General features: G+C 48.5%; 2 protein-coding genes across 2 annotated transcripts in view; one reads left to right on the top strand and one right to left on the bottom strand.

Moving 5' to 3' along the window:
- The window catches only part of LOC134068329 (keratin, type II cytoskeletal 8-like), a 7,678-nt gene extending 3,935 nt beyond the window's left edge, over positions 1–3,743 (top strand). Inside the window, exons 3-5 of the mRNA XM_062523840.1 lie at positions 660–770; positions 895–1,019; positions 3,577–3,743. Of these exons, the coding sequence (XP_062379824.1) occupies positions 660–770; positions 895–1,019; positions 3,577–3,619 (279 nt within the window). The 3' untranslated portion in view covers positions 3,620–3,743. The remainder of the gene's footprint in view (positions 1–659; positions 771–894; positions 1,020–3,576) is intronic.
- A 20,891-nt stretch (positions 3,744–24,634) lies between these two features.
- On the bottom strand, positions 24,635–48,575 carry apln (apelin). The gene is made up of 3 exons (XM_062524126.1): positions 48,344–48,575; positions 32,602–32,774; positions 24,635–28,661 (listed from the first exon to the last, which is right to left on the bottom strand). The coding sequence occupies exons 1-2, from the start codon at positions 48,408–48,410 to the stop codon at positions 32,608–32,610; spliced, it is 234 nt and encodes a 77-aa protein (XP_062380110.1). The 5' UTR covers positions 48,411–48,575; the 3' UTR covers positions 24,635–28,661; positions 32,602–32,607.
- Between the last annotated feature and the right edge of the window lie 9,561 nt (positions 48,576–58,136).

The following is a 58,136-nucleotide window of genomic DNA, read 5'->3' as shown; positions in this document are numbered from 1 at the left end:
CGCCGTGAGGCTCCTGTGATCTACCTGAAAGACAAACAGCAGCGGCCAGCGCCATCCGTCTCTGCCAGGCTCTTGTTTAAGCCGGCTGATTGCCGTAATTACTCACAGCAGGGGCAGCGCGCGCGCCAGCGCTGGACACTTACTGTCTGGACCTGTCGTCAGGGGAGACCGTCCTCCTGTCAACAGAACACTGGGTCTGGGGTGGGGGCGTGGTGTAGATGTCTATGTGGTGCATATGTATTATATTCGAAGTGAAGTAGCTAATATAGAACACAGTCGCAATCGTTGCTGCGTTCTAATCAAGGGCCCTAATTTAGATAACGAGGCAAAGGACAAAGTTGTGTAATGAGCCAAGCGTCTTGAAAAACAAGCTAAAGATATCATCGATCCACCCATGTCTGTGCTTAGGATCCTACTCACAGGGTTTAATGAGCAAAATGATTTGATATGAGTTACTAGATTAGCTTCAGTTCATTTGCCCATTATTTGAATTAGAGCCCAAAATGGTTATGGTTATGGTTACAGTATTTAGCAGACGCTTTTGTCCAAAGAGACATACAAATAACAACAATGCACTGTGTCATCTTCCTTCTATGGTTGTTGTCCTCGTCTGTATTGATGTGTTTTAGGTCATGCGCTACATTTCTGTTTGTTTCTAGATTGCTGAGCTGCAGAAGGAGCTTGTCGAGCTGGAGAGGCAGAACGAGGAGCTGGAGGCCGAGATCGAGGCCAGGAAAGAGGCTTACCTGCTGGAGATTGAAGACATGGAGGTGAGCAGTAAGACGCCCCACACCACACCTCTCCGCTTACCCCCCTCCGGCCGTTCCAAATCTGTCCCACTTTTGGGTGCGCCCGCTGGGTTCGCTCCTCACCTATCTGCCCCTGACTTCCCAGAACTGCGTGGCCGACCTGAAGTACTCCCAGGCTGACCTTGAGGCCCAGATGAAGGAGCACTGCAGTGACTACGACGAACTCCTGAGCCAGAAGATGGCCCTGGACATCGAGATCGCCGCCTACAGGTACGCCACAGGGAGAGCGATAGGAGACAGCCAGAAAAACACATACGAAATTGTGGCTCATAGTGGAGCCCATAGAACTCTTTTACAGCCTTTTACAAAACGAATAAGCTTTAAATAAGACCTAGTCACCACAGTCAGGTTTAGTACATGTTTTAGTACATGAATACACAGATTGTATGCGCTACATTATTCAATAACTCAAAGCTGTAGACCTGTCACTTCACAGTAGATGGATGCGTTGCCACTGGAAGTGTGTGAGTGGGATGTGTGTGAGGTGTAGTCGAGCAGCACAGCTGAGAGGAGAGAGCAGTCCATGCTCTGTCTGAAGAGGTTACAGCACCCTCCGTTGCGTGACTGGGGTGTGGAGTGACTCCTTCCTCCCTCCCATACATACTTTATGGGCTCCACTCCTGCTGATGAAAATCAGTTTGGACTCCCTCAGACGTCTCTGACAACTCTGACATTTTGCAGTGACACGGAGCTCCTTCTGCACTGACAGTAGAGAACAGCTTGCGGTAGGGAAGACGCAATAATGTTGCTATGGTTACAGTTCTCGTTGCAGCCATTTTGAGATTGAGGTATTGAGGGACCGCTTCACCTGTACGAGAAAAAGTCTTTCGATTGAAGGATTACTTGCTGTTCAAAAATTCGGTCGTCACTCCCACCACAACCTGGGTGTGTATTTTAATTGAAAGATGAGCTAACGGATATCATAATATAACCCATCCTGACCTGGATTGTGTGAGTCAGGAAGGGTTGATCTGCATTGAGGTTTGTGTGTGTGTGTGTGTGTGTGTGTGTGTGTGTGTGTGTGTGTGTGTGTGTGTCTGTGTGTGTGTGTGTGTTTGAAAGGGTAATCCCCAGACCCCCTCCACACAGATTAAGACATTCCTAAGAATAAAGTCTCTGACGCTCTGAGGCCAGCCGGGGTCAAGATAGGAAACAGATCCCGCTTCTATTTTTTCTTTTTCTTTTTGTCTTCCTCCCCTCGGCAGTCAGAGAAACCATGATGCCATTTCCTGTGTCCTTGAAGACGTCTTTTTGTTTATGTCACTTACCTAGTAATGTTTGGGGAATGTTCTCCATCTGCCAGCCTGGTATGCAACATGACGCATGTGGGCCTTTCTAGATCCCTCCCTCCCGCCCCCCTCCTGTCGTACCTATGCGCTCGGCTCCAACGCCGTCCGCAGACGTCGGCCACTCGCCGGAAGGCCCAGCGGAGGTGCTCGGCCGCCCACAGGAAGCCGCTCGTCCGCCACTCATGTCCCCTGCGTCCCCCCCGCACGTCCGCGTCTAAACAATGCTTCGTTAAAACGGCCGTGCAGCGCTAGGAGGCCATAGCGTCTGTCCGAGCCCCTGCTGAGGGAGCTGGGGAAGAATAGAACATTCCAGATCCGCGAGGGTGACCTCACCTGTTACCCGCCTTCCCCCCAGTCAAGGTCTCAACATGAGACGCTCATCACTCGGAGGAGGAGGAGGTTCATTTTTTGTCACATTTGTCTTTATTTAGACGGTTCCGTTGGTATTGTCGCTAAAAGCACAGAAACAAATATTTGGCCGTGTTTAGGAAGAGGACAATATGACCTTGGCTGTGCTGCGGTCCCTCTCTACCAGTTTAACTTCCGGAGTGCCGTCAGAGACACGGAACGACCCACTTATTTATTGTTTTCCACTTTGTTTTGTTGTGTTCCTACCGCTCCATCCTGTCTACCTGCTTGTTTATTCTGTCTCTATATTTTTTCCGCGCGGCGGCGTCGTCGTCGGTTGGTGCGGCGGGCGCGCCAGGTTGCTCCCTGTCAGCCCCCCTGACCTCCCAGGCAGCTCTGCTCTGTCGCCCGCGCCGACGACGACTGTCCCCGAACAGCCGGTTTTCAAAGTCATGCTCTGGTGCAGACAGTCTGGAACTACTTTTACTCCCTACACCCCACTTGACACACACGCACACACACACACACACACATACACACACACACACACACACACACACATATACCCACACACTCTCTCTTTTAGCAGATTAACGTTGCTTTGCCATCCGTGATTAAAACCATGAATAAGGAATGAACGGCAGGGTTGTTTACTGTCTCTGGGCTTGGGAGGGCTGTCTGCACCACAGAGCCTAATGACCACGTGGCACCAGGCCACTGAGAATCTCACACACACACACACACACACACACACACAACACGCACATCTCTTACATACATACACACACACACACACACACACACACACACACACACACACACACACACACACACACACACACACACACACTCACACCCTTATAAACATATACACCCAGACACCAGGCACCAGTGCTATTCCTCCCCTTAAGAAAGGCTATCTCTTGGCACAGGAGGCTGGATGGTTATTTGCTACCTCTGTGCCTCCAGACCGGTAGTGCCTCTCTGAAATACAGCTGAGATTCAAAGGCTGTGTTTTGTCTCTCGCTCACCCTCTGTTGATGTTACTGTCTCTGTCTCTTCCTCCTCTTCCTCCTCCTCCTCCTCCCTCTCCTCCTCCCTGCTCACCTCTGTGGTTCTGTCGTTCCCAGGGGCCTGGTGGAGGAGGAAGAGGAGCGCTTGTACTGCCTGTAAAGGGACACCGGAGCGAGGGATGAGCGAGGTCCTGACGGAGGAGAGGTGGGACCGAGGGGAGGAAGTGACAGAATGGGGGAAGAAAACACACACACACGTACACACACACACACACACACACACACACACACACACACACACTTTCTTTCTCTCCCATGCGATGCAGACTAAGAGAAAAAAAATGGACATCAATAAAAAACCAGACATATTGCAGCCATTAAGATGAACCTTAGTAGAACAAAGCCCACCAACACACACGCACACACGCACACACACACAAGTATACACACACGCAATCCTTTGGCCAGATGTAGAAGCGTCTTGACAGATAAATGGCATCGGGAAGGCCCACACTGGGCCATTGATAACAGGTCACTGTCAGGTGACCCCATGCCCTGAGAGAAGACTCTGATTGTGTTGTGCTGTACGTGGGTGGGAATGTGTGTGTGTGTGTGTGTTTGTGTGAATCTGCGTGTGTGTGTGTGTATTGCGTGCAGGATCAGAGGCTGGGCGTGCGTGTGTGTGTAGACACACGGGGGATCTGGGGGGGATCTGAGGTCTGTCAGTGTCGGTGTCTCGGCCTGCCGCTCGGGCCCCAGTGTTTGGAGTGCTGTCAGTGATGGGCTCTCAGTGGGCCCTCGGCCCTCTACCCACCACACACACACACACACACACACACACATATACACCCCCCCCCTCCCACCATACACATACTTTCACGCACACCTTGTCACACTCACGGGACACAGGACACACACGGTGTTTCGTATACACGCACGCAATCACGTCACCTCCGACTCTCTCACACAAACACACATACACACACACACGTATAAACACGCACCTAAACATTCGGTCCCCTCCATGATCTCACACACGGGCTTGTCTGTGTGTGGCTGGGTGGTGTGGTCCACCCTCTGACACCCATCACCCCGCACTCCGACTCCGCCTGATTGCTCGCTCTTACCCTCTGACCTGCGCACTGTCCGACAGCTAGTCAGCGGATAACATGGCCTCTGGGTTACAGAGCGCACACCAGCCATAACAACGAGTGGGTTGCATTCTTTAGCTTCTTTGTCTTTCTCTCTGTCTCTTTTTTTCTCACTCGTAAACACACACATATACACACACACATACACACACACACATACACACACCAGACTTACACATATAGTTATTGATGGTTCTGCTTGTTGGGTGTCACTTGTGTGTGTTGTGGTCCCTCAGTCACTGAGTAAGGAATATATAAGAAGTTTGTTTGCTATGTGTGTGCATGATATGGAAAAATTGCAGAAAAAAAAGACTTTGATTAAACCTGGGCCTTTTGCATTGTTACACTAAGTTTGTCTGTCTTTTTATTGATGTTATTTGTCAGTCCTCCATGTGCTTTGTGGTTGAACACTTCCATGTAGTGGATTAGTGTGGCTTTCTCCGTAGGCGACATGATAAATACCCAGACAGGTTCCCAACTTTGTTTTACAGACAAACATCATCTCCTTTTGTATACTTAAGACACCTTTGCTAGTTATATTTAGAGAGACCTCAATTGAGCCTGATCTGAGTGATTCAAATAGGCTCCAGTGAGCTGAACTGAACTGAACCACAGCCTTAAGCTGATAAAGCAGTCTGAGATTCCCCGGAGGGGTTGGCACCCGCTTCTCCCCTTTGTCCCAGTTCTAGTAAGACGTTCTAGTAAGACGTTCCCGGTTCCTCAGATGAACCGCCATTGTCCTTCCCCCCTCCCCTGAGCGCTCGGGAGCTTAAACCCCTCTTAGCGCGGCCCCTGTGCGTGTTAAAGCGGGCGGCCTCGCCGTGGCCTTTTACGTGCCTCTGACCCGGTCCTCTGGCCATTCCGTTTCACTCGTCTTCACGGTCAACCTGCCGTCTGAGCCGCGCTCGCCGCCGCGAATCAAAGGCCCGTTAGCCGCGAGGGCTCGAGATGAAACGGGCCGCTAATAAAGGATCAGATAAGATTATCCTGCGCGCGCGGCCCTCTCACCGTCATCACCGCTGCCGTCCCGAGCCGGAGAACTCCTGTGTAATTTAAACGCAACCGTCGGGCCGGCGGTCCGTCTGCGAGGGGGGATGTGTGTAGGTGGGGGTGAGCGGTGGTCAGGGGGGATTTTGCCGGGCTGCTGAAGTGACTCTTTTAATTCGGTGGACGTGAAGCAGAGCGGCTGGAGGAGGAGGAGGACGAGGTGGAGGAGGAGGAGGAAGCGGGCCATGTCTGCGGGGCTTCTTATGTTCTCCGGCAGGCAGGCGCTCAATCATGCTCACAGCCGCACAGAAAGAAGCCAGCCGGCCGCCCAGCCCAGAGACCAGACCTATGTGACTTATGCACCAGGCCCTCCGACCCCCTCCCTCCCTCCCAGCGCTCCAGCCTCACCTCGGTGGCTCTCTCTGTAACCCCCGGCTACACACACACACACACACACACACACACACACACACAGTCTTCTAGATTCCCATATCCTTCAGGGCAAGTCCGCAGGGCCGATGCTTGATATCTGGCCCTCTCAGCCAGTTGGCCATGGGGAACAGAGGAGGAAGCAGAGTCCTTCTGAGGTGCAGGGAGGCCCAGAGGTCAGGTCTGGCGCTTGGCAAGATTTATGGGCCGAGGGGTTGAGTTCTCTCTCCCCCCTCTCTGCCCCCACCCCCTCTCTCTCTCTCTCTCTTCCTCCCTCCTCCTCCTCCTCCTCCTCCTCCACCTCTCTCCTCTGGCTTGTCTACATTTCTGTCTGTCTCAGTTTGTCTTTCTCTCTCCGTTTGTGTTTCTCTGTCTCCCTCTCTCTCTCTCTCCCCTAATTTATTCCCCCGCTTATTTGTTTTGCCATTCAGAAGATTATCCCAAATTGAGAAAAGAATAATACATTTGCTCATTGATGGCACTAATGGCTTGACAAGGAAAAAAAGTTTCACATTATGGTAAAATCCCTAATGCACAAGCAACAATTACCAACTCATTTACATTTTCATATATTTGTGTGTGTGTGTGTGTGTGTGTGTATGCGTGTATGTGTGTCATCATCAACGAGCAGACCCTCATTGAAATGGAAATGGCTGCCCTGTGGTTTGCCAAATCACTGATATAATAGCTTATTAATGTTGATTAAAGAGCTTAAGCATGTTTCACAGTGCTGCTGTTTGTTATGCAGGAGCCTTGGTCCCTTCTGTTTGCATTTGACAGCCCAGTGTAATAGCTGTTAACCCCTGGAGCCTGGGCCTGACTTTTTAGGAGACTGGGGGGTGACAGACCCCCCCCCACCCCCCTCCATCCTCAGACCCCTTCTGCAAACCCCCTCCAGCCCCTGTCTCCAGACCGGGGTAATTTTGACTTTTTTTGGCGGGGAGGCACACAAAGTCATCAAAGCTCCAAAAATCGGGTCGGATCGGGTCATCGGTCGCCGGCCTAGCTGCCCTTTTAATCCCCCTGCCCTTGATGAGTATTTGAATAGGGGGAGGGGGGGCGGAGTATGCGTTCACACCCGTGGAACAACAAAGGAAGGGGGGGAAAAAAGAGCCAGGCCTTATCTTGACGTTGTTGGTTTTCAAACTGGCATCAAAGCTCTCATGCATGTGATTCCAATCATGGAAACATCTGAGCCTGGAGTGCACAGACTTCGCCTTTCCCGGTGGCAACGCGGAGATATAAGAGACACGCGGAGGGTTGGAAATCACACTTTGATCTGATTCTGAGTTGCAGTTCGAGTACCACACATTTAAAAAAAAAAAAAAAAAAGAACTGAAAAAAGAAATGAACCCTGACGCAAAACCACTTGTCCTGAGTCTCATTAAAACGTCCTATTAGATTTGACATTCGGAAATGTCGAGCTGTAGTCCTCCCCACCAGGCAGGGCTGACGCACTGCGATATATCTGGGACCAATTTAATGAGCCCTATTGGGCCAACAGATCTACATCTTACCAACACATCCATGTCTTCGGTTTTGAGGAATTCGATTAAGCCGTCGCGGGTAATGGCGAACAGGCGGTCTCATGATTCAATTCAGCTTTCACCTATGGGTTGGGTTGGGTTGTCCTGCCCCGGCTTTCATCCCCAACCTGAGCAACTGGTTAAATAAACAATGTCCTCCGTGAAGAGTAGAGTCATTTTTTAAAAGTTCCTCAATGATGTGTCTGGAGGCTTGGGACCAAGCTAGTATTTAGACGGCAAATAAACAAGGGGAAAAGGAGGGGGGGTGGAATCACGGAAGAAAATAGAGACTGTAAAAATATACAAAATAGAGAGCCCATTGAGAAAGTATTTCCTTAACTAGGAGGGAACAAATAATAAATGCAGGGGCCCCTGGCCCCTGGGGAAGAATGGCGAGGCTCGAGGGCAAAGGGAAGTGGGCATCTCCATCTCTCTTCTCTCTTTCATTTGGTTCTCTCTCTCTCTCTCTCTCTCTCTCTCTCTCTGTCACTCTCCATCCCCCTCTCAAACATTTCCATCCTCATATGGGGAACTCTGGTGTGCGGCCTCTCATTTCCTCTCAGCATGGAAACCAGAAGAACGTTAAATTTTCATTATGTTCAGGTTCTCCTCTCCTAAACTTGAGCAGAACCAACGTTTAAGTAGAAACGAAAGGTTTTCTTAGTCCACAGTTCATAGGTGCCTTAATGAAATCATTATAAATTTCCTGGAGAGTATTTTCCTAACCTGAATGTACCGAAAGCATGTCGAGCAGAGTGAGAGAAATGTCCGTCGCGTCTGTTGCAGGATCCTCGTGGGTTTCGGGAGTGTAACTGAGAAGGTGCTGACAGTTGTGACAGGCCTTGACCACTTCATACCACACAAGTCCCAAACGCACACCGCAGAGTTCTCCGCAAAGTGAACTCTCACGCCTGAGACAGGTAATAACTGTTTTGCGTGATGCATTGTGAGTTTTAAAAATGACATGGCAATAGAGAACTTATTTCTTTATTTTTCCTATTAAGTGGTGAAAGATAGCTGAGGAATGTAACTCAGTTGGGCACCACTGTAGCTGTTTTGCAGCATATCCAACATATATGTGTGAGAACTTTTATTAACAGTTTTTTGGATGGGCTGCACAAGAACTGTTCCACCAAAACCACTGAGACCATAATTGATAATTGACATTTTGCCGCTCTTGAAGAGTATAGACGTGTGTATAGGTGTGCTCTTTCAGCATTCTTTTACAGAGACTGTTATGATGTATTGCGTGCCAACTTGGGGTGGAATCCTCCATACAGGATTTTGTTTTTTTTGGGGGGGGGGGTTCCCACTTCTAATCAGGAAAGCGGTCTCAGCTAAAGCTCATGAGGGTTACCCCTTTATCTCATTTGTTCCCTTAATCAGCGTCACATGTTGTGCTGAATCTACAGGAACCAGGAGATTTGGCTGGTTTATGTCCGTAAGCTGATGTCCGCGCTCACATCCTGTTGCACTTCTCCCTCACACCTTGTCAGCAAAACGCCCATAATTGGCCGGCTCTAATCCAGAGATGGAGAGTATGGCGGCGGGTCATGCCCTCTCCCCTACATGCTCTTGTCTGAGCCATCCGTCATCTTCCGCACGATCAGATGAGTCAGGCCGAGCGAGTGCTCTTATTCGCTGATCTCATGGCTGCTGGAACACGCCAATAAGCTGTGAAAGTCCTGAGTCTGGACTGCCGGGTCAAGACTGGAGTCTTCTGACAGAGCAGACATCTGCTCGGGTCATTAGGACCTCATGTTAGCATGTACAGGAAGACATGGGAAAAGGCGGGGTGGGGTGGGTGGGCTGGGGGGTACACAGCCGCGATCCATCCTTTACGGGGCATGGACATGCATCTGAATGTCTCTCACTCGCTCCTTTCCCCCCCTACTATTCTTTTTCATCCTCGCGTCGCCACATATTATGTCCCGGCCCGGGGCGCCCGAAGCTACGGCCGGGGTCCTCGGCGTAGCCTACTCGAAACAGACCCCGGGAATGATTTTCCAATGAGCTTCTCATCCATCTCACTCCAACGCCAAACACGGTCTGGTTTCCCTCAGCGCTGACAGGCGGAGCAGGTAACCGGGGGGTGGGGGGGGGGGAGCTCCGTTTCCGCCGCCTTGGCGACCGGCCTTTTCATTTCCAGTCGGACCCGAGGTCTGGACGGGGGTGTAATGTGTTGGCGCTAGCCGCTAATCCCGTTGATTAAAAGTGTCGGTTATCTGACGTAAGAGGCCTAAGCTAAATAGGCAGATCGTTGCAGACAAAATGGCTCCATCCCCCCATTATCTGGATAAGGACTTGGGATGACTGTACCGGGAGCGAAAACATATGGAGCTAATGGAGATTACTGAGTCATTGAAAGACATTTATCCGGCTGGTAATCTTACGGATGTAATCCCCACTGTAAATCTATCAGTCAGCCATCTCCGTGCCAGAGATGTCCCCACTGAAGTAGCCGTGAAAGCGCTTGAAAGGCTGCCGGTGAACTTTGCCCCCTGTGCCACCGAGCTGATATCTACCCCCGTGCGTAGCGGCCTAGTGGAGGTTTCACCGCAGGAGATGTCAACCCGAGCGATATTTTACAGCCCAGCGTGTAGACAAAACAGCTCTTAACCATACACTCCCCTCGCCCCTCCCTCCCCCTCCTCCCCCCCAGAAAAGAAAAAAACAATGTTGCCACATCTGTTGCCAATTTTGGGCTAAACAAGCTGGCAGTCGGAGCTGTTTAATATTCACAGGCCCTGGAGTCTGACAGGACGAGCGCCAGATCTCTGGCCGGGGATGGAGACCCCATCACCACCACCACCACCACCACTTCCTCCACCTCCTCCTCCTCCTCCTCCTCCTCGTCTGCACAGCACAGGCCTGACCCAAGCTCCTGAAGAAGAAGTGATGGTAAGTAGAGGTACCTTTTAAGGGAGAAAATTACAGTGTGTGTGTATGTGTGTGTGTGTGTTTCTTTAGGGGGGTCTTTGCCGCAAGGTACAGACCAGGAGCGCAAAACCGACGCAGTGCCACACAGGAAGTTCGCGCCGGAGGCTCAACCAATCAAAATGCATTTAATCATCAAACGAATGGGCCGAGGAGTGGAGGGTGGGGGACGAAGGGGTTTGCTGTCGACCAGGCACAACTCATTAGCCGTCTCTGACAAAGACGAATGGACAGCTTCGGCCTGTGCCAATATTATTCTTTAAAAGCACGTATCAGAAGTAAACAGACCCTAACCAGGCAAAAAATCCTGCCAACTTTTGCATTCTATTGTTCATGGGCCAAACTATTTCAGAGGTATGATAACAATAGCGAAAATGCTTTTTAAATGTACTTAATTGTTTTCATGTGAGCATGTAAAACGAAAATATTGTTCCATTACGAGAGAGGAGAATTGGGGGAGCTTGATGCATACCATATTTTATGGGGATTACTCACATATGGAAGTCTAAAAATCCACACTTTAATTGCTATATTCAATGTGAACAAACACTTGCCATATGTTTTACTGATAGATGCGAGCCAAAAGACATTACCCATGTTAATTGGTAATTACCAAAGTGAATGGCCTCGTAATCCAGTACCATGTAAGTGGGAGAGTCATGATGGAATTAAAATGCTGCATTTTTTTCGACAAATTTCAGTCTTCAGGGGAAAAAATATATAGTTTGCCTTTAATTTCCTGGATGGAAAAAGCAATGGCGTGTTTATCCTTTCACGTTTGACTTTTTTGTGAGAGCGTTCATGTGCTCCTAAATATCATTGTTTGTTTAGCCTCAATCGGAACTTGATCTGTCGTTTGGCTCGTGGAAGGTTCCGTGGGGTTATGGGGCTCCTTCAGAGACAGCCCAAAGAACCGTTGTATAGAATCCCCCGTATTTTTAGAATGCTGTATATACAGCCATCTCAAATGCATGAGAACTTCCTGTTGGCAAATCTGATAGCGGTGGTGACATTCTGTTGTGCTTCTGGGTGGCACATAAAATGTATGAATAAAAATTCCATCCCCGTCCAATGCCAAATATACCTTTGTTCAGCCTTTGGAAGACCCCTGGAGCGGAACAGAGAGAGAGAGGGATGTGTGTGTGTGTGTGTGTGTGTGTGTGTGTGTGTGTGTGTGTGTGTGTGTGTGTGTGATGTGAGAGTCCTTTTATGTCGGAGTGTGTTTGAACCTGAGAGTGTTGGAATGGTCAACATTGAAGTCGTGTGTATGTCTTTGTGTGAGTCAGGGGGAAAAGGAGGAAAGGAATCTAACAGCAGGGAAGGTGGCTATGGCTAAGGTGTTTGTTTGATTTGATTTAAGGGATGGCAGGTGTGCGCCTCATAACCTGTTTTAACTGTGTGTGTGTGTGTGTGTGTGTGTGTATGGGCGCGTGCACACAAGTGTGTGTGTGTGTGTGTGTGTGTGTGTGTGTCTGTGTCTGTGTGTGTCTGTGTGTGTCTGTGGGTGGGTGCATGTGTGTGCCTGTGTGTGCGTGCACGTGTGTGTTCTTAGGGTTGGTATAATCAGAGATGTGTGAGTAGAGGGAGGAATCTCACATCAGAGGAGGTGGCCATTGCTAAGGTGTTTGTTTGATTTGATTTAAGGAATGGCAGGTGTGTGTGTCTGTTTTAACTCTCTCTATCAATGGGAGGTCTCCTCTAAGATATAAAAACAGTTGGTGTGTGTGTGTGTGTGTGTGTGTGTGTGTGTGTTCTTAAGGTTGGTATAGCCAGAGATGAGTGTAGGGAGGATGTGCATTGCCTCACACGTCTCCCGTGCACCTTGCTAGAGGACAACCCTTGCCATGGCAACTGCATAAACACCAGTCTGCCGTTCCACGGGTGTATCTGCAGGGAATACACCAGGGTACAATGTACTCTCCTGCAGCCAGGGACGCTGCCTCTACTGTAGTGCAGTTCTCACAAGGATCACCATGGCTGAGGCTCGAGGTGAAGCATTCAGCAGGTTGTGGATTACAATGTTACCATGTGTTCATCGCTACTTAAAGAGGAAGTGCTAGACAAAACATTGATGTCATTTCCTCAGTAGTTCTCGCAAAGAAATTGCCAGTGCAATCAAAATATAATCCAGTAGAGTATATAATTCACTATTAAACTGTAGTCATGCAATAGAAATGATAACGCATCAGATGTGAAACATATACCATAAACCTGTACATAAGCCAAACATGCTGTCTTATCAGGCTGCTATAGGAGGCTGTGTAGGGGAAGTTTGCTGATGATTATGTTGCCTAGCGCTTTGTTCACGAGCACCAGCTGGGTCTTTTTATTGACATGGCTGAGAGTGGCACTGACTGCGCGGCATCTGAAATGAGATCAGGTTTCCAGCTGGAGGGTGAAAGCACATTTCAGGGGGCTGGAGAGAGGCATCTGATATCGAGCGAGTATTAAAAATAGGCGTTGAGTATCCAGTGGATTGAGCCCAAAAGTGGCGCTCACGCCTGCTGTCTGGGGACCTTTCCTCGTTTTCGTCTCATTTGTTCACGTTTCAGCAATCCTGCCGTGCGCCTGTTGCCACTGTATCCTCGGGGAGGAGGGGGGGTCTTATTGGCTGACTGATGACAGACACAGTAAAACAAAACCCCTCACCAGCCTCTGAGGCCCTTGACCTCACGAGGCTGAAGGTGACAACTTTTTTTTTCTAGAATTGACTCTAGATGTGTCGCGTGAACGCCGGCTGCCAACGGCAATGGCCTGAACTGCTGCAGAGTGCCAAATGTTGTGCTGTGTTTAGAAAGGCAGCTGAGAACAGATACACAGATGTTATCGAGAAAACGGGGGGGAAGTCTCCGTGGTGGTCAACTGCGACTCGCGTGTGTTTACAGAGTCCGAAATGAACCGTGTCAAGTGCGGTATTATGTGTGTGTTTGTTTGTGCGAGTGGAGCAGGCCGGGCGATCTAAGTACACGGCGCGTTTACCCCAGCAGATGTTGTGTGGTCTGCCGGGGTCAGGTTCGCTTGGCCGTCGGTTAGTTTGTTTGCTCTCGGCGCTCGAGCTGCCCTGGCTCTCTCGGATTGGGCCGGCGGTTCACGGCGAGGTCTGTGGAGCGTGGCCACGGTTGCCAGGAGGTCACCGTATCGCTCGGCCAAGTGTAGTTATGGCAACCATTGCCAAGGCAGGATTTGGGACAGCAATCCGTGTTTCTCTGGATGCTTTGGTGCAACCTGGAGATTTGCGAAACTGCCCCTTTTTTCTCCTCAATTATACTCTAATTGAATAATCAATGTAATTCCTCAAATAGTTTTTCGAGTAAACAGTTCTCTGGGAATTCAGCAGCACATCATGCTAAACAGCAGACGCAGACGCAATCCCAAACATAGCTTTAATCTGTTTATGCACTACTGAATAATTTTGTTGACGTTTAGTGCAGTGAAGTCAAGTGCTCTGGCATATCTGGGCCAGTCTTCAAATGCCTGAATTTCCTGTAGTTTAGCATTGGCTGGCTGGATAACAGTTGAATTAATGTGTTCCACCCCATTGCACATTATGTAGCAGGTCCGGCACTTGTAAGTTTTGTTTTTCTTTGATTGTCTTAGATTTAGTGTAATACAGTGGACCTCTGTTACATCCAATCTAAGATTTCAGTTTGACTTACGAGCAGCGAATGATCATATCTGTGTGAACAGCATACCACATAGGTACATTATTCAGCCAACTCTTCACAGTGAATTGAGTTTGTGATGACTTCTGAGGCTCTGGTGTTGGAGCTCTGTGAGACAAACACTTCGTATCGGCAACAGGTAGATGAGAATGTAAGATAATGCCAATCACTTCACAAACATGGGGGCCTGCAGCAGACATAGAGAGATGTGTTGGCTGTGAAGAATGCAAACTCGTTCACATGCTCTATACCTGTGACAAACAATAAGGCCCAAGGCCTCCAGGAGAGATGTTGTATCCATTTTGGTTGTCGCAGAGTGAAACATTGTTCTGGACCACTAAGAAAAAACGACCACTTAGTATACAAAATATTGTATCATTGGTTTACAGAGGGTTGACACTGGTAATACAGAAAAGATTCAGGCTGTTCACCAGGACACCAAGACTGTGCATACTGTACATGAAATATCAGAGAATAACAGATCAACACTCCAACAAAACAATTCTGTGAAAGTCCCTAATATTTCTAATTCGGTGTCTGGACTCTGGACTGCGTAATCTTCTGAAATACGGTTGAAAATGAATAATAATAATAACGGTCTCTATGGTCCAGTGGTCCAAGTGCCAGGGTACTTTTTAATATGTGTGTGTCAAAACAAGAGGTAGATCAGATGTCTCTTGTACAAATACATAACTTATTGGCTGTAAATAAACAAATGTTAAAGCTAATGTTAAAGCTAATTTCAGGAGAGCGGTGGGAGAATCCCGGGATGGTTCATTCCTTGTGTCCTACTCATTTCTCCAAGAATATCAGACTCAATTGACACTGTGTGAGAGCATCCAAATATACAATGTTGATTAGGCCCCACCCCACACTATGGGCTCAACTCCTCTCTTCTTTATTAAGATCCTTTATTAAGTCCTACTGTGTAGCAAGAACGTCCCACAGGGGAGGGTACCTAACATGACCTATAGAGTCACTAACAGTGCTCACTAATATTATTGTGTCACAGAACGTGCTTAGCACCCTAATTAATTCCTTTTAAAACAATACGTAATGTTTTAAGTGATATACTAGCGTTCCTTGAAGTGGTGCCCCTGTGACAAGCTGAACTGATCCTTATCGCTGTTTTGCTGGATATGATACCATGTTGACACACGCACTTGACCTCTGGAGATCAGGCTTCAGCGTGCCAAATGCCGCCCCGCCAGCGCGGCCCTTATCTCCCACTGGGAACGTTTGGAGAATCCACCCGCTGCTCGTCTGCACCGTGATTGGCTGGAGGAGCGCACGGGCCTACGCCTGTCTCATGGCCTTGGCTTGAGCCGCTGTTTGTCTGTCTGCCTGTCTGCCTGCCAAGGTGTTTTTGTTTCTCCCGCCACAGGGAACTCTGGGAAAGGGAGCGCTTTTTCTCCGGGCCTCCGAGCGACCCCCTCCTCCTTTGTTGTCTGCTCTGCTCTGTGTACTCTCTTACGTCTGTGTTTACGGGAATGCTAAACAGACGGCCCAGCACACATCCACCCACAAAAAAAACACACACCAAATACACACATATATAGATACACACACACACACACACACATATACACATGTTGAGAGGGGGCGGTGAGAGGAAGGTCTTTAGGGTGTGTGTTTGATAAACAATTCAGTAGAAATAATTAGCTGATAAGACATGCGCTTTGATTTCCCACTGGGACTAAACTTTCTATATCGCCTCTGAGCTCAGCTGGTATTTTTTAGGCCAGTCTGCCATTAACATACGTTGAATTTTTAATATGCCGCGAATGTAAAGGATGAAATGCAGATTTATTCCACTGGGATCTATGGGGGAAAGGACAAGGCATTTGCATACATTAATTCTGTATGTGTATGTTTGTGTCACTGTGCATGTTTGTGTATTCATCTTTATTGTCTGGTTGTCTTCAACAATTAGTATGTTTGTGTGTGTGTATGTATGTGGAGTGTATACATCTAGACACACATATATTCTGCATTTGGCTTTGTATTTGTTTATTCTTTTCATGTATGTGTATGTAGCTGTAGATGTAACTGTTTGCTCGCAAGCTTGCATGCATTTCATTTGAAGATTTAGCATTATGTGTGTTTGTGCCTACAGTATGTGTATGTTTGTGCTCTTGCAGACTGGCTGACTGGCAGACTGTATCCATGCATGACAATGGGAGAGACAACAGCAGTAGCAGCAGAGGTGCCCGGTTGGCTCCCCCCCCCACACACACACACACACACACACACACTCACACACACACCCCCGCCCCCCACCTTGGGCTCCGTGCAGAGCTGCAGTTGTGCTGGCTTGGCCTGATCTGGTCTATGCACCACGCTGCTCTGCACATTGTGGAGGCTGCTGCTGCTGCTGCTGCTGGCTGCAGGAGAGGCTTGGCCAGGTCTGAAACTGCTGTGTCTGGATGAGTGCAGCTCAGCTGGCTGTGAGAACAGATAAGAGAGTTGATGGAGGGGAGAAGGGTGGAGAGAGGGAGGGGAGAGGGATGGATGGAGGGAGAGAGAGAGGGAGAGAGGGACAGGGAGGGGAGAGGGATGGAGGGAGAGAGGGGGAAAGACAGGGAGGCTGGCTGGGTGGGAGAGGAGTGGAAGAGGGAGAGAGGGAGGGGAGAGGGATGGATGGATGGATGGAGGGAGAGAGAGATAGAGAGAGGGACAGAGGGAGGGGAGAGGGATAGTTGGAGGGAGAGAGGGAGAGAGAGGGAGGCTGGCTGGGTGGGAGAGGTGTGGAAGAGAGTGAAAGAGAAAGCAATGGAGGGAGGGAGGTGGACAGACAGGAGGGAGGGAACAAGGAGTGAAGGAAAGAGAACTGTAAGAGGAGGGGTGGAGAGGGAGCAAGGGAAGGGATGTGGGGATGAGAGCTGTTGCTAGCTTCACTTACTTTGCTTATTCTCTCTCTCTCTCTTGCTCCCTTTCTTGTTCTTCTCTTTCACTCTCTCTCCCTCTCTCTCTCTCTCATGCTCCCGCGTTCTGTAGCCAGTCTCAGACCTCTGGGACTTGGCTTGCATTAAGACATTAACAATGACTCTCTGATGCTTAATAAGGGTGGGTGTGCGTAGAAAACATCTTCAAAAGCCCGCCGCCACCACCACCCACCACCCACCACCCACACCCCCCAACCCCCCACCCTCCTCCCTTCCACCGGAGAGCTTCTGGCAGTGATGTCGGAAATCGGCTATTAGCGTTTTAATAGGGTTCATCTAATCCACGCTGGCAGATTAGAAGAGTCTGGACATCCACCAAAAGGACGCCTCTGCCTCTGCCTCTGCCTCTGCCTCGCCTCGCCTCGCCTCCCGCTCGCTCGCTAACGTCTTCATCTCTCAACACTAATGCATTCACGAGCAGCGTGTGAGTGTGTAGTGCTCGTAGCATGCCAAGCCAACCTGTTTCTGTCTGGGCTAGATGAATGGAGGCTCCCCTGGCCAGCGATTTCATATTGCTTATCCATTACTATCCCAGCAGGCTTTTTCTTTCACCCCCCTCTTGGAAGAGGGCCTGCGCTAAAGTGGGGAGTGGAGTATTCTCAGCGGAGAGCACTTTTCTGACTCCCATTTGGTTGTGCAGGCGATTGTATTGTAATATGCTATTAAGCTGACATCTGTCTAATACACAATGGCAGAAAAAAGCTAGCCGCCGAGCCCCCTTTCCTTGTCTCCCCCTGGGCTTTTGTACACTGTCAAAGGCTAATGGTCAAATTGGGCCTGTTTTAGGAATGGGCAGCGGCCCATCTGACAGCGATTTTCGAATCTCGTGCAATTTGGTGATGGTTCCCATCCCCTGTAGCCACGGGCCCCCAGAAAAGGCAGCCAATCGCGGTCGCTCGCCTGTGCGCCTCGTCCAATTACGGGTCAGCCGGTGTCACCGCATCATTGTCTGCTATTGAAAAAACGCCTTTGTTTTCTCTCTCACCGCAGTGGGCTCGCTGCTCATTTCTGAGTCTCGTTCCGAGCAGGAACATTTAGAGGATGCATATAGCACTACTACTGTATACAAAAGTCGATTAATTCCTGGGGTTTTTCAATGATGGTGGAACAAACGAACAAAAGAGGACGTTGAGCTTTTAATTTGCAACCCTCTTGACCTACTGTTTTTCCAAAGTTCCTTTCTTGTGGTCGTGAGTCGTAAATTCTATCACAAAGTTAGCCATGTACTGTAGGCTCACTGAGAGAGTCTTTAATCCACAAAAAGCCTTAATTTGACCCCAAAAATTGTTTTGAAATGTATAGAGTGTGGAGCCTGTCATGAAGGCCTGTCATGCCTTGTAGATCTCCATTCCCCTAGATTTCCCCCTCAACCCTTCCCCTGACTACCCAAACTTCAGCGGGCTCAGACAAAACCTGCCACTCTCACGCTGTTTGTGCCGAGGGAGGAGATTAATTTCCCACTCGAGAGATTAGCAGAATACCTGGAGGGTAGCGACTCGTGCTGCTGCTGCTGCTGCTGTCTGTGAGCGCAAGGTCCTTTAAAAGAAAAAAAAAATTAACAAAACGGCTCCCGGCTTGATGCGGCGGCAGCCCGCAGACCACACGAACTTCCTGTCAGTGCAGGGGGGCCCTGCCTGCCTGCTCGCCTGCCTGCCTGTCTTACCCCAGCAGCAGACGTGTGGTCTCTCAATTGGCCTGGACAGATAACAACACAGTCCCAGCTCTCGTGATCAGCAGCCCAGCAGTGTCCCCCTCTCTCTCTCTCTCTCTCTCTCTCTCTCTCTCTCTCTCTCTCTCTCTCTCTCTCTCTCTCTCTCTCTCTCTCTCTCTCTCTCTCTCTCTCTCTCTCTCTCTCTCTCTCTCTCTCTCTCTCTCTCTCTCTCTCTCTCTCTCTCTCTCTCTCTCTCTCTCTCTCTCTCTCTCTCTCTGTCTCTGTGGAGGAGAGCAGTGGTGCTCGGCTGGGGCGGTGCAGGGCGGTTCTGGCAGACTGACCTTGAATGGTATTCATTAGTGGTCTTTTCTGGATCAGGATGTTTTATTGTTGGTTGTATCAGGTAATCTCTCTGGTGCAGTGCACTGATAACCTTCACTCCGGGGGTGACTCCCATATAATCTGTTTCCTTTGTGCCCTGCGTCTTCTTATCCCTCTCAAGGAGTGGACCAAGAAAAGGCCTGGTGTGGTTAAAGACTGTGGTTAAACATTCGGCCCTGTCTCAAGGAGACATGAGCACCTTAAATGTCACTGCCCGTTTATTTTTGGGTGTTGTCCTGTTAAAAATGTACACAGTCTTAAAATAAAGGAGCGAAAAAGCTTGGCAACATTACAAGGCTCCAACAAGAACTGGGAAATACTGCCGTAAAAGTTCTCTCTGCTCATAAAATGGAATGTTTTTTCCCCCTCTTCCTTTAACATGACAGCTCAGGAGAAGGCCTTGCTCTATTTTACAATGTCACTCAATCCCCGAGAGAGGCTCTTGTTTACGGCCGAAAAAATGTCACCGTAAAGATTGCGCTGCCACTCGCATTTTCTCACCCCAGCAACCCAGGGACCTCCCGGCGCTCCCTCCCTCTCTAGAACATTCCCTCTGCGCAGAGAGAGAGAGAAATAACCGGGCCAGACTATTTTGACATCTTCTTTTCTGTCCAAAATGTGAAACTTTTTGGTCGAAGGTGACTTTTGTCACCTTCCCCTTCCCCAAACCCCGCCCCGTCCCCGCCATCTGCCTGCCGTAGATACACGTCACGTGATGTGTAACAGTGTAACGATGGGAACGCCGTGACCTTGCGTGGGTCGGAGGAGGCGTCGTGGCTCCCGTCTTTGATCCCGCGCCGCCAGGCAGGGCTAATGGGGCTGAGCGGAGCGCTCCGGGTTCTAATCCCGCGCGACAATTTTTTGGCTGCCGCTGGAAGTTTTTGGTGGAATCGGGAGCGAGGTGGACAGGGGTGTGTGGGGGGGTGAGAAACATAGACACCCTGCCTCTGGGACTCCCACACCTCCTACTGTGGTGGTCACCAATCCCTCCGCCCGCCCAGCCCCTCCCATGGGCCTGTTTGAGGCAGTCACCTCTCAGGTTACCACCAGAAGGAACCAGGAGAATGAGACCCCAACCACCCCCCCCCCCCCCCACACACACACACACACAACAGCACCATCACCACCACCACCACGCCTCCACCTCCCACTTCTCCTCCTCTTACCAAACAACCCAAAACAACACGAGAAAGCCCTCAAAGCCATTTAACACATCTCGCTCTCCAGTGGCCCCTTTCTCTCCACCCCCCCCCCCCCCCCATGTAAACACATCCCCGCTCCCACCTCTCATGTTTGTGCTGGGCCTGTTTTTATGACCATGTTAGTGAACCGTCGCTTTCCGCAGAGCGGCCACTGTTAACACAGCTGAGGCGCATTAGAGACGGCCGTGCGGTTCCTGCGCCTTTACCTGTGGCTGCAGGGCTTTGCAGGGCATCCCCAGTGTTTTTCCTTTCACTTGGGTGCAGAACCCCTCTCTCTCCACACACACACACACACACACACACACAGACAGACATGTCAGACTGTGTGGCACCTCTCAGGAGCCGTAATATATTTAATTGCCCATGGTGGTGTTTATCTGGAATGTTGTTGGACAGGATGGCAGCTGCTGGGTCGCCTTTGGCTACATCTACTCTGCATCAATCCCCACTGATAATTTGTGAAGGAATTGGCTCGGACAACTAGACGGCATCCACAGCACTCATTCATCAGCGTATTGGAAGCCGATAGCAGGGGGGGTGGCGGGGGGCACCAGGCTAGCCAAGCATCATGAAAAAGAACCATTTTTTATGGTGCAGCGGGAGTGATGTTGGGACGCGGCGCCAAGGGCTTTGCCACGCCTTGGCGTACTCCTCCTCGACGTCTTTATGAGCGATCGCTCGACTTGTCATCTTCTCTCGTCTTTTTTACTCTCCCAGTCTGCCATCCTCTCATCTCTCCCTTTGCCAAAGGGACAATATCAATAATTAAAGTCACTGGAGATTTAGCCACTGAATTTGATACACTCACATTACCCATAAATCCATGGTGTACTTTGCATCCAAATAATATAATTTGGCCCAGTGACAACAGCTCCACGTTACACAAATAATTTCACTTTTGAGATGTAGACCTGCATCTAATATGCATTACAAGCAGATGAATGAGCCTTAAAGGAAAGGTGCGGAGTAATTTCACCCGAGGGTCCTTTGTACTGTACCATGACCTTGAGCCAAACAACCCCACCAGAACCTTTTTTTGGTCACATTGGTCGAGTTAACGCTATCAGCCGAATGACTTAGTGTAGACATTAATGTGCAGACATTAACACCAGCGGTGTATTTCCTAAATGACCCCACTAATAATGCCCAGAATGGCACCAAACTTCAACAGTAATACACACAGGGTGTGTACTCATAAAACAAGGCATTGGAACGTTTGTAAATGCACCAGTTTGTTTCAATAATAACACCTGCCTGATGGCTTCTACTCTCTACTGCTACCTCTCCCTGCACGTATGCGTGTGTGTGTGTGTGTGTGTGTGTGTGTGTGTGTGTGTGTGTGTGTGTGTGTGTGTGTGTGTGTGTGTGTGTGTGTGTGAGTGACTTTGACGCAATGGTAAAGATAGACCGTTGGTTCTATTAGCGCCTGCACTAAGCCATTCAGCGGATAGTGCCAACTCAACCAGTGTTGGACCAAGAGGAGAAAAGCTTCTCGTGGGGTGGTTTGGCTCGAGGTCATGGTGAAAAGGACCCTTGGGTGACATTACTTTGAACTATCCCTTCAAGCATTGGCTGCGTATGTGGTACCTATGCTAGATAACACTAGGGGCCACCCGCTGAGACATGCTGATTTGTGTACCAGGCTGCTGCTCAAATGCTAAACTGCCACTGAAACACGTGGGCTCCCCTCTCACAGATTCCTGCGTGTGACTGATGCTCGGCTCTTAAACACATTTGACACGGGTCTGTTTTGGCTGCGAGCAGGCAATTCGCATTCCAGCAGAGAGAATGAGAGTGAGCAGACCTTTCCTGTTGAACCTTGAACCGTTAAGGGATCTGTCTGTGGCACGTTTGTGCGTTATTTCCTCTGAGATGTATCACCACCGCACCCCCCTTTCCCCGCTCCGCCAAAAAAGCGCTGTTCTCGGGACTGTAACTGGAGAGGCTCGTCGTCACGCTCCATATCACCCCACCGACCCCCAGCCCAATTATATGGCCCGACCCGGGTTTGATGACATAACCCCGCCGGGCTGAGGTGCCGTCTCTCGGTGGGGTACCTCACGTCTGTCACGCCGCGTCAAGCCCACATACTAACCAGCCTCTTCCCAGGCCTCTCCCCAGGGGGGGAAGAAGAAGAGAGGAGAGAGAGAGAGAGATGGAGAGGAGGAGTATGGCTCCCTCCACTCCTTTAAGCACTTCAGCCTCTTCAGAAGCGCTCAGCCTCTTTATGGGCTGTCTGGGAGGACGGAGGCTGAGGTCTTCAAACGTGCCGTGAGTGAAGCTCTGGTGCCACTAACAGCGTGACTACTGGGGGATTGTGTTTAGTGTGATTTATTCTTGGGATCCAGTTAGGGGCCATTCATTTTAGAATATGTTCTTGTTATTTCAGTCATAGAGCGTGAACATTTGGATTATTAGATTGTAGGAATTTCATTAGGTTATTTTGACATTCGACATTCCAAACTATTAAAGAAGATGGTTTAAGAAAATGAAAATATGACCCTAGTCTCACATTTGGCTCAATTTCCCTCTGATCAACCACACTGTAAATGCAATCAAAATTAAAATGCATTTCAATTAGATTCTCCAATAAACATATTGGACAACCAACAAGAGGGGGTGATTAACAGCCTTCTGCATATGTAAATCTCTTGTTTTTATTACCGAGGATTCGGGGCAATCTGTTTCACAGTTCGCTTTGAGCACATGAGGAGAAACGTAGTCTCGTCATTAACTCTGTAATAATTGTCTCTGCTAGACGCCTTTAGGGATGGTTCCCCAACCGTGTCGGTAATATTTTTAGAATCTGGAAGGGTGGGGGTGCGGGGTGGTCTGTATTCCAGTAAATTGCATGGTGGGAAATATGCTAATGTTCCAGTGCCTAAGACGTGATCTCTGTGCTCAGCAGTTATGCCATATTATTATGAAATATGCAGTGTGAGCAGCGCTGGCAGCTACCACTGGAGGGTTGGCGATTGACGGCCTAGGTCCCGCTACAGCACGGCCAGTCGGTCTCAAGTTGTTTGACTTTACCTTTCAAACGCTGAGGTGAGGAAATTCTTTCAACCCCCTTTTTCGTGGTGGGTTGGGGGGGTGACAGAGAGGTTGGGAACAGGGTTTCCAGCTTAATTTCATTTTTGTGACGACCAGAGGGTGAGATGGACTGACCTCTCCTATCACAAAAGTGAAAGCTGTGAAAGCTGCCATAGCTGCAGAGCATTTCTGAGTGTTCCTGAGCTTAGCGTCTTGAAGCTACTGACTGGGTGGATTACTTGATTCTGATTCTCATAGCCACATTTCAAGGCCAGCCCATGACTACAGAAAGGACAAAACACACACTGGATTCTTAAAATAAGATTTTTTAATATTACTTATTATCATAAAGATATATTTACACACTTTACAGAAATAGAAAATAAAAACACAAAGCTACGCATGAAAAGGAAAATAAAATAAGTACTCCAAGAGCTAAAGCTTATCTTTTATAAATTAGAAACCAAAAGTTCAAATATGTACACAGTATTTCAATTTCTGATACACTTGTTTTTAAATGTCATTAATTTATGTCATTTATTTTTGCCCAGTTCAACATCAAAAACAGACAGACTGTACTGTACATTTGGCCTGGCGAGTAACATGAGCACACACACACACACACCTTTAACTGGATAGAAGAGGAGGACTTATACACTGTCTGTACGGTACTGTGCTTGTCACCTACTAATACTGATGGAGGACGGCTGCGTTGCCCGTGTGAGTGTCGGTGGAGCTCTCCTAAGACTGGGAGCCCCAGAACAGAACAGAAACAGAGTAGAGTGTCAATGGTCTATGATGCCAGCGCGTGGAGTTTTTTTTTTTGTTTTGTTTATTTTTTAATTATTTTTTTTTTAATAACACCAGGGCCAAGGTGACACCAAAAGCACTATGGATATGCATGTTCTAAAAGACTCCCAGGTTTTAGCCTGTGCCATGACATTACTCTATTTTTTTCCAGTTTGTGTAGCCAAGCTGATGCTAGACACTGTCCATAGTACGATGTGTGAGAGAGGAGAGCCTTGTCGTCTGAAGTATGAAGTCTGTTTTTTTTTTTGTTTTTTTTAGTTTTGTGGGGTAATGACCCGTCGCTGAGCACAATGCTGCTTTTTTGCGGGAGAGCTAATCGAGTTTGCCTGTTGGTGGATCGGTCTGCTGTGGGATTGGATTTCAGTCACCGAATCCCTCAGCGAGCACCTCAGAACAAAGCTTAGGTGACGAGCTCATCAGCAGCAGAGCAGTCACACGCCAGACGCCATTTTCTTGAGAACGAGAACAGTTGGTGAAGGTGGGCCCCTGTGGACACAGTGCATATGTGGTCACTTCCATAGCTTCCTACTCACTTGCCTCTTGCCTACTAGTCTTCTCAACATCTCCTGTCTTTTTGCTCCTCCGATATCTCCACCCATCCCATTTCCCAAGCCAAATGCACATCTTTTTGTGTGTGTGAGAGAGGAAAGAAAGCTGACATGTATGAGTACACAGCGCACACAAAGTGCACACAAGCCTCTTTTAGGCCTTGGAACATAAAGGAACGTGGCGCTCGAGAACAAACACCATCTTAAGAGGAAATGGGTTTTACTCTCCTAGTGAAATGTATTGGTTTGCCACTTCAGTGTTAGTCTGGGTGGACGCCTTCTTCCTGTTTTATCTAACTAAGCCCCATTGAACCTGATACAGTCTTACTTTAGGGAATTGTCAGGGGCACTGCACAGAGAGAGAGAGGTCTGAGAAAGCTTTGACCTATCTATGACATCCATTTTTTTTTTCTGTGTAGCAGACTAATTTCTATACTGTTACAACCACAAAAGAAAAAAAAAACTAAATAAATAATTTTTTTTGTAAAAAAAACCCAACAAAAAAACAAAATCAATACAGCTTTCCCACACTGTATTTCCATGTTCAAAGTAAGCTTTGGACAACCAGCTAGACGAGAATCAGTCAAAAAGGAATAATTGTCACAATACACTGGAAAAACATTACATGCCAAGGAGACTTGTTTTTCGGGATTTATTTTTCCAGCAGCATAATGGAATTGCAAAAAAGTGCAGCCTTGCATGCCCGTACAGAGAGGAGCAAAGCCAGGTGACTGACGGGAGAGGGGAGCCGAGACAGAGGGAGGCTTTGGATTCCTATCTCTTTTGATAGATGTCACTGATCATTCGCCTGTGGACTCTTTTTCTGGAATCTGATAGAAAGCCAGCATCACCAGGGTGTAGCTATGGTGATGGGTAATAGGGAGAGAGATAGAGAGGGGGAGTTGGGGTGGGGGGGGCTTGTAGAGTCATGGCTCTGGTAAACGGAGGGGGGGGGGGGGGGGGGGGGGGGCTTGGAGACAGCGGTTTATTTGACTTTTTCTCCCTGGAAGGGCTGCGCAGCTGGTGCAGATGATGAAAGATACATTCATGAGACGATGGTGTGGAATATAGGCATCACTCCGCACCGTGATGGTGACTCTCCAGACAGGAAAGAGGAAATGGCGATTCTTTTTTTTTTCTCTCTATTTTTTTCCCCTGTTTCTTATTGTTGTGTTTTCACACCCCTAGTTTTGACTGAAATAATAAAAACAGGAACTCCTCCAGAGGGGACCGACTGGGTTATTCTGAGGGTGGAGCTCTGCTGTGAGGGTCATGATTGGGATTCACAGTGCCCTCAGATCTCAATAAATTTTTAATCGGGGTGAGTGTGGCTCGGCTGCCTAACCTTGCCTAGCCTTTGGGGCACTCTCTTGGGAAGAAGAGCAGTTCGCCAGAGAACTATCACCTCCAGTTCCACAGAAAGTGGAAAGAAATGCCAGCAGATCTGTATTTGATGATACTGTATAGCGACTAAAGCAAAGGAGAACGAGAAAAAAGCTGAGCTCTGCCAACTCTGTGGTCAGATGGAGACAGGGTATCGGCGAGTAACAGTCTCAGTAAAGCCTCATGACAGCTCTTGGCATCAGACCGTAGTAAGCATCGGACGCTTGAAAGGATAGTGGTTTGGTAGGAGAAGAGCACACTGCACTGACCCTGCTACCAGTTCCCAGTTGAGGGAGGCTCGGGCTCTTGGCCATCTGTGGTGGGGGGGTAGGGTTGCCATGTGTGTGGGGGCTGTTGTCTTTAATGACGTTGCGTAAAAGTCCAGGGTGGGGGTCGGGTGTGCTCGCGAGCTGAGCCAGTCTGCCATGCTGGCCTCAAGACACTCCTGACTTTGACAAGGGCTCGTCTGAGATAGATTATCCCGGGGTCTTAATGAGCGGAGCGGACCCATGAAAGCCACGGCCACCTGCACTAAAGGGAGGCTCAAGCTACAAGGCCATAGCTCACTGTGAGGTGGGGTGGGGTAGGGGGCACATGAACACTTTCAAAAGTGGGACTGAAACCTGGATACATGACGATAGTGTTGTGGGTAAATATATATAGGCAGGGAGATATAGTTTTATATAATGCATACATACATTTAGATACATTTTTTTTGTATGTGTGTGTTTGTGTTTAAGTGTATGTGTATTTGTGTGCGTGAGAAAGAGATTCTTAAATAAATGCACAGAGCATAGACGATTCTGGTATAGGCTTGTATCACAGCACCCTGAGGAAATTAAAGGGAAAAAAAAGAAAACAAAACGAAACAGAACAAATTCCAGTATGATGTAAAGGCATAGTGATTACGTCGATAAAAGTCTCGATGGATGGGGAGGGGGTTAAACCGAGCTGTGGGCATAGAGCACTGGTGGTAGGCTTTACGTGGTGTAACTGGGATAAAGCAAGATGGCTGCTTTAAAAGCATACTGTGGTTTTGGTTTTTGGTCTAATTCCTCTCAGACGCCTTCCTGCCTTTTTTTTTTTGGAACATTTTATCTAGTTCTTGGATAAACAAACAAATAAACGACAACGAAAACAAAATGACGCTAATAAAATGCTTGTTATGGATGAGGACGGTATGTGAGCGAGTCAGTGTTTTGAGACTTGAAATAAGAGGTAATGTGTTCGCGTCTGTCTCTCCTGGCAGCATTGTGGAGTAGATCATTATTTGGCACTTCTTCTGAAGGTGGAGTGGGTCACCCTCAGGGTCTGGAGCGGACCACCCCGGCCAGTTAACAGTCGAGTAAGAGTCGGCCGCGGAAACGCAGCGCGTGGATCTAGGAGGCGAGGGCTCAGGACACTGTCCTCCAGCCGCCGTCCCGTGCAAGGACACGGCGGTCAGACACCCCGGAGTTCACCACTCGGACGTCCCAGAGGGTTTTAACAGTGAGCTCGTAAGCATGTAATCGGTTTTGGACAGAAGAGGAATCCTCAATGTGTGGTTAAGGGTAAGATGTTGTGGAGCAGAATGGTCGAGTGTGGCCTGTGGTAGATGCACTATATTTTGGGTAGAATGGAAACTCTTTAACCCTCAGTTTTACACTGTTTGCTTGATATTTGATTATAGGAGTAAAATGAGATAAAATAAAATAAAAATAAAAACAAGAGTACTTAACAGTGGTAACTAATTCAACCAGCAATGGTAGTTAAATAAAAAAAACAAAACAACTTATATAGTGATAAATATATTGCAACAGACAGGTGGGAAAAAAATAAAAGATCTGTACATGCTATTGACCTGGCTTCTATGGGATCTCAGAAATCATTTAAAAAAAAACAGGATTACATCAACATTGGATAATGCCATTACATTTGGTTCTCAGTCCTGGTTCTCTCTCATTAAACAACCCCCCCACCCCCGCTCTTAAGCCAGATGCAACCTCACAGCAGTGGAATAAAGGAATGTGGTCACCTTGAATCGGCCAGAGAGGATGAGACTGACCACACCTTAAGGATGAAACTGACGGCTTTTCGTTTCTAAGACTGTTTTGGACCTGGCTCCCCTGGTGGGGCGAGGGTGGGTGGGGGGGAGGGGGGGCGTACACACGTCATGCAAACTGTGTGCTGCACAGCGGGGGAGACATCGATGGAGGGGGGCTCTAGAAAGCAAATGAGAGAAAAACACGGGAGGTGGGGCAGAGAGAGAGAGAGAGAGGGAGAGAGAGAACGATGGAAAGAGGAAGAGGACAGATAGAGTAATCTGGTAGCTCGGGCTCAGCACCCCCCACCCCCCCACACCCCCTTGATCCTGGCCCCCCAGGTCTTGGTAGAGCTTGAGGGTGAGTGGCTCGTCCTGGTTTTTATGTGGACAGAAGAAGAGTTGCTTGAAGAACCAGCAGGTGCTATGGACATCACTCTTCAGATTGGGGCTAGCGTAGCCCCCTCGTAGCAAGGCCCCCCAAGGCAAAGGAAGAGCATTAAATCAGAACCTGGGGGAGGGCGCTCGAAGCAGTGCCTGCAAGAAGCCCAGAGAGAGACACACCATCAGGATACAGCAGTTGCTCCCTCTCACTCTAACTAACACAGCACAGTGTGTGCCTCTCTAAGTAAGCTCAGACTCTACTCCAGAGACCATGATGGAAGACTTGACCTAAAAAAGGGGGGGAAATCACTCAGACAGCCATTAAACTTGTGCGTTCAATGCACAGCACAATAAATCCCTGCCTGCACGTAGATCTAGGGAACAATTCTCCCCTTGTGGAGCAGGAGACTGCATGTTCTGTTGAGAAAACAAGCTCGGGGCATTGGACACGTTCCTCGCGATCTTAATGCTTTTCTGTTGTTCCCGTCTTTTTCTAGTCCATTATTCCGCAACATTGTGTACAGACGGGAGGTTTTTAGGAGGTTTTTGTTACGTGACAACGGAGCGCCGTGGTTGATAAGCACCATCTCTTGTCTCCCGATGCACCTGGGCATATTTCTGTGCTTGTGTAATGTTAGGCCACTGATGGATATCTCGCTTGCCGCTTGTGTTGTTTGTCTTTGTTCGTTGTCTGCAGGTATTGTTTATTTTTACTGTTGTGTGTTTTGCCGAATGTAGATATGCCCTTCAGTTCACCTCGGCGAGTTTACACAAAGCTTATTCAAGCCCTGAAGAAGCTCAGCTACCTGCGACAGCAAAATATGATTAAAAATAATGATTTATTGATACATCAAGCAGTGTGTCTGTTAACGTTTCCTTTTTGCAGATATATAGATAAAGGTCTCTTGTCCCCATTCTCTCCTTTCAAAAAGATACAAAAATAGAGTATGTGCACCGCGGGGCTAAGTCATGGCTAGGTGTCCATCTGTTGAGGCAGAACTTGTCCTACAATCTCCGTGGTGTGTCTCAGAGCTGGAGGGCATTTCTGGACAGTGTTCTCTTTCTCAAACGCTCTCTAATGCACTTTGGCAGGTGAGTGTTGGGAGGGAATGCGTTTCAATTTGATTGTAATTCGCCTCAGCTCTCGTGACGTCTGCTGAATGTCTACCCTCAGGAGTCCTGTCTTGTATGCTGCGCAACGCCATGGAGTAATTGACAATGACATCGTGTCTAAGCATGTGTAAGGGAGGGTGTGTGTGTGTGTGTGTGTGCGCGCTTGTGTGTGCGCCTTTGTGTGTGTCCTTGTGTGTGTGTGTGTGCGTGTGTGTGTGCGCTTGTGTGTGTGTGTGTGTGTGTGTGTGTGTGTGTGTGTGTGTGTGTGTGTGTGTGTGTGTGTATGCGCGCTTGTGTGTGTGTCCTTGTGTGTGTGTGTGTGCGCGCGCGGGTGGAGGCACCGAAATGGGACTTGTTCAAATTAAGTTCAAGGGTAGCGTCTTCCATCCACATGCAGTACTAATTAAGGGTAGAGTGTCTGTCGTATGACTTATCCATAGTTCAGCACAAAAGTAATCAAGTCTCTTTCTTTTATTATTTCCCTCTAAACCCAACCCCGGGTTGATCATGCTTGGATAGATCTTTCCTCTTGGGTGAGACCATTGCTCCTCTCCAGCTGTTTCCAAAGGCTTGCTTCCCCATCCGAGGGGAAGAAGGCAATGGGGGCATGGATGTGCCGGTGTGTGTGAGAGAGAGAGAGAAAAAAGAAGTGCAAATGAGGGCCTTTTATGTTGACACGCTCGTGGTGTGGCCCAGTTCTCTGCTGGATGTCAGGCCGCGTAAAGAGTTAATTCTGCCCGTCAGCCGGCTCCCTCCGCTGGGGCTCGGCTGATGAAGTGTGAGGCTGGAGCACCAGCGTGCTGCAGGGTTTACTCGTAGTACACTAGCCAGACCCTTTTCTTTTTTCCGCTGCCGTCCAGACACATTTGTTTTGAGTTTTGAGAGGCTCGTCCGGTGGGGAATATCGGGGGGTAAACTCTGCTCTCTGGCCCAGTAGGAAATCAACATGAGTGTGGGTTTAGATTTTCTGCTCCCGAGACGCACTTTATTACCGCTGACATTTCCTATTTCCCTTTTCGAGGAACGTTTTAGAAAAGACATCTCATCACTTCGTTATGCAGGAAACAGAAACGGCCCACAAATGGTACGAGTTAAATTAGCATTGCGTTTAAAATGCAATGCATCAAACGTTGGGGCTACGCTTCGTGCCTAGTTTCTGGCGTATCGCTAAGCACTCACGGTAATCCAGTGCAAACTCTTGACTTGATTAACATACCGGTCAGGTCAAGTGCACTGGTGTGCCTCTGCTTAGTGTGTACGGGCGACGCGGGTGAAAAGTTCTGAATGCGGCGAACTCTGACCCCCGGGCGAAGGCTCGAGGGGCACTGAGGACGGGCACGGGATGAAAGGCAGCGTTCCTCCTCGGCCCCTCGTCTCGCTTGAAGGGCTCTCCAGCGGCCGAGATGGGTGCGCATTGTGAGTCACTGAGCCGTTTCCATTTAATAGAGCTACACAACTTCCTGCGGCTCGTCCTCTTTTGTGCCCGCTGGCCCTTGTGAGCGCCTGAAAACAAGCATTGACTGCCCGACGCATCCAGAGAATGCCTCCCTCCCTCCTCTCTCTCCCTCTCTCTCCCTCTCTCTCTCTCGCGCTCTCGCTCTCTTTGAGTGGACGGGGTTGGCCATTGAGGGTTTTGAAGTTCTGTGTTGTGACCGTGCCGTCCCCTTGCTCTTTGTGTCCACCTCTGCGGTGACGTCGTCCTGTTTTCCTCCGCGCCAGCTGACAGGCGTGAGAATCAAGGACTTATTCCCAGCAGACATAAAAAGTGGCCGCACAATAACAACAACTCCGAGCACACACACACACACACAGACAAAAAAGAAACATTTCAAAAGATAAAAATCCAAAGCATAATTCACCATAGATTGTAAAAATCCTCTGGGAGATGAAAGGGTGCGAATATCTCACTTTTTTATGGCAGTCAGCCTCCGGACTTTTAAAAGCCATTAAACGGCGTCATTAAAAGGGAGCGCTGTCCTCGGGGCCAGGGCTGTCTCTGTTACGGGGTTAATTTACGGCGGGACTCGGTGGGCTAGCTTGGCATGATTGGCACCTCCTGTGGGGGCATTGTGTCCCCCAGGGTCAGTCTTGTCTCGCCTTGGGGTTTGTGAGAAAGTTGTGAATGGGTCCCAGCCTTCGGTCAATAGTCCATGGGGCTCGATTTGGCCCGGCTCCTGCCTGGGTGGGTGGCTAACTCTCCACTGGGCTATCTGGTACCAGAGGCCTACCGCCCCGACGTGCTGTGAGGTGAACCCACGCCAGTGCATGTAATGGATATCTGTTTGGAAGCTGGACATGCTTCTGGTTTTGACAGGCGTTTGTATATATTTCTTCCACTGAAATAGCAGCTTTTTGAGCGATCGTATGGGCTGGCTCTTTTTTCACCGGCGATTTCGTGGAGACTTTGCAGACACAAGGTGAAAATGCAATATTCTCGCCGGCTACAAAGATGAAAGGGACTTCACACAAAGTCTTGTTTTCCCACACGACAAGTCAAATATGCTTTTGATGCGAAAAATAAACCAAAAGGCACACAGACGTGAAAGCTGACTCCAGCGACTATTAGCTTTAGTAAATGGTTTTAATTGGCTTTAATCGGAATAAGAGAAACATTTACACGAGGGAGAGAGGGGCTGAGACGGGCAGGTAATGTTTCTGTGTACTTTGGAACCTCAATCTGTAATGGCTATAGATCACGTTTCAGAGAGCTGTCGGAGGTGAATGGAGACTTTCGGCTCCGCGGAGCAAAGTCCTGTAATCTCATCAAGACAAGTTGTTTTTCTGTGCCAACGATAATCTCCGAGAGTGGCGGTACAGTGAGGAGGGTGGGAAAGAGGTAAGACAAAGGGAAGTGATGATCATTTACACTGTCGTCATATTACACTGGCCACATTTCACATAGTACAACCTCAAATCATTCTCCTCCCGTTACCTTAGACAGATTAGCATTTCTAACATAGCGGTCTCTTGCGCTGCTCACCTTGCTCTAGAACGGCATTGGCCCCTTGTGGGAGAGGCGGGGTCGAGGGCGTCTCCTCCTCCAGCCATTAGGTCTTTGGCTCCTCCCACCTCTGCCGGGGTTCTGCGGGACAGGGTTCCGTGCCGTGCCCACTTCCTCCAGACCCTTACTGTGCTCTGTGGAGGCCATCGGACCTGCGGTCAGACAAACATAAACAGAGCGGCCTTTTAGAACCTTATTCTGTACATAAACACAGCATAGAACCATCATCACAGAATGATATTTAAACTAAATGTATATGTTTAGATTGTGGTTTAAACATGCGTGTTTATACCACTACTTGGGAAAAGACACTTGGAAGTAATATAAGCTTGGCTTCTAGTTGCATAAACCTTTCTATACACATGCTGTATGCTCGTATATAAGCTGTATTTTGAATGGTGGATAAATATACTCCACAATCAAACCAAGCTGTGCCATAACTCTTTCAATTTAGAATCTTGGATAAGGAACATCCATTTCCTTCCCCATGCTCTACACCAGACACATGAAGGATAAAGCCTTGGAACAACAAGAAAAGAAAGAGCGAGAGAGCGAGCAAGCGAGCGAGCTTCAATTTCATCCCAGATCTTCTGAGCCGTAATTCCATTTCACTCCTGGTGTGATGTTCACCGCGGGAATCAGAACATCGACACCACTCTTAATTCCATTCTGTGCCTTATCTCCGCCTCAGAGAGACGTCTGCTGCAGGCCACAGGCGAACGGGAGTCGGAGAACACGGAGACGGTTTTGTGCAGCCCGTATAGTGTCTGTGTGTGTGTGTGTGTGTGTGTGTGTGTGTGTATGTGTGTATGTGTGTGGCCTTCTCTGGCTGCCTCAGCAGGTTAGCATGGAGCTGGAGGGGGCTGGGAAGGGGGCACATATGTGCTTAGCACAGTGGGGTGGTTGGAGCAGCATGGCTCACGTCCACAGCCACCCTGCCTGAAAACCACAGCTGTCACACACATACACACACACACACCAAACTTTGAACTTCCCATTGCATCACTCTGTTTGATTTAGCAAAACAGAGCACAGCGTGTCTAAAGTATATATTTGTATGACGGTACGTACGTGCGTGTCTGTGTGAGTGCCTGTGTCTGTGTGAGTGTGAGTGTGACTGTGAATATGAGTGTGTGTGTTTGTGAGTGTGAATGTGTGTGTGTGTGTCAGTTAGTCCCAGTGTGCCCAGATGTTTTCAGTCATCTCTCAATAAGGGTGGGAAGCCCCTTTAAGACGTGCTCTGTCTTTGAGTTTGATCTGTATCAGCATCCCCGTGACCTTTCAACCTCCCGGCCAAGTGAAAGGAAGCCTCCTGTGAGATCAGACTGTTTGAGGAGCGCCCGTTCGTGCCCTCTCCGTTATTAGGGTGTTAAATGTGGTATTTCATATATGGGATTCTTCAGCCTCTCTTTTCCCCTTCTGGACGTGTTTTTTTCCGCTAGACCTTTCACGTGCAGGCTGAGGCCGCGTGCGTCAGAGATTAAACTGTTATACAGTGGAACATTTCAGGCTGTTGCCGTTCTACTTTGCAGTCGGAATGAACCAAACCAGATGAAAAGCCCATACACGAGTCAGTCATTCTGGAATCATCAATCTTTCTACTCTGGGGCTCTGAAGCAGGCAGCTCATGACTCTTTAATCGCACGGACACACGCACACACTCACACACACCTGCTTCCTGCATTGTATAGCCCACCTTCAGGACTCCCCCCCAACCAACTCGCCATTCCTCCATTTATTGATAATGTTCCTCAACCTGCCACCATCTTGAAGGAGTCCTTTGTGCAGTGGCCCTGTGCAGATGTGCTGAGTGAGGTCCACTCTCCCCTCCCCCTCCTGCTGACCTCTGCGCTCTCCCAACCCGTGCCCTCAGCCTGAGTGTCTCGCCACGTCTTAAAGAAGGCATCTCTCAGCAGCAGAGGCGTAAATGCCTTGCCTCAAACGTAAACAGAAAACCCCATTATGCTTTTCCTGTCAAGAGCCTGAGTGATATCACTCACGGTGGGTCAAGACATTCCTCTCTTAAGATGTCCTCAGGGAACAACACAGTCCTCCCAGTAGAGGAATATTTCCTCAGACCAACTTAACTTTAAAAGCGTAAATTAAAAAATACAAAACAACTCCTGTGCCATAGGTTGGGAAAAAAAATACACAGCACTCAATCTTTATATAATGCCAAGTGACATTAACTCTCAGACAAACATCTCACTGTGAGAAAAATACCATTTAGGTTGCCAAAATCAATGAAATCCAATTATGTGGTTTTTCAGTGAATCTGGATGGCAGACACAGTAGGCTAATTAGCACGCTAACAAACTGCCAGACGGCTGGAAGACGAACAGCTTCAGATATTCTGACCCATCTCCCGATAATGAAGAAAATTCATTCTGGCATCTTCCTGGAGAGAATGCAAATCAGCCTGGGCTTGGTGAACATCGGCTAGCAATCTCTATGGGAACTCCTACTGCCTGCACACAGAATATTCTGGAATCACACCTGGTCAACTCATTTCAATCACATTTGCAGCATTATGGGGAGATTTAGATGTGTCTAAAGACGGCAGAGAACCGGATCTTGCAGCAGCGCACAGTGCTTTCAATCTGTACCTCACAAATTCCTTCCTCTTCAAGCTCTCCTTTTTCCTTGCTAATCGTCTTTTTGGAAGCATATTACATGCTAGCCAGAAACACAGGATTGATTTATTTGCCGCAGAGAAAGGACTCTGTTGCATATTTCACCATTTCATAGAAGTGGGGGGGTGGGGGGGCCCTTAAAACCATCTTTCCCTCAGGCACCCTAATCCCTGCATTATCCCCTTGTTATTGTACCAGATACGGAATGAATGGAGGAAGTTTACACATTCTGTCTGCATTCGACTCATTTCTTTCTAATCTGGAGGGGTTTAGCGTGTAAAAAATCCCCATGTGTGAGCTGGTGGAGAGGACTGACAGGAGACCCACCTCCCCCTGCCCTGGAGGGGGCCCATGTAATACCCCCCCTCCACCCCTCAACAACACCACTGCCACCCAGCTTCCACCCTCCCCTAACCGTTTCCCTACCGCTCTTTTTACTGCAGAGAGAGAGAGAGAGAGAGAGAGAGAGGCTGTTGGTCCTGCTCCAGTCGAGCGGAGAATGCCGACGAAACCAAACCATCAGTCAGCTGCACGGCCGCTCTTACATGACACAGACACGCACACGCACGGACGTGGGCACACGTGACGGAGCGCCAAGGCACGTTGCTTGTCAGGTTGAGCAGAGACCTTTGAGGGATTGTGTGTGGATGTGTTGGGAGGTGTGTGTGTGTGTGTGTGTGTGTGTGTGCGTGTGTGCGTGTGTATGTGTTGGGAGGTGTGTGGATGGCGTGTGTGTGTGTGTGTTGGGGGTATGCAGGATGGGAAGATCTCGCATCTGTGTGTCAGCAGGCAAACCTGTAATTACACCTTAGACGAGCCGAGCAGAACTCAGCCCATCACCAGCAGCAGCAGCAGCAGCAGCAGCAGCAGCAGCCAGCTCCGGCTGTCACAACCTCCAGCTCCGTAATGAGACAATTTAGATGTTTCCTGCCAGAACGAGCTGTCAGGCACTGCTCAAAGCTGGGCTGAGGAGTAGAGGAGTGCAGCCTAGAACCCCCTCCCCACACACACACCTCACACACACAAATAACCCATACACACACACACAACCCACACACACACACACACACACAACAACCCGCATCCACTGTATGCGTGGATGCTGGATGGGGAGAGGCACAATGAAAGCAGTGACAGTGATGAGGCAGACGTTTATGCTGTTTATGAATCAACTCATCAACTCCCACCGCTGTTGGGAAACTTGAGCGTGTTGTGTGTTGAGGTTAAAGGAAGAGTGGGTGGGTGTGTGTGGGTGAAGCTGTGTGAAGTCAGTGTGTGTGTGTGTGTGTGTGTGTGTGTGTGAAGCTGTGTGAAGTCTGTGTGTGTGTGTGTGTGTGTCTGTGTGCGAGAGAGTGTGTGTGTATGTTTGTTGGAGAGGGGGGGTCTGACTTTGTCATCACCATTGACTGCTTGTGCGCTGCTGACGGTGGGGCTCCAGCACAGCACATTATATAACTCCGCCGCTGCCTGACTCACACGGCTCTGCGTCGCAGACAGAACCAGACAGAAACAATAAACGGCACAATAACACCGACGGCTCCTCCTAATGCAATCATCTGCTCCGTATGTCTCCTAAATCCCCGGATCCCGGCGAATTCAGAAACCCTCTGTCCCGTTATTAGGCTGTAACCGATGCCAGCGATACCACATCTAATATCTTGTCGTTGCTGGGATTTGATTTAACAACAGCCCAATGTGAAGGTAATACCAAAGGCGATGGGGAAGATGGTTCTCACGATAGCGAGGCGCTTATCACCATATCTCTCCCCCGGAGGAGAGCTCTGGGCTTATCCCAATCAGGTTGCCACTGCTTGCTGCTCTGCTTGGGTAATTCTGTCATTAAAGTTTAATAAAGTGGGAATTTTGGGTTGGGGTGGGGGGTGGGGGGGTGGGTGCGCTGGTGTAACACACTGGAGAGTCAGTCTCGCTTTACTAGGGCGTGCTGCAGGTGGTGGTGATGAAAACCGGGAAGAGATGAGAGGAGAAGTAGGAGGAGGAGGGTGGAGGGAGAGAGGAGGAAGAAGAGGAGGAGGAGGAGGGTGGGGAGAGAGGAGGAAGAAGAGGAGGAGGGGGGAGAGAGGAGGAAGAAGAGGAGAAGGAGAGTGGGGAGAGAGAGGAGTTCGAGGAGGAGAGTGGGAGAGAGATGGCTCCTGGCACCCTCACCACGCCTCAGCCCAGTCTGCTGATGAATGGCTCTGCTGCTGCCATCTCATCCCCCCCCACCCCCACTCCCCTCGCTCCTCAGGTACCATCCATTATCTTGCTTTTTCTCACCAGCCTGCCTTTTCCTCCCCTCCTTCCCTTCCCTCCCTCCCTCGCTCCCTCCATTCTTCTTTGTGCCAGCCGGCCGCCGCGTCGCCTCGCGTCGCACCACTCTTGACAGCGCTGTCCTCGTAAATTGGAGCTGCTGTCGTTCACTCAGGGTTAGTTGTACATCTTTGAGGGTCTGTCTGTCACGCAGAGGGACACGCCGGACCGCCAGATTGATGAAGCCGCCGGCCGTTTTGACGTCTCGCTTATTGAACGCCCGTGAGTGGTCCGGCTGCATAAAGGTCTGGGGCGAGTGTCGTTTGGAAGACACGGACACATGGGCTTGGCATGTGGAGACTGACCAGGGAGGGACGGCAGGGAAAAAGGGACTCGAATCCCACACGGAAGCAAACGTTAGGCCTGCCTGCGTACGGAGACGGGAGGCCCAGATGGGCTTAATCTGTAGTGGCCGACCTCCGGACCCCCTTCGGCCCTTCAGGAAGCGAGAGATTAGATCTACTTATAGCCTTCCAGTGTAAAGCAGAACCAGGTGAGAAACGTGGCTTGTTTGTGGCCGTGGCGCTGTAGCAACGGCGCTTCTTGAGGCGCGACGGCGCTGCCACTTTGATGGAGCCCCTGCGGGCGCGCTTCAATCACTTCTGGATTTTTTTTTTTACGGCGAATCGATATTCTATTTAATTGGATTTCACTGTTGTTTGTACACGGGAATAGTCTATCTCTCTGCATGGTTAGGCTGCTTATGAAACAGTGTTGCGATATTATCGATCGATTTCCACGCTTTGCAGAACACTCTAAAACGTCGCATGATTGTCCCCCTTCCCCTGGTTCCCTTCTTCTATCAGATTTTATCTACCTCTCCATCACTCTCCTCCAGGCTACATCCGTTTCTCTCTTTCTAGGACAGACTATCATCGTCGCTGAAAGCCTCCTCCTACACGTAAACAAGCAACTCGGGGGATGACGTGAGCGCCAGCCTGAGACGGGCTGCGATAATCACCATGGTGAAGGGGGCAGCGGCGTGCCACGGGGTTACCCGCCCGCCTTCCTTCCTGCCTCCATCAGACAGCTGTTAGCGAGGCGACGGCCTCCCCAGCCCCACCATCCCTCCGCGCGTGGGCATCGGACCAACACGGTAATTGTCGGTGGCTGCAGCGAGCGGCTCGAAGGTCAAGGGTGACGACAAGAGATAATGAGCTCTATCCGTCCACCTACATACGCGTGTTGTGATTCCTACTCCGTGCCAGGCACCCTGGGCTTTCTGTGTTGCGGGGTGGCCAATGAGATGGGACACCCACCTGATCTCCTCAATACATCAAATGTGCGTACTGCTAAAATTAGCCGCTGGCTTTAATAGCTGCTCAAATAGAACGGCAACCCCCCTGGCCTATTTTACCCACAGCCTCTGCTCGCTACTCTGCTTCAGTACCTGGCCATTGTAGCTGCAGCATGCTATGGCATTCACATTCAGCAATTCACCACCATCTCTTGGTTTCCACACGCATGGGGCAATTCACTGTGAAGATGGTGTGTATTACAGTATGTGTTGTGTGTGTATGTATGTATCAGCTCATTATTAAGGTATTCTGCTAGCATATCCTATGTCCCAGGCTGTGGATGGGTGTAGTGTGCTGTGACTGGGTATCATTTCAATTTTAAATCAGTTCCATAGAGATATTATTTATATTATTTCAGATGCATAAAGCATGTCATTTCAAGGGGGTTTCCAGGTCTGTTGTTGTCAGTGTTTTTGAGTACGTAGCTGTGCATCCCATGGGTGTGTTTCCATAGAGGTGATTGTGACATCACATGTTGTTCTCGCCACCTCAGGGACTTCATTCATTCATTAAGATGAGGCAAGCACTATGAATGGCAGGATCTGGCAATCTGCAAATCTCTTCCGAGTCTCAAACACACACACACACACACACACACACACACACACACACACACACGACACATGGCATGTTTTAAGCCGCTTTCCTAGTTAATCAGGCCAGGCTGGGAAGCATACTGACCAGAGGCAGACGTGTTAATCGTGACACAGAGCAAGCCTGCAGTACAGAACCACAACTCACAGCTCAGCCTCAGAAGAAGCTTACTCTGCTGGGACGGATTTGTGTTGTGATGTGATCACACATACCAACACACACACACACACAAACACACACACACACACACACACACACACACACACACACAGAGACACACACACAGGCACACACACACACACACACACCTTTCCTTAACAACCTCCTGTGAGGCATTGAGGAAAGGGGCACTTCCTCTTCAGCATGTGCACAAAATCACCAGCATCCTTCACTACATCCTGGAGAACACTCTGGCCATTTGAAGCTGAGAGCAGTCGGCTGCTTATCGTATGCCTACCAGTAACTCTCTCTGTGTGTGTGTGTAAGGGGGGGGGGGGGGGAGGCTTGGCAGAAACTGGTACCAATCTCCAGCCGACTTTTTTCAGTCCACGTTTCCATGGCAGCGGGCATGAAAGGCGCTCAGTCCGGAGCAGAAAGAATGACATTGTCAGTTGGAATGGATCAGGTTTCTCCCGTTTACAAATTTTCAGCACACGGGGCCTGCATGAGCAATTAGGCCCTGCCGCTGTTGCTGGGTGTTCTGCAGGTTAACCCCCGCCTGGCCATTTGTTGTGATGCCCGCAGCCTGCCCCAGATTGTGTGTGTGTGTGTGTGTGTGTGTGTGTGTGTGTGTGTGTGTGTGTGTCGGCCCAACCAGGGACATGTTTGACATGCAGCATTGTGTCTCCCAGGAGGGGGGGAAAGAAGGCCTGCTTTGTGTTGCGTGGGTCCCTTTAGAAAACAACACTGACTGAGAAAGTTCACGTGTCATATTCACTTCCTCTGTCAGACATCCATCTCACACAGTCACACACACAGGGCAGCTGAAATCAAACGCTCTCAAAGTCTGCGTCTCTTGTGCAGAGCACTTAGTACACACAAACAGGCCAGGCGACATAAACACTCTCACTCTGACATGGCATGTCATTGCTCTTTGAGGTTTCACTTCACCCATCTTCAAGCTCCTTTTCCTTTTCAGTTTTTTGAGAGAGTGTGTGTGTGTGTGTGTGTGTGTGTGTGTGTGTGTGTGTGTGCGAGCGTGTGTGTGGCTGCATTCTGATGCTTCGCCACCCTGCACACGAACTACACATGACCCAAATTAGCGAGTGCGTTTAATGATGAGGTGTGAAAGCGCCTGGTTTAGTATGATCAGAGCGCTCCACGTTCAAAGGCCTGCCACTGCTGCCTGTACTAATGAAGCCATGAGGTGTTCCAGAGAGCGGTGTACTCTTACGCACACACACACACACACACACACACACACACACACACACACATATATACACTCACTCACTCACTCACTCACTCACTCACTCACCCACCCACTCAATTGTAAATACACTTACCTACTTATACACACACACATGCACACACACACACACACACACACACACGCACACACACACACTCGAAACTCTGCAGCCCCTACCAGAGTGACTAGGGTGAATCTGTGGCGAGGGGTTACTGCAGGTTGGCCCCTCTAAGTCTGAGGAAATCAGCTCGCCCAAATCAGCCAAAGCATCTTAAGTCAGATTTCTCCTGAACGGGCTTTTGTGGGCAGCAGGCTGCCTCAAAGAGGATTTGGATGGGAGCGAGGACCAGGCAGGCAGGCGGGCGTTGGGAGAGTTTGAGACGGGGATATTCCACTCAGCAAGCCTGAGCTCAAGCGCAGTCGGCTGGTAAATGGGTGGGGACTGAGGGAGGCGCGAGCTCTCGTCTCCTCATCGCCCTGGCGTCTCCGGAGACAGCCGCGCAGACGCCGAGAGATTCTCAGATGGGACGTTTCCATGGACACCTTCATCAGAGGAGACGAGCGCTTCCCCTTCCCCTGATTGCGTCACGGCGCTCCTAAACCACGAACCTGGGCGCCCTGTCTTCTCTCGCCCTCTCCTCTATTCTTCTTCAAGTAGATGTGTGCATGAACCCATTGACTTTGAGTTAGCTGAAGTCTACCTCCCCTCCCCCAAAACACACACACACACACTCTCTCTCACTCTCTCACACACACACACACACACACACACACGCACATTCAATATACCCTGCGCCTAAGGCTCAGTGCCACCTTCACGCAGTGACCTTTGAGGGGGGTACTGACAACACTGCAGCAGCTCTGCTGTTTTTCTCTTAGTAGGTGCATTTTTTTCCCCCTCTTATATATTTTCACTGCATACCTCAATCTCAAGAGCTCGCCGGAGCAGCATGACACCTCTAAAATTCACACGAAACCGTGGCTTGCAACGTTTGCCAGGCGAGTATTTGGCCAGTAAACAGAGAGGCAATTACCAGTGCTGTTGCTCATCTAATTCGCGCTGTCCCAGTTTATTAGGCGGCTTAAGGGCGTCTGAGTGGATCAGCGTGAATGGATGGAGGGATACTATTTAATGAGCAGTTCAAAGTTCTTAGTGCAAGCAACTTTACCCCGTTAAAGTATGGGAACTGTTTAGTCCACAAACCGCCGGCAAAGTACAGTGGAAAAAAAGGGGAATGTTTAAGAGGTGAATGATGGTGATTACATGTGGCTTAACCTGTCGGTGTTTATGGCCTTGGGAAGATGGATGTGACGTTCACTAGGCCCTTTACGTAAACTGTTTGTCTGATGTAGATATATGTTTACGAATTCTATCAATTATTTCTACACTCCCAACGAGAGCAGATTTCCGCTGTCTTGGGCAAGACACAAAGATCTAAGTGCACACTCAAAGTCCTTGTTTCCTTGTGTCGTGCACCCTAGAAATCCAGTTTGCTGACCTCAGTGTTCAGATTGCAATCACGGACAAAAAGTTCATTATTGGCTTGTGTAGCTAAGGAAGAAGAGTTCAAAAATTCAGTCTGATTAGCTAATGCATATGTTTTTTAATGTGGGGTAGGCAGATGATTGATACAATTCTAGATAATTCACAGCAGGAGGGAAAGCCAGTTTGAGTTCCGCCATAAATTGTTCCCCTAACATCGATATCCTTCCCTTGAGATTGACTTGTTTATCTATTTCAAACATTTTATATTTTCTCTGCAGAGAAAAACATATGGTGAAATGGACCTTTACCATAAAATGACTAATGCAAAGTGTCTTTCACACGGTAAGGAAAATGCCATTGAACAGTAGATAAAGGACTGAGATCATGATTGATGATTCAAAGCATGAGGCAATGCAAGTCTTTTTCTTTATGCTACGCCATATATTGATTCATTGTTAAATGTATTGTATCATGGTCCTTCCCCTGAGGATGGCTATTTCATCTCACACATTTCATATTTCTCTCTGTTAGAACCCTCTCTCTGATAAGAGACTCCACAAAGGAGATGCATGCGGCTTTAACATATGCTGTCACCTGAGGCTCGGCATTATGGGTGATCTTACAGGGAGCACTGGGAAGTGTTCTCCAACAGTTCAAAGCCTTCAAGAGCACCAATGATTTTTTTTAAACCTGGCTTTCATCAGTAATGCTCACCCTGTGCCTTCTAGACTAGATGAACAGGAAACAGTCCAAATTGAAACAGTATCAAACTTGAGCAATGGCTCTTGGCTGCTTTTGAGTTATTTTTTAAGCTATCTCCTGCACCATAAATCTCACAAGCTATATCGAAATAACCGTTATTACATTTTTAATTTTGTGAGGTGAACCTTGAGTTGTGTGGTACAACAGAAGATGAAAGCTGATAAAGTAAAAGAATGTTTTTCCGACAGGAACTGCAAAGGGGAGTCAGGGGTTTAGATATCAGTGACTCTGCTTCTGTACAAGAGTAATATTTTTCCACTCCATGTTTTTTCTAATTGACCGTGAAAGTAATTAGAGAGCACTCATTTCCATGACTTGAAATATTTATTCAGCGGTGGAGCTTTTGCTCTTAATAAAAATGTCCACTCTGATCGCATCAGATTGGCAACCGCTATAAATGTAACACTTAATGTTTGAAAAGGGAGCTGTAAATCACATTAATATCAGACCCCTGGTGGAAACGGCCGGCCGTTCAGCATATCTGGCTTTAATTAAGCCGTCCGAGTGTTCACAGAGATTTCTGCGGCTGAGGAATAAGTTTTGATGTTCAGCAGACAGAGAGAGAGAGAGAGAGAGAGAGAGAGAGAGAGAGAAAGAAAGAGAAAGAGACAGAATGAATCTAACGTGGAGGCTCCCAGGGTGTACTTCCAACTGGTAGTGACAGCAAAGGATAGAAAAGAGAGAGAGAGAGAGGAAGAAAAAGAGTGAGAGAGAGAGAAAGAGAAGAAAGACAGAGAGCAGGAGGGGCTGAGAAGCCCAGATGCAGGCTGGGGGTACAGAGTCAGTGCAGACAGCACCGGCCCTTTTAAAGAGCTGCTCTGTTTTTTACGGGATTATCATATGCCACAGTGCTCTTTCATATGCTCCTCCGCCATCCACCTGCAAATTTGGGCGAGCCAGCGAGACCACCAGCTGTGAAGTTTCAGAGGCTTTTTAATATTTCAGAGTGGTGGTGCTCCTTTGCGCACTACTGAAAGCCTGCAAGACCCGTCGTTCTTAGCTTGCCTTTCTCTCTTTCTCTTCCTCTCTCTCTCTCTTTCGTGCTCTCTCTCTCTCTCCCCCTGCTCCCCCCTTACATATCTTAAAACCTCAGCATCTGCTTAAATCACAGAGGTCTAGGTGAGCTGATTTATTCAAAGCGATCCGAATTGCATTACAATGACCCAGGCCGGCCTCGCAGTCACACATGCCAAAGCATTCACCAGACCTGGTCCCCACGGGGGCCTTAGCTCAAGGGCTAGCCTGATATCCCTACCAAATGAGTTATGATCCTGCCCCCCCATCCCCACCACCACCACCACCACCACCGCTATATGCCACGCACTAGAGCAATCAGGCAGTGTATTTACGATTGGCCACAGCGCCATGATCGAGAATAAATCCATGTTTTTCGAACACAGGCTCAGACAGATTTTTAGTGATCAACCCCCCCCTCCCCCCTCAGCATTGCTGGGTGCAACAAGTAGCGAGTGAGGGAAGGGGGTGCTAATGAACCATATGTTCTCCTTCTTTCCAAGGTTGACACCGTCGGTGTGTCTGTTTTTTTTCTCTTTCTTTCTTTCTTGTAGACTGATGCTGCGTGCCTCCACTGTAAATGCACTGTACCAGCAGCCTCGCTAGTAAATAGTAAAACCACAACGCGTTCCTCATCACCATTTTACATCTGCGGCCTCAATCTGTGGTATCAGGAAGCGCACTGTGCCAGACTTGCATGCTAAAAAGACACGGGGCTTGCTCACAGAATCCCGTTTTAAAAGTAAAGATGCTCTGATCTAATGTCTGAGGCAGCCAGTCTCACGAGAAGCTTGTTCCTCAGACACGCTCCACTCCTCTTCAGCAACAACAGGCCACTTACTCACGTCTCCGGCTGCCCATAAAGGATATCCAGGTTACTCATGAAAAAGACATGAACTCCGACCCTAAGTGTCTATCTCGGTCTGTTTTGGCGTGCGTGTTTGTGCAAAGACTTTGGCTCGCGCCTGCCAAGTCGGGCCATGCACTTCCGACTCCAAAGCCTGGCTGAAGTGATTTCCCCCCACCATACAGTAGAAAATCTCTCTACTTCTCACCACTCACTGCTTCTGCTTCCCCATGACCCACGACCCTCCCTCCACCCAAACCTCCTACCTCTGTGCTGGTGTTATTATGTTATTGCAGGACATCTGGAAAAGTTTGGTTATTTTCGGGGGACTGTTTTTTTGGTTCGTGTTCTTTCTCTCCGTGGCCCCTGTAATCACGACCGTGGGCACAAACACCTTCTTTACATTAGTGTAGGCGAGTGAAAAAATCCCTGGAATTATGATTTAATGCTTCCTGAGCTCTGTTAAGCACTGATCCATTGATGTTGTTTAACAAAATATCCTGGACCTCTGACACTCTCTCTCTCTTCTCGGGCGGTTTGTGTTTTTTCCTCCCTCATTCTTTTTTCGGGCTGAAAAGAAACGTTGTGTGCTGGCGGACTTCTTAATGAGTGGCGTATTTATTTTCGCTGGCCCCTCTGTGGTTGGCTCTGACCCTGAACGTATGGCAAGGGGCCGTGCCAGTGCACGCTCCAGCCTCAACAATACATCAAAGTTTAATACCGAATAATAGCGTCGCTGACAGCTCGCGTGAAATTGCCCTGCTGCACGTAGACGATCTCTCGCCGATAATGCCAGGGATCTTTCTCTCTCTCTCTTTCTCTCTCTCACTCTCTCTCTATTGCTATTCTCTGTTCTTTCTTTCTCTCTAAGGCTGTGATAAGCATCACCTGCACAATCCTGCTGGGGTTGTGGAGTCAACCAGGACTCTAAAATTATCCATCTCAGGGGGATTTGTGTGTGTGTGTGTTCACGTGCGTGTGTGTTGTTTGCCTGCTTTGCATCTACCATACATGTTTTTTTCTTCCTTCCAGGTTTCCGTGACTGAGAGAGAGGGAGCTCTGATATCTCCTCTAGTCCGACAGACCTGAGGGCCTGAACTGTTGCCATAATACGACGTGTTTACATACCAGGCTAGAGAGTTACAACAGGGCAGTGGGGAGATTCATATCCACAGCCGTTTGAGAGGCAGAGAGAGAGAGGCTTTTCTGCTTCCCTGCTATCCATTGCTTTCCTGGAGCACCACTTGAAGGGAGATAATCGAGAAGCGAGAGAAGACGACCGCTAGGCCAAGAGCCCGCCGCCGCTGCCTGACACTAAATGCCTGCTCCAGGGCGCCTTAAATGAAGCTGCTGTCGCCTGTTGCACCATCGGTTCTCACACACGCGTCCCCACCCTCTCTCTCCCCCCTTTCTCTCCGCCAGAGAAAAAGCAGTGCTCACCCACCACGCGCCAGCAGCACAAACACACAGTGACACACACACACACACACACACACACATATATATACACACACACACACACACACACACACACACACACACACACATGAGCAGGCATACACACAGACACACAGTGCTGAAACACAAGGCTGCAATTCCCCTTCACAAACTCCCAGTGAACTGGAAAAACGATTGTCTCAAGATGAAAGGCTTCACGGCTTCACGGCTTTCGCGGCCGCTGCCTACACAAGCGAGCGGGGCTTCCAACACCTTCCCGTGACAGACAGCGAGCACAGCACCAGCGCAGCACAGCTCGGCTCCCGGGCTCACCCAGCCTCTTAATGCTTAATGCGCTCTCAATGGGGCTGCCCGCGAGCAAGGCAGGGACACACACACACGCAGGCGGTCAGTCAGCGAGCCGAGCCAGCGAGTCGGCCAGCCAACGCACCAGCCAGCCAGCCAGCACGACGGCAGCATGACCTGAGACGCGCCGTCGCACAGAATCGAGCGTTATCTCCCACTCCGCTTCGCCTGCCTGCCTGTCCGCTCTCTGTGGGCTCTGGGGCTGTGCCGTCGTAGCGCAGCGGACGGTCGTCAGGCGTGGACGGAGGGGAGAGCCTGAGCCAATGTCGATCGGGCGGAGTGAAAAACGACACTGACCGTAATGCAGGGTAATTGCTTCCCATTTACGCCGCGCGTGAAGGAGACCAAAAATAGCACGCGCGCACGTCTCACCGAGTAATAAATGCACTCGCACATCGTGGGTACCGCCAGCAAGAGCTCCGTGCATCACCGGCCGTCGGCGTGGTGGCGGTGTGTGTGTGTGCGCGCTCGTGTATTTTGATAGCACTCAGCAGCCAGCACCCTACTCCACGCACACAGCCACAGACACACACACACACACACACACCCTCCCATTCTCCTTCACGCAGCACACATGCCTCCCAGTAGTTGTTTGCGTATTGGTGTCAGTCTTTGCAGGCATCCAAGCGTTTGCACAGGCTCCTCTGTTGTTTTTTTTACGCCTGCCTGCTACCTCCATCACATCTGCAGACTGGACACAGGTCAGCTGACCGCATCTCCGAAGACTTGCATGACCTACCACAGAACGCACATTGTGTCTCTCATTCATGCTGTTGTGAACGCACGCATGGTCCATCTCCATTTACATTTCCCACTCCACAGCCATAGCCACAGCATCGGATCTGCACCGCTAATTGATGACAATGTACAGCGACAAAGCATCCAAATGGCTAATTAACAGTCCCAATCGGGCAAATATGCTAGATAGCACACCCTGTTCAAGACAGCCAAGGCAAATGTTTGGCCCAGTAAAAATGAATTACACAACAAGCTGATATTCTAAGCACCTTCCTACATGGACAACACCACCATGCCTACATGGATCTGCCAGAGCTAGTCATTTCATCTCCTTCTGAATTTGATCCTCAATGACATTTAGGTTGTTAAATATCACACATTCACAGGCATAGCTGCTGACATAATATCTCAGGTTTGCTCATATCAAAGTCTGACTTGTACAGAACTGCCACACTTGAGTTGATCTCACAGAACCAGCCCCTATAGGCACAATAATTACACCGACAGGCGAAAAAAACTCCACCAAAGACCATCAACAATAACATGAAAACCACTGCAGTGCAGTACAGAACACAGTCAGGTGCTGATATTCCTCCTTTAGATACACACAGAGAGACGCACTCTCTCACACGCACACACAGACACACACACACACACACACACACACACACATATGCGCAGAGAGAAGGCTATCCACCATGCCGGGTAACTGATCAACTACAGCTGCCTTGCCCATGCTCAGAGCTAAACATGGAGAGGAGGAAGAAAAAAATTGCGAGAACAAACGTAGGCAAGCCACAAGCGCGAGCCTGCGCAGCCTAGACTTACCAGCACTGGCAGAGCACAGCAGCGATACCACCAGCACGATCACCAGCGTCAGGATCTTCACATTCATTTCTGCTCTCCCCTCTGCCTCTCCGTTAGGCGCTTGCTGATATACTAGAGTGGTTTGTGTGTGTGTGTGTGTGTGTGGATGGGAGGGAGAGGGAGAGAGAGAGAGGGAGTGGGTGAGTGAGTGAGTAAGGGAGGGTGAGCGTGAGAGAGAGAGAGAGAGAGAGAGAGAGAGAGAGACTGTTTGCTCCTCTCTCTGTGTGTGTGTGCGCGTGTGTCTCTGTGAGTGTGCGCACAGAGCAGCGTGCGTGTGTATGTATGTATGTGCGCGCGTGTGTGTGTGTGTGTGAGTGAGTGTTTCTAGTATGTGTTTGTATATCAGTATGCGAGTGTGTGACAGCGCCACTCCAAGACTAAAGGCACGTCTTTATCGGAGCTCTCCCACGGTGTGAGTGAGTGTGTGTGTGTGTGTGTGTGTGTGTGTGTGTGTGTGTGTCTGCCTGTGTATTTTCTTCCTCGCAGAGAAGACAGCCTGTGCCAAGTCCAGTAGAGCCGTGAGTGTGCTGAGAGAGAGAGTCGGTCTGCAGCAGGTCCCTGTGTGTGAGAGTGAGAGAGCTGTTTGCCTTGGATAAGAAGCCCAGTCGGTCATGTGCCTTATGTATCACTGACTCAGGAGGTCATAGAGAAGGGGCCTCCCCCACCCCCCCTCCTTCACCTCGCCATGTTACCCCCCCCCCCCCCCCATACCCACAGATGCACCATCCCTCCCACAACAGAGAAAAAACAGAGAGAGGAAGGTGTGTGTGTGTGTGTGTGTGTGTGTGTGTGTGTGTGTGTGTTGGAGGGGTGGGGGGTGGCCAGGTTTATGATAATAACCAAACAGATGCTCTTGTTGGAAAAGTGTTTGAATTGCAAAGAGGGATTCAGCCAGGAAAAGCAGGAATGACAAAATACCAGCTCAGAGAGGAAAAAATAGGAATGAGAGGATGGTGAAGGGAATAGAGGGGAGGGGGGGGCATTTCCCTCCTTTTGTGTGTCCTCCTCCAGATGTATGGTTGCTCATCCCCCCTGTTGTTGCCACGACTCCTGGCCCATCTTTGATGACGAATAGCCAAGCAGAAATGCTCTGCAGTGTTCCTCACCACTCTCCGTGACAGCGAGGCAACCAGCAGGAAGAGCTTATCAGAATCTGTGTGAGATTGCATCGCTCGTTTTTGTTTGTTTCGCCGATTCTGAGTCATTTGTTTTATTTTGTTGCACGGCTTTTATTCTTTTGTCGAACAAAAGCCGCGACAGAGTCAGTGTTCGGCGTCTGGTTCAAAATAAATTCATTTTTTTCCGTGTTTGCTTACTTTGCACTAAACAGGAAAATGTAGCATTTCTTCTGACTTCATGTGAATTGTGAGAACTATATGAAACTAAGCTTAAACTACAACAATGTCTCTTATCTATGTTGGCCATAGATACATGTAACAGTTTTTTGTCACAAGACTGAAAGTTTATGTTTCCAAGAAGCATGTTATTTTATGAAATGCCCTTCTGGCAACATACAAAACTATGGTTCAGGAAAGCCTACTTCCACCCCACCCTTTCAGAAATAAAATTATGAAGTGAAAATATGTTGCAAGGCCCACCCCTATACTTCTCCATGGTTCAACACCCTGTTTCAAATACGTCATTTAACAACAGTATCATCAGAATCAGACAGAAATGTCAAAAAGAAGCCAAACCACAATGTACACTCAGGGCTGGAATGAATAGTGAGATAATTTGTGTGCGATTCAAACCCACACGGAAAAATCTGTTCAGTGCTGTACAACTGTATGGATGATTTAGCTTGCATAAAAGGCATGCCAAAATCAAAAGGCTCTTAGCTAGAATTAATGTCTTCCATATTACAAACAAACAATATATAATTCCACGGCATAATGTTTAATGTGGCCCAATTCACTGAATAAATACCACACTTGCCGTTACAATGGCAAAGAAACAATTGCAAGGCTACAACAAAAGCATGCGAGGCTCAGGACCACTGAAGCCAAATTGGCATGCCAGATGGAGCCTACACATGTTAATTGTAATGCACTGATGGGTGTTGCTAAATCATTCTCAGGGAAGCTTAGCCGCTTAATGCGGGACGGTGACACAAGATGAATGAGCTCCCCCCCCTGTCACACAAGCCTTAGAGGCCCACGCTGGAGGAGGCTTGGATATCGACCTCTGAGTAGCGGTGGCTCAAAAGTCACTCCTCTGACACCGACTCCTCTGGTTCAGGGGCCACGGCTGCCTCCGGCCAGTAGAGCACAGGAGCGGCCATTGTTTTCCTCGGGAGAGTATTCCCAGGAGGGAGCTCGCTGCTCCAGCTTGTCTCGTGTCACCCACTCGAAGCCTAGCAACAGGAGCACCTTCCATTTTTACACTGCCCACTTGAAGCCAATGCCTCTCTCTCTCTCTCTCTCTCTCCTCAAGTAATCCTCCCGCTTGCAAGGGGTTGACTGAGGGGCTGAGTAAAGATGCTTATCTGTTTGGAGCCTTTTTTTAGCTTTAAGATAATTTGCGAAAGCACAGTGGGAACATTAACAAACGGGTCACAGAGCTCTGTTTAAAAGCTACATCTAATATCCAATTAGTTTTTTGTGTGTGTCTGCACATGTAGTTATGTTGTATTGCTTCAATTCCCTTGTGTAAAATAATAACAGATTTTTCTCATCATAATTGGATTGGTCTTTTTGATTAATTTTAACAAGCAGTAGATTATTTGGTTAAGGTAACATGTCATCCACTCTCCTGGTGTCCAGGTGCAAATTTGCCCACGGAACGTTATTGCCAACTTAATGAATCACTTTAATGTCCCATAAAGACAAGGGCATGTGTGACATTATAAAGTCAGCTGTAAAGTTCAAACATTTGCACCATATTATTTTTAACTGTCTGCGGCACGCTGTAAAGCTTTTAAGTGTGCCAGATGGACAGTGGTTTCCCCCCAAGTGGCAAAGGGCCTGATCTGGGCTGCATTCAGTAACATTTCCGAATTCCTTCCGAGGTTTTCCGATGGGTACCTCACCGGAGGTGGTATGAGTCAATTGTTTGGGGACGGAGGCGGATTATTGAAGTAGACACACGTGACATCTGCCCCAACACAGGAAGCACTTGGCTGTTTACAGGAAGTTGTTTCAATGAAAGAATTCCATCTATGCTACCTGTCTGCTACCGGTGATGACTCTTGACTATGCCCCCATGGCATTTGAAAATAAAGGCCTTCCTGACTTTGTATTCATAGTTGTGCACGTAGCTTGTTCCAGTTATGATGAGTTTAATATCAGCAGCTTATGGCAATAGTATTTTGATTTAAAAAAAAAAAAAAAGTTAGAAAAGAACAAAAATATTCTTCTCGGTGTCATTGAGTTTAGAAGTGATATTGATCAATACATGTGGAAGATCAACAGGTGGCCTTTTATCCAGAGAGGGCTAAAAATGGGTCCTCTTATCTGACAAAATGTTTACCTCATTATTCTTGAGCATTCATGATTAATGGGCATCCTGTTTATTATCCGTTTCATAATTAGGGATCTAGATTCAGCACAGCCCCTAATACTTCACAACAGCTCAACATGGCCGGACTGAGTCTGCTGGCGTGTCTAGGGCGGATGTTTGTTCGTATTGTTGAAGAAAGAACGGAGGTAAAATGGTGGATGGTGTTGAGGTGAGGGTAATTGGGATGGCGTCATGAAAATGGTTGGAGGCCACAAAGCATTTCAGAGGGTGCCTTTCTTCTCAAAATTGCATTCTGTCCTGGTTTTAGGCTGGCAGCAGGACACAGTGCTATAACAGAATGTCTGGTTTAGTGATTGATTCTAATAAAGGGGTACAAAACAACATGATGCACTTGTACAAGAATTTCTAATAGTCTGGAGGTAGACTGAAGGTTTAGAGAAAACAGAAACTCTTTTCAAATTAATTTGTATACTGAGCGTGTTTCTTATGTTAAATGCACATGCAATTAATTAATGACAAATTCCACAGCAACATCTAATTTGGCTATTTTGGGTAAATAAATAAGCTTAAATAATCTGCAGCACACATGTGACAATTCTTAGTAAATATCTGTGCGCAGAATGTAGGCTAGAACGGGCACACTCTGAGCTTAACCTCACATTCAGTTACAGAAATGCAGCTTGCTGCAGAGCTCCTTGAACATGCTGCTAGTCAGGCAGAAAAGCTATGCAGTGAGAAGAGCTGAACTGAGGGAGTTGAAGTGGGAACTGAAAATGTTCCTGTTGCCTGATTTGTGGCACATTCTTAAGCTTCCCGGGCCAATTATCTCCGATGAACATTTGCTCTAGTCTTGCGTGACTCCTCAGCAGCTGTCTCCATAATCCAGGTTATCCGGTCCACCAGTGGGAGAGAAGGAATTGACACTAAGACTATGAGGGATGACAGTTTCAAGTCATACGAAGATGAAACGGCAGATTTGCTGATGAGTGGTCAAGCTGAGTCTGAACATAAGATGATTGGTGGTATTTGTAAGTGAAGGCAACTAAATACTGCTAATCATCTCTCTGTTCAATGAAAATCTCTTAGGATCTATCACATCTACACTGCGTTGTTGAGCTTCAAAATCAGTTTGTTTTTTTTCGGGGCAGAATTATGATCCCACAATAGGTACATTCAACATACATCTGTGCATTTTGCTCTCGTCACCCTTAACATAAAGGCTAGTTTTATGGACGTGACCAAACCCAAATAGAATGTGCGATAGTTTTGAACATGGTACACCCTCATGTCCCTGTCAGGCTGAGATTTACGGACTGATATTCTAAAACAACAAACAAAGTCTACGGGGCTTTGAATTCTTCCTCTATGTGCACTTTAATCAGGACCAGCAATCTTTAGAGAGTTTCACAGGTGGCAGGAGATTCCAACTCTGATCTTGACGTCATGGCTCTTGTCTCAGTATTTGCAGTGTTGAAGAGCAGCAGCGACCAGGGACGGAGGAGCAAGGCATCTGCTTTTCCCCCCTGCATCCTGCCTTTGGTGTCCGCAGGCTTATACTATAGAGAGTGGAACTGTGCCAGCTTTTAGTACGGCTCCCTGACTCTCCGCATGGCAGCAGCGCCTGCCTTACTTCAGGTGTGTTTTCTTTTCTTTTCTCTCCCTTTCTCTTTTTTCCTTCTTTTTTCTCTCGCTCACTCACTCTCTCTCTCTCTACTATTAGAGGGAGGGGGCTCTCAAAGAGGAGATAGGCTGCTCATCTGCAGTTCCTTCATTGTAGCAGGGGATCAAAAGAAGTCAAAACAAATTAAACGGTCGGACTGATGTAGCTTCAGCGGTTTTAGGACTCCTCTCGGTCGCTCCCTCCTTTTTCGCTCGCCCGATATTGTTGGGCTTATCGGCATTTCCATCAGTTCACACAGTCGCACGCAGTTTGGAAACGGCCGGCTTGTTTCATATAGATACTGGCTGTAAGTGCTGGGGGCTGGAGCTTGCTCTGGCTTGGACTCCCTGACACATTGTGAGACAGCCTGATGCGACCTGACAGAGAGCAGAGATAAGGACCTGTTTTCTGAGGGGGAGGAGAGGCTCAGCAGACAGGCATAAAGTGTCTGTGAATGGCTTCTTTGAAACGGCAAAAGACCCACACCTCTATCTACCTAATACAAGTCTGGTGATTGCTGTCGGCACATGGCAGAGCCTTTCACTGAATTTTCTCGTGTTTATAGATACGTCTTCCTCGACCAGATTGTGAAAGTTAAAGGACAATAGGCACTCAAGGCAGAGAGAGGGTCAAGAACGTGTGAAACGTGTCCTATATTATGTTCGGGAAGGAGACAGATTATGATCTAGGGTTTGGAAATAATACCCATGTTAAGCCGAATCTGTGAAACACTCAAGCAGTATGAGGGATGGTAAAGAAACCACTTGGATTATAGTGATTTTCCCTTCATACCTAATTCATTCCAACTCATTATCATCCAAAAATCGACCCTACCAACTTCTCTTCCATCCATTTGGCTTCTACCAACAAAAGTTGTCTCTGGAAAATTGCAGTCATTTTCTTCAAGGGGTCATTCTTTTTCGCTCTGATGCAATCAGGCCAAGGTGAACGAAAGCAGAGGGTAGAGTGTCAATAATATAAAAGCTGGGCAGGAGTGCTCTTCTGGGCTCGGAACATGGAAACAGGGGTGTATTTCCCTCCACAATCCTTTCTCTCCTCTTCCTTTAACATCCATCTTGGATCTGTGTTGATAGATTTGCACAACGCTCACCAGAATGCCATCAAAGGCAGCAACAAAAAAAGGAAGTTTTTTCCCCTCCCTTGTTCTTTTGCTTGGATTTGGAAGCTGTTTGGAGAAGTGGACGGATCAACAGAGAGGTGTGGAGAAGGAGAGCTGAATGAACCGAAAATAAGGAGCCTCCATAAAAGCTGTGGTGGAGTGGCGCCATGTTTTGAACCCTCAGACTCCTTTGTCTCTTATCTCCATTCTGTGCGACGCGGCTTTGATGCGGCTGACACCTTGCTCCATTATGAATTCTCTTTGCTCTCTCTTCTCGGAAGGAAAGAGGCATAATGCAGCAATTCAAACCCGTCACCGTTTAGGGCTTCTTTAGGGCGCCTTGGGTTCGCAATAAATATCATTTATACTGCGTGTCACGTATAAAGTCCAGGGCATTTTACTCGTGTGACACTTCTCCTACCCCCAGCTGCTCATTGTTATCCACTGAAAGGGAAAGCGGGCCAGAGAAGGCAAACTCTTAATGACCCATAGTCTTTAATGACCACCTCACAGTCCCAAATATCCATATCATAAATCCTTTCTCTTTGCTTTGTGCCACTCCAGGGTCCCCACCTGCTAGGAGGAAGGGGGGGGGGGGGGTGTTTAAGCTGGGAGTGGGCTGACGGGGAGGGGGGCGGGGAGTTGTTTTTCATTGAAGGATCGCGGAAACCTGCGGCACGTATGGTTTCACTCTACCACCACCAAATGAAGATGGAAACCACCTGAAATGAAATTCCTCTTTTCTGTTATTTAAAGCGCTGTAGGATGTCTGAAATGGCTGTGTGTAAGTGGCTGACCACTGAGCTGCGTTAGCTTTGCACAGCGGAGAGGCCGACCGCAGCGCTTAACAGTTACTCATTTCACGCGAGATTTATATTCTGAAGTGAGGCCATAGGTAAGAACAGCCTGCTTGGGAAGAGTGGAGGGGGTGCTGAGCGAGAGATGAGAAAATTGAGCCACAGAAGGATGTGTTGTCCTTTGTTTTGTATTTTTTGGCATGTTTGGCAGCCGGTGATAAATGGGCCTCCCCAGAGAAACTCGGTTCCTCTCACACGTTACATCTGACCCCTCTCAGTTACGTAGCAACTAGCCTTTCAGCGGCAGGAATAGTATTTCACGTCATCTTTATCTGCAAAACCTCTGCAGTTGTTAATCAGCGAGAAAGCCATCTGCCTCAACAGGAAGGTGGCGGAGATATTTTTCAAACCTTTTGCCTTTGGCTTATCAAATACTTCCAGCAATTTTGTCTCCGAGTGGACTGTTCACGTAGCACTGACATTAAACCCGGAGGCGAGACCTCGTCCATCACCTCTTCTCTGACCTGGCTCTCTCTGTCCGTTTCCCACCACGCAGATCCCTGTAGCACTGCAGTACGTGTCCAAAACAAAAAACAGGAAAAGCGCACGTCTCTTTTATCTGAAATTCGCTCGTTTTTCCCAGAACAATACGCAAAATGACTACAGTACAAGCTCCTTACGAGCGTGGGTTTTGAAAAATGAAGAGAGAAGACAGAGATGGGGGAAATCAGTGTTGATTTTGATGTTGATTCAAGGATCTGTTGGGCTACCATCCAAGCTGATAATGAGACAATTATTCTGCATATTACGATGGTGGCCACTTTCCCGACTCATTCTGCAATCAGTGTGGTGCAGCTCCCTCAGTCCTCTGAGGCAGGCAGCTTTTGCCAGAAGCTGTTCTAAAATATCTGTTCTGCTCTCCAGTCATAACAACTGCAGGGCTGCTGCACCCAGAGGAGGAGGAGGAGGAGGAGGAGGAGGAGGAGACGAGTAAATTGTCCTTCAATAAGAACAAAAAAAACCCCTCAAGAGGTCACTGAAGTGGAAAAACAGCATGCTGGAACACAAAAGACAACATAGGAACCACTTTCTAGTAATGCATAGCTTCAGAGTGTCCACTCTATTTCTATGGTTTGGTGCAGCTAGTGTATAAAGCATATTTCACTTGTGCTGTTTCAACTTGATGGGAATTTAATATCTAAATTGCTGCAAATGAGTATAATTTAGTATAATCTTTTCTAAACGCAAAGACGCCAAGAGTATTATCCTACCAGTAGGTCTGGATCATAAAGCTATGCCTGAATTCACTTACATGAATATTGTTTTTACTGTGACTGAGCGAGTGGTATGTTCACAATGGAATTGTGAAATACGTGTCAAAACGCATAAGGCCTCTGCCAGTAAAGTAATTTGTGAAACATTGCCACAGAACAGGCAGAAGGCCAACCTGGTGAGAGCAGCAGAATCACTTAGCCAGAGCAGCTACAGGCATGTAGCCACATTTGTTACGGGTCTAATGATAGTACAGTAATGCAGCTGAGAACTGCCAAGTGTGTTTGTTTCACATAGCAAGCTAACTACTGTAGGTACCTAATGGGCACCTAACTTTATCATTCTTTCAACATTCACCATTCAGGTGCTGTAAGCATATGCCCCAGTTAGCTTACATTTCACAAGTACTACCATGTGTTTAAATAATCATCCATTTAAACACGTTCTCATTAGAAGCGGCCAAATCCTCTACCATACAGTGTGCTGAAAGCGAACTCAGACACCCCTTCACACACTCACTCCTGGCCTTCTGCTTGGAAACATGGCGAGTCAGGTGCTACAGTTCACCCTTGGCTGGCTCATCAGACCGGTGCTTCAGAGGACTCTGATTTAAGGCGCCATGTTTTGGATCTGGGTATAGACTGTGCTCTGAATCTCCTGGTCTCAGATTTCAGCCACTCGGGTCATGCACCCTATCAACACACGTCTGTGATACGCACACCCTCTTGACTCGACGGAAATGTTGTATCAACCCTTCCAATTACACCACGTGGTCGGGACACGGTGGGGATGTGGTGGAAGCACACGTACTACAGAGCTGCCACTTACGCTGCCGGCTGAGAGTCTCACCCCAGCGTGCTCTAAACAGTAATGTTGACGAGTCACTTTTCCCTCAAAAAGTCCAGAGTTACGCACCCTGCATATCTCTGAATGTTATCATGCTGACTGTGTTTGTATCTAAATGCCAAAATACAGTATGTTTGCCAATATGGCAAGCTTTACTGCATCACTCTGAAACCACTGCATTACTCCATCGCAGTATTCCTGGGCAGAAACCTGACTCATTTTAAGAATGAATTGACGCAAGAGAATTTTTGGAAGCCAAAAAATGCAAATGGCAGCCAAGTAAAACTTCCCTGTTTCAAAACGGCTCCTCAGCTGTACCTCAGTTGGGCTCTTAGCACAGATAACATATTCTCAAGAGAGTATTAAACTTTGGCATATTATTCAAGTGCTTCCTTATGTCTTCTTCTGCCTTTGCGATCAGGTTCCAGCTCTGGCTTGCGGTGTGCACTCTCTGTTCTGCGCTCCAGTGATGGTGCTTTTGGCCCTCGGCCCTCAGTCCCCCACCTCCCTGGAGCTCTGGCCCAGAGCCCCAGCCTTCTGACAGGCAACGCTGACCCACAAGCGCCTGCGAGAGGAGGGTGGGTGTGTGGGGTGGGGAGG

This window comes from Sardina pilchardus, chromosome 21 (genome assembly GCF_963854185.1).
Source record: "Sardina pilchardus chromosome 21, fSarPil1.1, whole genome shotgun sequence".
NCBI lineage: Eukaryota > Metazoa > Chordata > Actinopteri > Clupeiformes > Clupeidae > Sardina > Sardina pilchardus.
Note: the sequence above shows the minus strand (reverse complement) of the source record. Positions and strands in the feature narration are given on the sequence as shown.

What these genes read in the sequence shown, in the direction of transcription:
- apln (XM_062524126.1), bottom strand. Translation starts at nt 48,410, where the DNA reads ATGAATGTGAAGATCCTGACGCTGGTGATCGTGCTGGTGGTATCGCTG. An exon ending in GCTGTGCTCTGCCAGTGCTG is followed by an intron (nt 32,775 to 48,343) that starts GTAAGTCTAGGC and finishes GTCTGACCGCAG; the next exon opens with GTCCGATGGCCTCCACAGAG.